Source organism: Onychomys torridus, unplaced genomic scaffold (assembly GCF_903995425.1).
Source record: "Onychomys torridus unplaced genomic scaffold, mOncTor1.1, whole genome shotgun sequence".
Taxonomy (NCBI): domain Eukaryota; kingdom Metazoa; phylum Chordata; class Mammalia; order Rodentia; family Cricetidae; genus Onychomys; species Onychomys torridus.
Window position 1 is genome coordinate 40,038 of NW_023412803.1, and position 72,089 is coordinate 112,126.

At 39.4% G+C, this 72,089-nt stretch overlaps 1 protein-coding gene and 1 pseudogene across 1 annotated transcript; both read right to left on the reverse strand.

The window, feature by feature from the left end:
- Nucleotides 1-11,074: 11,074 nt before the first annotated feature.
- On the reverse strand, nucleotides 11,075-51,181 carry LOC118575880 (UDP-glucuronosyltransferase 2B31-like). Its single transcript, XM_036176251.1, has 6 exons — nucleotides 50,458-51,181; nucleotides 36,868-37,016; nucleotides 26,670-26,801; nucleotides 24,423-24,510; nucleotides 15,236-15,455; nucleotides 11,075-11,354 (listed from the first exon to the last, which is right to left on the reverse strand). Exons 1-6 carry the CDS (start codon nucleotides 51,179-51,181, stop codon nucleotides 11,075-11,077), a joined length of 1,593 nt encoding a protein of 530 aa, XP_036032144.1.
- Nucleotides 51,182-59,374: 8,193 nt separating this feature from the next.
- LOC118575879 overlaps nucleotides 59,375-72,089 on the reverse strand; it is a 43,834-nt pseudogene continuing 31,119 nt past the window's right edge.

The window sequence follows — 72,089 nt, forward strand, 5'->3', positions numbered from 1 at the left end:
AAAACCACGAGGTCAGAGCCAAAGCAGAAAACCTTACCCTTCACTGCTTCTGCGGTTCCTCCTCTCCGCAAGAGACCTACTTCTGTGCGTCCTGTCTATTTAAAGACTTTCTGTTCTCCTCCCTCATTGGTTGTAACCCAGCCACATGACCTCCTCGTCACTGCCTGTTTGTACAGACCTCCAGGTCTTCTATGGTTGGTATTGAAATTAAAGGCGTGTGTCTGCTATGCTGGCTGTGTCCTTGAACACACAGAGATCCGCCTAGCTCTGCCTCCCAAGTGCTGGGATTAAGGGCGTGCCCCACTACTGCTCGGCTTCTGCTCTGGCTTGCTCTGACCTCAAGGCAACTTTATTGACATACAAATAAAATCACATTTCAATACAAATAAAATATCACTATAGTTTTCTCTTATTCTTTAGGCTGTTTTCCCTTGATTGTACCCTTTGCTGTGCACAAGCTTTTTAAATCTCATGCAATCCCACAGGTCAGTTCCTGATTTCATTTCTTTATTTATGAGAATTATTTTCTGAAAACTTCTGCCTAACACCATGTCTTGAAATACTTGCCCTGCTTTCTTTAACAGTTCCTAAGTTCAGTTTAACATCAAGGTCTTTATACATTTTGAATTGCGTTTTGTACAGGGTGAGGAATATTAATCAAGATTCAGCATTACACATATTGATGTCAATTTTTCTTTCTTTCTTTCTTTTTAGCTTTGACCATGTCCTATGTGAGGATCCAGATGTCAATTTTTCTAGTATCTTTATTGTAGAATTTTCTTCCTTCAATGTATGATTTTTGCTTCTTTTTTTCCAAAAAATAATGGTGGTTGTAGCTGTGCAGGATCAATTATGAGCCTAATATCCTGTCCCATTGAACTACATGTCTCCTTTGTGCCCGTATCATGTTGCTTTTGCTACTATGGGTTGGCAGTGCAATTTCAAATTGGTCATGGTGATACTCACTGCATTATACTTTTTTTTAGATATTAAGAGTTCATTTTTATTAAGAGATTTTAATATTCATTTTACATATCAACCACAGATTCCCCTATCCTCCCTCTTCCCACCTCCAGTTTTTCCCCAACCCACTCCTCATTCTCATCTCCTCCAAGGCAAGTTCTCCCATGAGGAGTCAGCAGAGCCTGGTGTATTCAGTTGAGGCAGGTCCAAGCCTCCTTCCTGAACCCAGGCTGTGCAAAGTTTCTCATCATAGGCACTAGGTTCCAAAAAGCCAGGTCATGTACTAGGGACTGGTCCTGGTCCACTGCCTGGGGGCCCCCTAAACAGTTCAAGGTAAACAACTTATCCAGAGGGCCTAGTCCAGTACCATGGGGGTTCCTCAGATATTGGTCCACTGTTCATGTGTTTCCAATAGTTTGGCTAGTAGTCTCTATACTTTTTCCAATCATGATCTTGATATCTCTTGCTCATAGAATCCCTCCTCTCTCTCATCGATTGAACTCCTAGAGCTCCCCCTGGGACCCAGCCAGGGATCTCTGCATCTACTTCCATCAGTTACTGGATGAGGGTTATATGACATCAGTTAGGGTATTCAGCCATCTGATCAACAGAGTAGGTCAGTTCATGCACTCTCTTGACCATTGCCAGTAGTCTATAGAGGAGGCATCTTTGTGGGGTTCTGGGGACATCTCTAGCACATTGCTTCTTCCTAGTCCCACAGTGTCTTCATTTATCATGGTATCTCTTCCCTTGTTCTCCCACTCTGTTCCCGATCCAGCTAGGACCCTCATTCCCCTAAGCTCTCTTTCCCCTGAACCTTGCCCTCCATTACCCTCCTCACTCCCAGTTTGCTCATGTAGATATCATCCATTTCTCTGTCACTGGACAATCCCTGTGTATTTCCTAGGATACTCCTTACTAGCTAGACTCCCTGGAGCTGTGAGATGCAGTCTGGTTATCATTTGCTTTACATCTAGTATCCACTTATGTGTGAGTACATGCCATTTTTGTCTTTCTGAGTCTCGGTTTCCTCACTTGGGATGATATTTTCTAGTTCCATCCATTTGCCTGCAAACCTCATGATGACATTGTTTTTTCTCTGCTGAGTAGTACTCCATTGTGTATATGTGCACATTTTATTTATCCATTCTTCAGTTGAAGGGCATCTAGGTTGTTTCCAGGTGCTGGCTATTACAAATAATGCTGCTATGAACATAGTTGAGCATGTGTCCTTGTGGTATGATTGGGCATTCCTTGGGTTTATGCCTAAGAGTGGTATATCTGGGTCCTGAGGGTTGTTGATTCCCAGTTTTTTAAGGAAGTACCCTGTTGATTTCCAAAGTAGCTGTATAAGTTTGCATTCCCACCAACAGTGGAGTGTTCCCCTTGCTCCACATCCTCTCCAGCATAAACTGTCTTCAGTGTTTTCGATCTTAGCCATTCTGAAAGGTGTAAGAAGGTATCTCAGAATTATTTTGATTTGCATTTCCCTGATGACTAAGGATATTGAGTAATTCCTTAAATGTCTTTCAGCCATTTGAGCTTCCTCTGTTGAGAATTCTCTGTTTAGCTCTATAGCCCATTTTTAATTGGACTGTTAGGTTTTGATATCTAGTTTCTTAGTTCTTTATATATTCTGGATATCAGCCCTCTGTCAAATGTAGGGTTGGTGAAGATCTTTCCCCATTCTGTAGGCTGTCGTTTTGTCTTGTTGACTGTGTCCTTTGCTCTACAAAAGCTTCTCAGTTTCAAGAGGTCCCATTTATTAATTTTCTCTCAGTGTCTGTGCTACTGGTATTATATATAGAAAGTGATCTCCTATGCCAATGCATTCAAGACTACTTCCTACTTTTTCTTCTATCAGGTTCAGAGTAACTGGATTTACATTGAGGTCTTTGATCCACTTGGACTCAAGTTTTGTGCATGGTGACAGATATGGATCTATTTGCAGCCTTCTACACATTGACCTACAGTTATGCCAACACCATTTGTTGAAGATGCTTTCTTTTTTTTTTCCATTGTACAGTTTTGGCTTCTTTGTCAAAAATTGCTGTTTGATTACTGTAGCTCTATAATAGAGCTTGAAGTCAGGGATTGTGATACCTCCAGAGGTTGCTTTATTGTAAAAGATTATTTTAGCTATCCTGGGTTTTTTGTTTTTCCATATGAAGTTGAGTATTGTTCTTTCCAGGTCTGTGAAGACTTGTGTTGGTATTTTGATGGGGATTGCATTGAATCTGTAGATTGCTTTTGATAAGATTGCCATTTTTACTATGTTAATCCTGCCTATCCATGAGCATGGGAGTTTTTTCCATTTTCTGATACCTTCTTCAATTTCTTTCTTCAGATAATTTTTATTTATTTATTTATTTATTTTTATTATTATTATATTTGTGTTTTAATTTTACACATCAGCCATGGGTTCCCCTGTCCTCCCCGCTCCGAAGCCCACCCCCACCTCCCCCCATCCCCTCCCCTTCATTCCCATCTCCTCCAGGGCCAAGACACCCCTGGGGATTCATTTAAACCTGGTGGATTCAGTACAGGCAGGTCCAGTCCCCTCCTTCCAGGCTGAGTAAAGTGTTCCTGTGTAAGCCCAAGGTTCAAAACAGCCAGCTCATGCACTAAGGACAGGTACGAGTCCCACAGCCTGGGTGCCTCCCAAACAGAGGGGTCCTGTGGGAAGGCTCCCCTTTTCTTCAGATACTTAAAGTTCTTGTCATACAGGTCCTTCACTTTCTTAGTTGGAGTTATTTGTGGCCATTATAAAGGGTGATATTTGTCTGATTTATTTCTCAACACTTTTGTCATTTGTATGTAGGAGGGATACTGATTCTTTTAGTTAATATTGTATCCTGCAACATTACTGAAGGTGTTTATCAGCTGTAAGAGTTCCTTGTTCGAATTTCTGGGGTCGCTTATGTATACTATCATATCATCTGGAAATAGTGAAAGTTTGACTTCTTCCTTTCCAATTTGTAGCCCCTTGATCTCCTTTTGTTGTATTATTGCTTCATCTAGAACTTCAAGTATTATATTGAATAAATATGGGGAGAGCAGACACCCTTGTCTTGTTCCTGATTTTAGTGGGACTGCTTTGAGTTTCTCTCCATTAATTTGATTGTGGCTGTTGGCTTGGTATAAATTGTCTTTACTATGTTTAGGTATGTTCTCTGTATTCCTGATCTCTCCAAGACCTTTATCAAGAAGGGCATTGGATTTTGCCAAAGGCCTTTTATCATCTAATGAAATAATCGTGTTTTTTTCTTTCACTTTGTTTATATGGTATATTACATTGACAGACTTTTGTATGTTGAACCACCCTTGCATCTCTGGGATGAAGCCTACTTGATCATGGTGTATGTTTTTTTTTATGTGTCCTTGGAGTCTGTTTGCCAATATTTTATTGAGTATTTTTGCATCAATGTTCATGAGGGAGATTGGTCTGTAATTTTCTTTCTTTATTGCATCTTTGCTTGGCTTGGGAAGCAGAGTAACTGTAGCCTCATAAAAGGAGTTTGCCAATATTGCTTCTGTTGCTATTATGTTTAAAGAATATTGGTATCAACTCTTCTCTGAAGATATGGTAGAATTCTGCATTGAAACTGTCTGGTCCTTGGCTTTTTTTCACTTGGGAGAATTTGATGACTGATTCTATTTCCTTAGGGGTTATTGGTCTATTTAAATAGTTTATCTGGGGTCCTGTTTTCTAGGTAGCCTCCCTGGAGTTGTGTAGCAGTCTAGTCATCTTTGTTTTACATCTAGTATCCTACTATGAGTGAGTACATACCATGTTTGTCTTTCTGAGTCTGGGTTACCTCCCATCAGGATGATTTTTTCTAGATCCATCCATTTGCCTGCAAACCTCATGATGTCATTGTTTTTCTCTGCTGAGTAGTACTCCATTGTGTATGTATGCCATATTTTCTTTATCCATTCTTCAGTTGAAGGGCATTTAGGTTGTTTCCAGGTTCTGGCTATTACAAACAATGTTGATATGAACATAGCTGAGCAAATGCCCTTGTGATATGATTGAGCATTCCTTGGGTATATGCCCAAGAGTGCTACAGCTGGGTCTTGGGGGAGATGGATTCCCAATTTTCTAAGGAAGCTCCATAGTGATTTCCAAAGTGGCTGTACAAGCTTGCATTCCCACTAGCAGTGGAGGAGAGTTCCCCTTGCTCTACATCCTCTCCAGCATAAGCTGTCTTCTGTGTTTTTGGTCTTAGCCATTCTTACAGGTGTAAGGTGGTATCTCAGAGTCATTTTGATTTGCATTTCCCAGATAATTAGGGATGTTGAGCAATTCCTTAAATGTCTTTTAGCCAACTGAGCTTCCTCTGTTGAGAATTCTCTGTTTAGTTCTATAGCCCATTTCTTAATTGGACTGTTAGGCATTTTGATGTCTAATTCCTTGAGTTCTTTATATATTCTGGATATCAGCCCTCTGTCAGATGTGGGGTTGGTGAAGACCTTTTCCCATTCTGTAGGCTGTCGCTTTGTCTTGTTGACCTTGTCCATTGCTCTACAAAAGCTTCTCAGTTTCAACAGGTCCCATTGATTGACTGCTTCTCTCAGTGTCTGTGCTACTGGTGTTATATTTAGAAAGTGATCTCTGGTGCCAATGTGTTCAAGAGTACTTCCTACTTTCTCTTCTATCAGGTTCAGAGTAACAGGATTTATGTTGAGGTCTTTGATCCACTTGGACTTAAGTTTTGTGCACAATGACAGATATGGATCTATTTGCAGCCTTCTACACATTGACCTTCAGTTATGCCAGCACCATTTGTTGAAGATGCTTTTTTTTCCATTGTACATTTTTGGCTTCTTTGTCAAAAATTATATGTTCATAGGTGTGCGGGTTAATGTCAGGGTCTTCAATTTGATTCCATTGGACGACATGTCAGTTTTTATGCCAGTACCAAGCTGTTTTTATTATGGTAGCTCTATAGGAACACAAGGATCACCTAATGACAGAGAAATGGGTAAGATCTACATGAACAACCTGGCTGACAGTGGGAGTAATGAAGGGCAAGGTTTGAGGGAAAGAAAGTTTAGGGGAGCAGGAGATCTCAGCTGGATCAAGAACAGAAAGGGAGAACAAGGAATAAGAGACCATGATAAATGATGATCACATGAGAACAGGAAGAGGCAGAGTGCTGGAGAGGTCCCCAGAAATACACAATGATGTACCCTCTGTAGACTGCTGGCACTGGTCGAGAAAGCCTGATCTGACTTAGTCTGCTGATCAGATGGCCAAACACCCTAACTGTCGTGCTGGAACTCTCATCCAATAACTGATGGAAGTGGATGCAGAGATCCTCGGCCAGGCCCCAGGTTGAGCTCCAGGAGTCCAATTGTCGAGAAAGAGGAGGGACTGTAAGAGTGTGAATTGTTGAGACCAAGATTGGAAAAGCAAAGGGACAAATAGCCAAGTGAATGGAAGCACATGAATTATGAACCAAAGGCTGTGGAGCCCCCAGCTGGATCAGGGCCTCAGTTAACTCTGCTGTCTTCTTTATAAAGTAAAAACTATTGTTTTCACCCCTTGCTATAAAACTTCAAAAACTAATTATAGGAACTCTTTTACAACATAATGATAATCTATATCTTATGATCCGGGTCATGAGATAAAATACCCTGGTTTTCCATAATAAATCCATGTCATCAGCATATAGAAATCACACTATGCATTGAAACATTTTTCCTACTTCTTGAAAAGCAATATCAAGTTATATCTCAATCAGCTATGATATCAGATTAGGATAGTCTTGTTTATACATTTAGAATAATTTCTGCCCGTGAAAAATTTATAGTATATACCACAATTATAGAACTAGATTTTTAGATTCATTCAAAAACCATTCACAGAGAGTCACATTGTGCTATCAAGTGGGGATATATGAAGAAGGAGTCATGGTCTCTATCCTGGATGAACCTAACATAGGGTAGGTGTAAGCTGTCACTGAAAGTCAAATGAGTAATAGATATTTTCACAATGCCATGACCTGGGTGCCATTTGCTGTTTTATTCTTGATGTTTAGGATTCCTGGATTTTTATGAACTGGAATAGAAATGAAATCTGATGGTGGTATGATGACACATGGCTATATCAGAGCAATAACTGATATGGCCTCAAAATAAAGTTGGATTTGTGTGTCTCCCAGATTCATCCTTATTGAGCTTCCTATTCAATCCAGGATGGTCATGATGTAGAAGGGATCTACATGCTGTGGAGAGGACCACAGAGATGGCCCCTGCTATATCACATTAGTTCAATTTGCAGTGGACAGGACAAGTACGGTCCTGTAAATTAAGAATCAAAATCCACCTCCACAGACTTGCCAATAGGCCAGATGTTCCTCACAGATGACTCTAGGCTTTGGGAAGGTAGCAACTGAAGCTATCCAGATGGATAACTAAATATTTTCTAATTGGATTTGAGCCACCATGTACTAGGAGGAACCTGACACTATAAACCTGATTTAAGGTAAAGAAAATTCTAGTTTGGAACCTAATATTGCTATTTTACTGAATGGTCATTGCAGGTGGGAGTTTCTAGGGTCATGTTGGGCCTTGTAGTCAGGATGAATCTCTCTCACCTCCAGTCCCACAGCCACTTATACAATAATCACTCAGAAGATTCTATTAATTACAAACTGTATGGCCTGTGGCTTTAGGTTATATGTGGCATTATCAATCTGCTGGCATCTTGTTGTTCCTTCAGTGGTGGCTGGCATCTCTCTGCACTCCATTCTTCTTCATCTACTCACTAGTGTGAATGTACTGCCTAACCTTATCCTGTTCTGCCATAGGACAATGTAGCTTAACCAACCAGTCAGAGCAACACATAATCACAGCATACAGAAAGACATCCCCCAGCAGGTCATGTTGGCAAAGTGCCTTCTACATCATTATGGTAACAGCCATAGCCATAGACCTGGCTTGTTCTCAGCCTTTGTCAGAGAAGCTTTTGTTATAGTGGACACCAATCAACTCAAAGTCCCACAACTGTCCAAAGGGCTGAGAATGATGAAGTCCATGCCAAGGCTCAGGGGATACTGCAGAAGAATGGGGAAAGAATGTAAGAACCCGATGATGAGAAGTGATATGGAACACTTTCTTCTGGACATGCCATGGCCTTTGCATTCATAAACTCAGCTGCACAGTACTTGCCTAAGATCAGGGAGCCAAAATTCCATAATAAATGCTTTTAGCAGTCCTAGATTTCAGGAGATATGAATCATTACTATAGGGGTTGAATGGACACTGCTGCATTGGCCATGATCCAGCAATGTCTCCCCATGAATTCATAAATGCATACAGGCATCTATATATATCACTAATTGGACATACTGGGCTATTAAATATTAGAGGACAGGAAGTTGTGATTTGGACATATTGGGAGAGGTCCAGTGTGAAGTAGGAATGTGATGATGGGGAATCAATTTAATATTTTCCTGAATCAAAGTAAAAAATTCTAAATTGCATTTAATTGAGTTGTTGCCCAAGAGGTCCTGTGGAAATCCCCAAACAGCCCAGCTTATTACTAAGACAATGGATTGCTCTCTTCGAACTGACAGTGAGGTCCCAGTGCCTAGGGCAATACCCACACAGCTCACTGAACACGGAGATATCAAGCTGGTGCCTACATGGAGCCTTTACTCCTACATTCTAATGTCTTCAATGTGTAGGCTACCAAAAGAGAGATGTAAACACCAACTCAGCAACAAAAGATTTGATCTACAATCTGTCCTGCCTACAAAATATGTTTGGGAAACTGGCACAAAACTTGTGGGAGTAGCCAATCAAAATCTTCTATGACTTAAGGTTTGAAAACCCCATGGGAACAGGAATAAGCAAAGTGCTAGAGAAGTCCCCAGAAATCCCCAAAGGTACCTCCACAATTGGCAATGGTCGAGAGAAAGCTCAAACTGATCTACTCTGGTGATCCAGATGGCCAAAAACCCTAAATGTTGTGGTAGAACTCTCATCCAATGGCAGATGGAAGCAGATGTAGAGATGCATGGCCAGGCCCCAGGTGAAGCTCCGGAGTCCAATCGGCAAAAAAAAAAAAAAAAAAAAAAAAAAAAAAAAAAAGGAGGGATTGTATGAGTGAGAGTTGTTGAGACCTTGATTAGAAAAACCTGGTGGATTGATAGGAAAACTCAAAAAAAAAAAAAAAAAAAAAAAAAGAAAGAAAAAAGAAAACCACAGGGACAAATAGCCAAACTAGTGAAAACACATGAACTATGAACCAATAGCTAAGGAGCCCCCAACTGGATCAGGCCCTCTGGATAAGTGAGACAGTTGATTAGCTTGAACTGTTTGGGAGGCACCCAGGCAGTGGGACCTGGACCTGTCCTTAGTGCATGAGCTGGCTGTTTGAAACGTTGGACTTATACAGGGACACTTTGCTCAGCCTGGAAGGAGGAGACTGGACCTGGCACCACTGAATCTACCAGGCTTAGCTGAATCCCCAGGGGAGCCCTTGCCCTGGAGGAGAAGGGAATGGGGGATGGGTTGGGAGGAGGGCAGGGGGGGGAAGGGAGGACAGGGTAATCCATGGCTGATATGTAAAATTAAAATAAATTATAAAATTAAAAAAATTAAATTAAAAAAAAGAAATTCTAAATGAAGAAATTAAACAAAATAAACAAAACAAATTGGGAGTCTGTGGGAGACATTTCAGATTGGGAATATAATAAGACATAAGTGATGTTGGGACTTAAAATTTGTGGTCTTCTCTTGCCGCAGACTGGATCTCAGCTAGACCACCAGACCGAGGGAGAACGGGGTGAAGGTACTCAGGATAAGTGGGATTTGGCGAATGACAGACAGCCACAGACACGAGAGTATGTTGTGAAGCTGCTGCAATTTTACTCAGACCAAGCAGTGAATTTTATACAGTTACTTGAGGAAACACGGCAATCGGCCAGTAGGGTGATAGACATAGAATCAACAATGTAGTTACACACTTTTCTCAGAATGATTAACAGATCTCATGAGTATAGCTTTTACTTTTTCTTTTGTGGTTCCTCATCCGGACAGAGAACATTACAGCCCTAGCTGTAGTTTTCCTTCTACACCTTTGTTCTGTATCAAAATTAAACCCTTTCCATCATTGTTCTAAACATGGTTTCATTTGTGTGAAAATATTTTAACCTTTACCTGTGGGTGATAAGGCACCAGGGGGGGCGGTACCTAGCTAATCTTTCCATGAACTGTAACTTATGCCATTCTGTTTTCATACCATTATGATTCACACATCGGTTCCCATGTACGTCATAAGCTCCCGTAAAAGGTAGTGGCTCTAGATAATTATTATATCTAAGATTAAAGTTAGGGGGTTGCCACCATCGACCCTTGATGAGAAACTCTATTTGTCCCTGAATAATTCTTGTAGGAATGGCTAATTCCTGTAACTGCTTCCTTGCAGCTGCTGTCGGCTGCGCGTGTGGATTGCCTATGAGTGCCTGTACCTTTACTTTCATTCTCTCTTCGCTAGAGTCTTCGTCCTTCTGAATCATAAGTTCTTTCTGCTCTAAATCATTCATGAATTCCTCCAAACTTTAGGGACCCTCTTGAACTGTTGGCCTAAGAGCTTGAATCATAGGTGGGGGTATTGAAGCCACTTTTGAGGAATCATTACTCTCTTTATGGGGCACATCAGGAACATTAAGAGTTAACTTCTTGGAATTAATACACAAGGAAACAACAATAATTACAGCTGCAAAGAGAAGAAGGCAGAGTGCCAGCCAGCCTCTGCAAGCAGATCTGCGTGGTTCCGTGTAGCCTGGCACCTCGATTCGGGCAGATTGATGAGGGGTCGCCGGGGGCATAGACCCGAGGGCCGCGAGCCCCCCTTTCCCACGTAACTACCTTATCCAAGGCATTTGTCGCGCAGGCGACACCGTCGTGGGCGTGGTCTTCTCTGGCATGTGTACTTTATAAGTGAGAGGAAAAGGAACTTTTGACAGCTCACGGCTACTTCAAAAGACTGGAGTAAGAGTGACAGTGTCCAGGTCAGCTGTGACTAAGGGATAAGATGGAAAGCCTGCCTAGCTGGGATGCACTGGGGAGGTCCGTGTGTCCGTCCTCCCCACTTCAGCTACTCCCTTTTCTTCTTCTCTCCAGCTTTAGCAAACTTCAGGCAACAAAAGAAGCAACACTTCATGATGATGAGCATCACAGTCAGCACACAGGCGAGCAGGAATGCAAGCACATCCAGAGAGTGGTACTGGAACCAGGTGAGCTCATGTGCTGCCACACGAAGGTGCTTGGCTCCTTTGTGGCGCATGACAAACTCAATCCAGAAGACAGCTCTGTCCAGGGGCTTCACTGGCTGATCGTGGTGGATTCTTGATAGCTGAATGGCATTCTCCTTATAGCTAAAGAGACCAAAATGAAAAACCAATTAATTTATTCAAGTGCTTCATGCCTAAGAAAGCTTCAATGAAGGCATCATGAGACTTAATAAATGCCATAGATTAGCACTATGTACAGTGTGGTTTTGCTTGGGACATTTTTGAAAGATTTCATATAAGCTTGTATTTTCTGTGAAATTCTTTCAAAAACTCAAATGGCAAATCATTTGGGGAAGTAAATCTTCCCAGCAGAGCAAATGTTTATAAGCCTTTTCTGTCACTGTAAGTGAGGTGATTCATAGAGATAGAGCATGACCACATTGATGCTCTTGAGAAGAAAAGGTGTCAAAATTCTTTATAACCTCAATTAAAACACTATTGATCATTAAAAATTAGGAATTGGTGAGAATGGGACATACTTGCACAAGATGACTTGAGGGCAGGGATGCAGCTCACTGATAACTTACTTAGAAACTATTTCCATTATCAAATTATTCTAAACTGACCTCTCATACAGGAAGTCTGTAGAGACAGTTTGCAATCTTGATTGACAATAAAAGCTCATTCCACAGTGGGTTTTACATTGTTGTTGATCTTTTCAAACTTAGACTATTGGGCTAGGAGATGTTTTCCTGTATGCTTTGAATATATGTTGTTTTTATTGGTTGATTAAATAAATCTCTATTGGCCTATGGCAAGGTAACTTAGAGGCAGGCAGAAAATACAAGCAGATAGACAGGAAAAAGAAAGGAGAGGAGAGAGAGATACCAGCCTGCTGCCCAAAGAACAACATGCCAGCAGACCGGTAAGCCCCAGAACACATAGCACAACATAGGTTAATAGACATGGGTTAATTTAAGGTATAAGAGCTAACTCTCAAGACGCCTGCCATATGCTATGCAGTTTGTAAGTAATAGAGTCTGTGTTTACTTGTCTGAAAGGCTCTGGGATGAGCAGGAGAGAGGAAAACTTCTGACTTCATTTAGTGCTCACCCTTGGGCATTGATTCATATAGACCTAAGCAAGCTTAAAGATTCGGAATGGGCAGAAACAGAGCCACACTAAGCTTCCTAGTCTCACAGTCTCATGCCAGTAGCACAGTGGAGTCTTTTCTCCCAACAACTGCCTGTGAGATGGAGCTCACTGCAAGCCACTATAAGCTAAGCAGCATGGTGGATCCCCACTGAAGTACACAGTGGTGTCTCCACGCTGAGCAGTGTATTGTGTGGTGGATTTAGCTTTTGCTAGTTCCCAGAGGAGGAGGAGGAGGAGGAGGAAGAGGAAGAGGAGGATTAGGAGGAGAGGATTCTAGGTTACATCCTGCTGCTGGATGAAGGCATGGACCCAGTGACTCCCAGGGACAGGAGATGGTATGGCTCTCAGAGCAGATGGTGAATTATCTCCACCATGTTGGGAAGCTGAGGTAGGTAGAGCCAGCAGCCAAGGCGGTTGAATAGTTTAAAATCTCTCCTGATCAGAGAAGGATTATAAATTCACAATAAGATGGATTCAGATGGAACAAAACTCTAAAGTGTTTACAATGTTTGTAAAAATGTATGTAGGCTTGGAAGAGAGAGAAAAAGTAATATATTCAGTTATATAAACATATAGATGATTTAAAAAAATAAAACCTTTAAAGAGACAATAGAAATGATTAAAAATAAGCCACATAAAGATAGAAATCACACAGAGTATGGATTACATTTTCTTTGGGATTTTTAACTGCAGTAACACATTTGATTGAAAAGGCTGGTGTGTTAAGCCTATATATTTATATTTTTAAAGGTGTCTTGACTTTAAAGCTGGTGTCTAAGGATATGTTGCTTTGGAAAAGAGGTTCTGCTTTTGTTTCCACAGAAGATGAGAACCTGTGGGTTGTTACCAGGCTTATATGGTTTGACCAGCCAAGACCCTCTGAAAGGTCTCTAATAACACTGTGTCCCACATGATCTAATATCCAAAATCAACTTCAAGGCAACTAGGTCAGAGAATATATCCTCACAGACTACTCCTGTCAGGACTTGACCATAATCCTAAAATTTTCTTTATGTTCCATAAGACTACCAATACATATAATCAGCAGGAACTAGCCAGAAATCTATGTTCACATCCCCCAAAACTGTATTATGGATATTTGTCTTTATTTAGAGATTGGTCAGATATTGTTTTTGGTCCTAGTCAATATCTTTCTAAAAGAAAAAAGGGGTATAGGATATAGGCATGATAGGATGAAAGGGTAGATTACTGAATTTACTTTTAAAGAGCAACAACTTGCTTAAAATATTTCACATTGATATGGATTTTAGTTTATTGATACAAATTTAATTTTGTTATATTGTATGTATATTTTTCCTCTTGTTAAAATATTATGTTTATATAACTCATTTGAAATTGTAATTATCATTAAGAAATACAGATTAATAGTTAATCATCTATGATCATCTAACTTGTCATATTAGTTAAGTTTTCTATGTATACATAGATATATTTCAATTAGGTAGATAATCTTCAGACACTTCAAACAACTACAGAATATGGCATTTAAATTTTTGGTTCTGAGCCTAGCCTTTAACAGTTGAGGCATCTCTCCAGCCCGAATATGGCATTTAAAATATTTTAAAAGCTTAGACTTTCTGGACATTGAGACATATGTGCTCCTGGTACCACCAGTCTACTTCAGAGAAGATAATGGACATTGAAGAAATTCATTATGGAGTTTACTTTCTGTTCTGTGTTGTTTTGTTTTGTTTTTGTTTGTTTGTTTTTTCAAGACAGGGTTTCTCTGTGTAGTTTTGGTGCCTGTCCTGGGTCTCACTCTGTGAACTAGGCTGGCCTCGAACTCACAGAGACCCTCCTGCCTCCGCCTCCTGAGTGCTGAGATTAAAGGTTTGTGCCACCACCACTCGGTGGAGTTTGCTTTCTTTGTGACAAAAGTTAGCCACTGGGCAAAAATGTGCCCTTGTGTCCAGTGATTGAAAGTATGTTGTATAAAATGTACATGCAGGATCCATAGGAAAGTGACCACTGAACTTTGCAAGATGAGATGGTTTTTGGGTTCCCGCTTCACAGAAGAGATTGCCAGATATTCTATATGGCACAAGAAGAAATGACTGAGAAACACTAGACCTATAGGCTGGAGATAGATGCCCCAACATTACAGAGGAACTCTGGGTGATTTCCAGGCAGCCAGCTATCTCTGTCTTTCTAGATTTTTGTAAGTTGCTTACAATACTCTTGTTTACCTAGGTAATATTATATCCTTTTGTCATCTTTGATGTAGTTGAAGACTAGATAGAATATTTTCCTTAATTTTAAATAGACTAGATATTGTAACTGTAATTCCTACTTGATTACTGATCTAGTATATTTAACTTTACTATATTAGAGTTAAAACCTTGCTTTTTGATTAGATAGAAAATGGGAAATGCTGGGGGATTTGTGAATGCTGTAAATATATGTTGTTCCCATTGGTTGATAAAAAAAGCTATATTAATCTATGGCAAGGCAGCTTAGAGGCAGGCAGGAAATATAAGCAGATAGATAGGGAGAAGAAAGGAGATGAGAGAGAGAGAGAGAGAGAGAGAGAGAGAGAGAGAGACAGACAGACTAGCCTGCCACCCAATGAACAACATGCTAGCAGACCAGTAAGCCATGGAACTCATGGCAAAACATAGATTAATAGAAATTGGTTAATTTAAGATATAAGAGCTAGCTAGCAAGAGGCCTGCCGTATGCTATACAGTTTGTAAGTAATATAATCTGTGTGTTTACTTGTCCAAGAAGCCACGGGACAGGTTGGACACAGGAAAACTTCTGACTACACAAAAGATCAGATGAATTCTACTGTTACCCTGGAGAGAACCTATCTGGACCAGGACCATCTTAAACAAAATCACTGTACTTACAAAGGGTCGTTAGTGACTTTTTTCAGTGCATTGGCCAAATCTGTACTAGACATTGTGAGAAAGTCCAGTCTAACACCTGCTCCTTTGGTCTCCATGCGAACAACATTATCAAACTGGTCTCCAAACAAAGGAATGCCAACCATAGGGATCCCGTGGTAGATCGCCTCATAGATGCCATTGGTGCCACCATGAGTTATAAAAGCTCTGGTTTTAGGATGACCTAGGAAGGGGAGAAATTAAGGGCAAGTATTACTCATAAGGCTGAGATAGAGATTGAGAGGCAGGGGAAAAGGGCACAGAAAGGGAAAATATTCTCTAGTTAGCATTATCATAACCAGAGGACTGCACTGAATTCCTCCCATGTCTTAGAGCAAGGAGCACAAGTCCAGAGATTAAGAGAAGGCCACATAGATGAGGCGCAGTGTGGAAGCTGAATGATTTTGTGCAATGGACAAAAAGGGCAGAGCTCCCCCCAAGTGCAGCAAACAGCTTGTGCAAGCACAGGCTGTGGTTCAGGAGAGTGTGTTCTCTTAAAGAACAGTGAACCCACTGCTCATGGTAGGTTGTCTCTGTGTGGTAGGATTGATTGCGGGGCATTTACCCACCAACCCCACAGCTCCCCAGAGTTTTCTTGAGTACAAGCAGTAGGAAATATTAGTTAGAAGGATTTAGATTATGGAGATAAACAGGTAGAAAATACAGGATAGCCTTGAGAGGGCCTGGAACCTATTCCAATGGGCCCTGACTGTCTCTGCCTCAGGGTATTTATAGAGACGCCAAGGGGTGGAGCAAAAAGACCTCCTTCCCCAGCACAGCCAAGTGCAGACCATTTCAGACACCTGCACTCATGCCCATGATCCTAATCATTGTCTTTATAAGGAGCTGCTGGGTAAGCCACAAGGAAGCTGAAAACGGGCTCTCACAGGTCCCCTTTTCTTAATATATAAAAAATAACTCATTATTAAGAGTTCACAGAAATCTCCATAATTGTTATACCTCCCAGTATGGGAGTAGAGGATGATAAAGATGGGATTTCTCTTTTGGATTAGGTCCAAGGTGACTACAGAATTCTTTAGCTGCATCAAGCCCTTTCTAAACCAAAAATTTAATGCAATTGCAATCTTAAAGAATCCCTTAACTTCATCATTACCATTAACAGATTAACATAAATATTGCTATACATAGTCACAATTCTCCCACTCCTACAACTCAAAGCAAACTCTTAACAAAACCATTTGAATTAACAGATATGGTGCTATATGTAGTTAACATATTTCTAAGTCTTATATCTTTAACTCTTAATCATTTGAATTTTCTTGCTAACAGAATATAGGAAAAACTTCTGATGTATTCACATTAAACTTAAATATTTCCTTAATTCCACAAAACAAGGATGCATTAATCAATAAGTTAAACATAATTTCTGCAAACATACATTCAACCTTAATTCGCTCATAAATCCTCTTTTTCTTTATAGTTTTTTAAAACAATCTCAAACCTAGGTAGAAGAAAACCTAAACTCATACAATTCCTACAAACCCATATTGAAAAGCAGTATTCTCAATCTAACCATTAACACTGAAAACTTTTAGCAAAACATTCAAAAGCAGTTTCTTAATCAAACTCTTTACACTTTAAAAGTAGCCTCTTAGTATACCATATTTGCATTTCTTACTAAGAAAACATGACATTAATCCACTCAAACAACAATTTTTTAAATTAAATAGACTAAGGAATATTAACTCTCCCTTTTCTTTATAATTTTTTAAGCAAAGTCCCAAGCCTAGTTAGAAAACCCGAAATTTTCTGTTTAAACAGTTCCATTTGTAACACAAAACCAATTCCGTAAGTAATTCCATCTTTACATAAACAGTTCCAGAAAACAATTCATGAATCACCAGTTAATAAAGCATATTTGCATACACAAAATTGCATCTTGAGTCAAGGTAGAAACAATAAATTTCTTCATTTAAAAGTTCCATTTTTAACACAAATAATTCCAGAAAACAGTTCCCAGGTCATTACTATAAGTAAACTCAAAATTGTCCCATTGCAATGAAATCTATTGTTCATTTCATTAAGTCCCAAAATTCAAATGATAAATTCTGGTACTAGCCTTCCAAATAAGAAGAAATCCATTACAAAAATCTTTTCATACTTTTATCTCATTATTTTAAGTTCAAAAAGTTCAAAAAAAGTAAATTCTGGTATCAACCTTTTACTTCCAAATATGAAGAGACATTTTACAACCAAAACATTTTGCAGTTAACAATTTAGTTCAAACAAGCATCTCTGCAACTTTTATTCTCAAGCCAGAGACCTTTTTAGGTATAGTAGTATTCTAAACTGCACCGTTTCTTATGTTAGCTCAGGTTTTTCTGTGTGGCATTGATTTTCCATGGATTTCAGATGTGGATGGCTAGATGTGCTGGTTCTGGCATCTGACATTCTTAGCTTCTTAGCGGCTTCTGGAGCTTTTGAAATCATTCAGACTGCCTACTTTGCAGTCTACTAGGACACTACCTTCAGTGTCTCAGGTTCTTTCACCATATACATTAAGAATAGACTCACACTTAACATTTATACTTTTTCACAAACTCACATATAACATGTGCTTAAGCATAAACTCACACTCAACATTTACACATTTTTACAAACTCACATATAATGCATTAACATTTACTTATTTATACTCCTTAAGGAAACTACTTTAGCAAGTATATATCTTATTACTTCTTATATATTTTTAATATTCCTTCCACCTTCTTATTTTTTATTTAAACTTACATTTACAACTAGCATCTTTACTTCTTACAAGCTTATCACTACCTGTCATAAGACGACCTAGATACATCTTGCAAGCTTATATTCTTAAAGTAACTCTATAGATCTATTTTACAAACTTATATAGGGCGACCATTAGCATATATTTAACTTATCAAACAACTAAAGATTTCATATTGAAGATATTTAACATTTTCTAACAAGACAGAATAATTTTTTACTTCTTACTCTTAATTACCATCACTATCTCTAATAGAAAAATTGTCTTAACTAGACAGAAAGTACACAAATAATTTCTCAAGTTCAGAGCATATAGATAGCTTTGATATTCTCAAAGTTCTTGATAGATTGAAACAAGAGTAATTCTTTAATGGCTCTCTCAACTCTGGGACTTAGTGACTTCTGTTTGCTAAACAGTACTTTATGCACTTCAGATCTTTTACAACAACTCTATTAAGAGCTATGCCAGTTTACAGCAAACCCAAAAAGAAAGAAAGAAAAGAGAAAAAAAAACCTTGTATGGAATATTCTATTTCTGAATTGTTTAGCTAGTCATTCCATAACAGTCAATTTGCCAATAGAAGATAGTTGTCTAAGTTGAAATTAGGTTCCAGACCTACAGCTTTCTGCAGGTCTGAAAACATTGCTGAAACATTCACAGTTGTCTCAAACTCCTCAGCAGTCTGGGAGCCTCTTTATCATCCTACTATGCCCAGACTGCAGGATGGGCCTCAATAGCGAGGAAACTGACTCAGCTGACTTCCATACTCAAGCTTTGATACCACTTTTCCTCTTAATTTTTTAAAGCTGTGTTTGCCTTGAGTTCTTTAACCATGCTGATTTTTCTGATAGATTTTTATTAGCCCAATATTCTCACCAAAACTGCTACTATTCAAAGGAGTCAAGAACATAAGTGTTCTTTTGCGAAAAATATAATTTATTAGCTTACTCTGAGAAAAAAGCAATTTCAGGATTTAGTGTTTCATTTCATTAGCTTTAACTTCACATATTATTAACAGCTGTGATATTTAACAATGATTTCTTATAAGGAACTTTCAGGTGAAGTAACTATTTTTTAAGAAGTTTCCAGTCTAGAAAGCAGTCATTTCTTTTTTGAATGAATGCCTGTTTCTTATCCCCTTAATTAGATTTAAAAAGGAATCACTCATTGCAGGCTGTTTGTGCAAGAGGTAAAGAAATTTTAATTTTACATACGTTTCTTCATATCTAAGACAATGTTCAGTGTATAGACTGCATTCTCTTGCTTTCTTAAGGATTTTAAAGTGGCTTGTTTGCTCTTATAGGTAGCTTTTTGTTTACTCTGAGTTCTCAAGAGGTAAGATTAAGCTTTCTAGCATTGCTTTGAGAAGAAACTTCATTCTGAGCTGAAAAGTTTTTGGACAGCATCACCATCTTTAGCTGAAAAACTCCATTTCCCAGAACTCATTTCTCTTCTTCAGCTCACTTTTAAGAGCTGGCTAATGGACTACATTTTCTATAGTTTTTTTTTTTTTTTTTGGGGGGGGGTCTAAGAGGCAACTGGTTCTCTCTTTTTCTTTAAATTGGACTTGCTTACAGATTCTTTCCCGGGAGGTTTGAGTTTTCAATTGTGGGACATTAAGAGATTTCTATTCTCTCCTCAGCTGGCTTTATCAGGTGTCTCTCCTTTATTTGACACTGGTCCCTGAATCAGAACTGCACCTGCCTCATTAGCAGGAATTGAGGCTGGCATTCCTGATAGCAACTTTCCTGGGGCTTGTGTTTGCCTTAGCCAGTCAGTGAAAAACAAACATTTACAACAGCTTTTCCAGAGCTCCTTCAGAGAGATTTTTCTCCTACTCGTTTTATTCTCATTTTGCAGAGCTTCAGATATCTCAGGCTGCAGCTCTGTTCCTCTGCTAGCTGCCTTTGGAAATAGGGACTTCCCCCCACCCCCACCTCTCAAATCTACCTCAAACTCTAGCAGCTTGTTCAGGTCTTGCATGTTAGTAGTTATGCGGTGCTAGGAACACGTCCCGAACATGACAGAACCACGGGAGAGTTTTATTAAAGACGATAGAGGTGACAGGCCTGTGTGAAACACACGTGGGGAGAGAGAGACAGAGAGAGACTGAGAGCCTCGCGCAAGATGGCGCACGCATGCGTGTAGATTACATGGCTGCGCGTGCGCTTTACGCAACCACGTAAGGCCACAGAGTCCCGGTCCCGCGAGATGTCTGACCCGGAGATGGCTATTCTACACCAGAAATAGTTAGGCGGTCCGCCAGGCAAGCCCAACCGTGTAATTGTCTATCATTCCCGACTCTCATGTTTTTTAAAAAAGAAAAAATGTGGATAGATGGGTATGGGACGCCGTTTCTCTCAAAGACTGCTTCAGGCTGAATGGTGGACGTTGATTGGTTTTGGGGGGAGATGGGGAAGCCGTCTCCTGAAGTTCTGGGATGAAATCCTGTAGCTGTGTCCATCCTCCAAGGTGTGGCTGATCCTAGGATGAGATCCTGCAGCTGTCCGTCCTCTATGGTGTGTCTGGGAACCTTCTATCTGACAAAACACTGGTGACATAAAAGCTTAGACAAAAGATTCATTATTATTTTGTTTTTGGAGTTGACATTTATCTGAGGTAGATCTGGCCTGTCCGGATGGAGACATGTTAAAGGTTGCTGTGATGTTTAAGTACTCTGCTTAATTTTTTTACCTGAGACAAGCCTCATTTGAGGTGGTTTATTTAAGGCACCTGTTTGTTTTGCTAGTTTAGCGTTTGGGAAACACAGGTGATCAGTTACTGAGTATTGAACAGTGACAAACTGTTATAACCTTACCGCCTGGATATTTTGACAGTCCCTTTTGCCTCCGGCTCTATGTGGCCCTAGTTGGGAAAGGGGGATACCTTATTCCTCTGGAATTGGTGACAAGGCAGTGGATCCTGGTGTCCTCTGGAGCTTGAGAGTGGAAGAGAACTTATTTTTTTTAATTAGGTACAAGGCAAAGATCATGGCCCTGTCTGTATGCACATGAGAAACACAGGCGGTAACTTTAAAGTGAGACAGTGAGCTCTTATCTTAGTTGGAAATCTTTCTCATTAAGTAACTCTGAAAGTACAATTAAATCTGGTGAGGTAAGGCTGTCCTCTGTTCCCGACAATAGAAAGGAGTGACATCCTAAAGCTCCCAGGACTGAGTCAATGGCTCTGGTGTCCAGAAGGAAAGAAACTGATCCATTCCCTGTTGAGTTCTGGGTTCCCTGCTGTGTCTGTAGCCAAGCCTAGGTTGCTGGAGGTCTTAGCTTGCTGTACCCATTCGTCTTGGCGCCTGGGGGCAGTCAGCTGACTGGTTGTCTTTCTAGGCAGCACAAGGACAAGGCTGTTGATGGGCAGAGCATTCGCTAGCCCATGGCCTTTTTCATTTAAAACAGGGACTCAACAGCTTTCAGGAGTCAGCGAGTGCCAGCATTTGGCAATTTCGTTTTCGGGCTTTTCTCCCTGACACACCTTAAATGCCACAGATGACTCTTTTGTCTTTGGGGTCAGGAGCCTTGTTCTCCAGATACTTAACTTTCAGCCGGGAACAAGAGATGGATTTTACTCTATGTCCTGAATTTTTCCTGACGATTGGCGGCTTAAGGACAGCTTTTGGAAGGATCTGCCAGTAGGCAGACTGTAAACCAATCCTTTGGAAGACTTGCTTGAGGCTATAAGCTGATTCCTTTTGGCTTAGGAGACATCCCGATTATTGTAAACTTAATTGTTGAGGATAGAGGTGACAGGCCTGGGTGAAACACATGTGGGTGGGGAGAGAAGGGGGGGAAGGGGGAGGAGGAGAGGGACTGAGAGCCTGAGCGCCTGAGAGAGTCATGCAAGATGGCACCGGCTTTTTAAAGGTTGGGCCGCACATGCGTACAGGGACTCCTGTGGGTACTCCACGCATGCATGTAGATTACATGGCTGCGCGCGCGCTTTACACAACCACATAAGGCCACAGAGTCCTGGTCCCGAGAGATGTCTGACCCGGAGATGGCTATTCTACACCGGAAATAGTTAGGCGGTCCGCCGGGCAAGCCCAACCATGTAATTGTCTATCAATGCATTTTCTGTGGAGGATTATGTGCCTTCTATGTTTCTTCAGAGTCTTTCTCCCAGACAGTTCCCACTTTGGTCTCAATTTATCCCCTCGGCCCCAGAAACATTTCCCAATGCCACAGTGACAGCGTTTTTGCTTCTGAAGGTAGAGGCTTTAGTCTGTTTCCGTTTGGGGGGGGGGTCTGTGAGGTTTATGTCCATAAATCAAGCTTAGCAAGGGAGGTTTTTGCCATCTCTGAGCTCACATTAGGACAGGGTTTTTTTTCCTCAGGTCTTTCATCTGACCTGGTCCCCCAGTGGGTTGCATTTTTTGTCTGGGTGCTCAAGGATAGGGTTTATGCCAGAGACAACCACCCCTTAGGGCTACACTCCCTCATCTCACCTGGAGTCAGTTGAAACAAAGCTTTTCTCAAAGAGGTGCTTTCTCTGAGAGAAAAGAAAGCTTTACTCCTGGATAGTTCTGTTTTGCCCTGGCTGGGCTCTTTCCCCAGACAGCTTCTGACTCAGCAGCATGACTGCCTCAGACACAGTTCAGCTTTACTGCTTTCCCAGAAAGGTCCTTTCTCTGGTAGGAAAGCTTTTCTCAGATTTCTTTTTGCAGCTGTGGACCTATCAACCCAGGACTTGTAGGAAAGGGGACAACTGTGCCTTTCCCACTTACCTTAGCTTTGTTCATTAACATCTTTCCTTCTGTCCTGCACCTTCCTCCCTCAGCTCTGTGCTCCAGGAAGTTTACAACTGCAGGAACCCTAGTATCCCAGAAGTGCACTCCAACTCAGAGGCATACAGTGCTAACAGAGTTTGCATTGCTTTAGGGGATCTTTGCCTTAGGAGGATTAGGAGCACCTTTTCATTCTGAAACCTCACTCAAACAAAACCCTGGATGCCTCAGCTGGGCTGTAACTGAAAAGCTTGGATTTTTTGCTTTTCTCAGGTAGTTCCTGCCCTTTTGGGCTCTCTGTAGCTCTATACCCACACTCTCCCAAGTATTTCTGTCAGGGGTCTTGGCCCATTGTCTTTTACTAGCTTGAAGAGACAGAGTTTAGAAGAGGTTCTTAGGAACTCCATCCCTGCCTCCTGCATTGCAGGGAGGATTTTTAAAGCTTGAAAGAGAACTTGGAGAAGTTTTGCTTCTTAAGAAATTTGTTGTTTTCCCTTAGAGCTAATTACAGATGGTCCCCATTCTAATATCTTCAGGTGATTCTAGTTTTTGTCTTTCTGAGAGAAAGTTAAAGGCTTTCGTTTTTAAGTTTAAGAGAGCTTTTCATTTGAGAGAGAAAGATTAAGGCTTTTTAGAGAGACCCCCCCCAAATTTTCCAAGAAAAGCTTTTAGTTTAAAAGAAAGATTTTTTCCCCAAGAGAAAAATACCAACTTTCCCCAAAATTTCTGAACTTTAACTTTTTGACTTCTTACACCCACGTTTTTGCCTCAGGGAGAAATCACTTTCTCCTGCTGCTTGGACTTAGCATTTTAGCTGTCCCCAGATCAAAAGCTTCCATAGGAAACTTTTTCTTCCCCATAAGCTCAAAGAAGAGCTTTTTTACTACCAATAAAGCTCAGAGAAATATTATTTTCCCCAGTTTGCTTTCATAGCCCCCAGAGTGAGAAAATTGAAGAGTTTTCTATCTAGTTGCCTTACTTATTTTTTCTACATGATCTTACACCTCTAAGTTTTTCTTACACTATATTACTACACTAGAACATACTTATTTTTCAGATAGAAATTCAGAAAGGGATAGAAGATAAAAAATTTTGACAGAAGAGAATTTTGTGCTGCAGCATCGGACATCCCTCCAGTCCAGTCTGGTTTTTCTCTTGAGAATAAAACCCATGCCCCTCATTTATATATATATGTGTGTGTGTGTGTGTGTGTGTGTGTGTGTGTGTGTGTGTGTGTGTGTATGTATGTGTGTGTGTGTACATATATATATTTGTTCCATAACACTGGTGTGCCAATTTCCACTGGCAAGGCTGACTCATACTTTCACCAAAACTCTGTAATAAAACTATTATTTTCCTTTTTCTTTAGTCCCTATTACTTTGTCTTTAGTCTCTGTTCATTTGTCTTTATTCCCCCCTTTTTTTCATTTCGTCTCTGTTCCTGGTGAACTGGGAGGTGAACATGAACATGAAGTGTATCTGAAAGATAATTACAGTGGAGATAGAAATGGATTCTCCCATTTCCAAGGTTACTGTACAGAATATTCACATCATTTGTTTACCCATTTTCTCCAGAAGTAGATCACAGTTGTCCTAAATACCATAGTGTTGACATTCACCTTCCTGAGCAGTCATTCCTCATGTCTCAGGGATCTTCTCATGCTTACCAAGAAGGTTATTCTGGGGGATCCATTTGTACAGCCGAGTGTTGGAGCCCAGGGTGTCTGGCTTCTTGCCTTCAAATCGCCAAATTACCTGTAAAGAGGAAGCTAGCCTCTTATTACTTTGGTTAAATGTCAAGTTACTCCTTCTAGAATTCTGGATAAATTAAGAATCAGTGGAGACAAATGCCCAGTCTGGAGGAGCCAGGAGGTGAGGATGGATGATGGGAACCATGAAGAACTACTACAGCAAGGATGCAACACTCTTCACTCTCCTGCATTTATTCTCATGCTTATCCAAGTGTCAGCACGCCACCTTAACATTTAACCAACAGCAACTTAGGCAAAGTTAGGTCCAGTAATGTCAAGCAGGAGGTAAGAAATGTGTCAAGGCTGGAGAGGTGGCTTAGTGTTTATGAGCACTGGCTGCTCTTCCAGAGGACTTAGTATCAATTTCCTGCACCTACATAGCAGCTCACTACTGTCTGTCTGTATCCCCAGGTCCAAGAGAGCAGAAACCCTCACACAAACATACATGCAGGCCAAATACCAATGCACATTCAAAAAAAATATGTGATTGTAATTCCAGTTCAATGATCCACCAATGTTACTAACATACACCCTTTTCCCCAATATATATTTATAGCAATTTTTACTTTCCAAATTCAATATAAATATTTTTCAATGGTATTTGAGTTAATCCCTTATCATCACTTTTATCATAGGTATTTTGTAAGATTAGGTCTCTGTGACATGTTGTTGTCTATGCACATGGTCACTTGAAGAGCAAGTCCCCAAGTTACCCTCTACTTCAGCTTTAAAAGCCACAGTCTCCCAGGTGGACTCTGGGTTGGTAAATCCTAGCCTACCTATCATTTTGAATAGCAGGGAAAACATTTCCATGCATAATCCTGTTTTAATATGTAGGTCGTCACATTTTGCCAAGCCCAAAAGGAATTTTATGCTGTTGTACAAACTCTATTTTAAAAACTTTACATCTTCTTCTTTTTCTATATTCTTTTTATTGGAAAGAAATATTTTTCATACAATATGGTCTGATTATATTTTTCCTTCCCTAGCTCCTCCCCTTCTATCCAAATCCACACCCATCTTTTTCTCTTCTTAGAAAACAGGCATCTAAATAATAATAAAAATAAAACAAGATAAAAGATAAACAAATACACAAGAATAGCACAGTTCCATTTTTAAAATAATGATTTATTATTATTTATGTGTAAGCCAGTATGTCTGTATGTGTGAGTATATATGTGTGGTAGTTTAAATAGGTATGGCCCCCATTGACTCGTGTGTTTCAATGTTTGGACTGTAGGGAGTGACACTATTTGGAGATGTGGTCTTGTTGGAGGAAGTGTGACCTTGTTGGAAGAAATGTGCTACTGTGGTGGCAGGCTTGAGGTTTCACATGCTAAACCTATGCCTAGTGTGGCACACAGTCTCCTTCTGCTCCCTGGGAATAAAGATGTACAACTCTGCCCCTTTTCAGCACCATGTTGACCTGAATGCCACTGGCCATTATGATATAGACTAAACATCTGAAATGGTAAGCCAGGCCTAATTAAATGTTTTCCTTTATAATAATTGCCATGGTCATGAGGTGTCTTCACAGTAATAGAAACCCCAACTCAGACAGTACGTGTATACACATGTATGGAAATTGTGTATGGTGTCATGACAGGCTGGATGAGGGCATTGGATCTCATAGAGATGCAGTTATAGACACTTATGAGATGATAAACATGAGGTCTTAGAAGTAAGTTCAGGTCCTCTGAGTGAGTCATACATGCTCTTCAAAGATGAGGCATTTCTACAGTCCCACAACTGCAAATTTTGATGCTTCCTTATTGTTACTGGTCCAGTGTGCTTACTGGTTATAATTTAAATGCTGTATAGTTACACTGTAGTATGTGGTGAGTCCTTAAATATCCTCCAAGATAATGGAGGAAGTAAGAAGGCACACTATTCTGCCTATAATACCTTCCTAATACCAGGTTCATAAACACTTGTTAAGTGTTTTTCTTTCTGAACACAATGTTAATACAAAGTTATCAATCAAAAACATCACCTACTGTTTGGCATCTGTCCCTTGTCTTTTAATGTCATAGCTGACATCAGAGTGAGCTAGAGCTATCATATCAGAACAGCTTCAGTTTCTCACAGGAGGTTTCTGTCATCACACCTGAACTGTATATGACAGTCTTAGTGAGGATGCAACACTGAGACACTGTATCTCACCTTCTGTGGAATCTGGGCAAGGCCGGCTGCAATCATATTGGCACTTTCTTCTGTTAGGGTACCCACCATGGATCCTAGGGAAAACACCACAACACCATGTTCTCCAGATGACTGGACAAAGTCTTCTATTTCCTGTTAATGGAATATCAGCTCATCACAAACAGCAGCAACATCAAATAACCTGCATAAAACCTGACACTAACAATCACAGGAAGAAACTGAGAGGCATTAGAAATTATTAGAATACTGGATGCTTTGAAACTATTCACATCCACATATAAGATGTACAGTTGTAGTCAAATGTAAGGTTACAGTTCTCTCTGTTACACATCTTCACATTCATACAAATAGTTCTGGAACATTTTCATCTTGAAAATCAAGATTTGTTAATATTAAATTCAAAGTTCTGTTTCTTCCTCCACAGTCGCTTGGCCACCAAACATCTGCTTTCTGTTTCTATTATTTTGACAGTCTAAAGAGTTTACATAAGGAATTCTTATTTTATTTCTGCCTTGTTCATTGGCTAGTTTACTTAGTGTACTGTCATTAAAGATAATGCCATGTATCTCTAGACCATAGGTTTTAAAATTTTAGTGATTTTTTTGTATTTGTATACTATCTAAGTTTTATCAACAATTCTAGTGATTTCTAGGTTGCTTCTACCTTTCTTAGTTTTTGTTCTAATGTTATGAGGAGACTCCATGATTAAGGCAATTTATTAAAAAAAGCAATTAGTTGGGCACTTGCTTACAATTTCAGAGGGTTAGTCTATGAACATCTTGGTGGGGAGCACCATTGTAAAGAGGACTGGCACTGGAATAGTATCCCAGAATTCTACCTGAACCATAAGTTGCAAACACATAGATAGAAACCAGACATGGTTTGGGTTATTGACACCTTAAAGCCTACCTCCTGTGACACATTTTTCCCAATTAAGTCACCCCTTCTAATCCTTCCTAAACACTTCACCAAATAGGAACCAAACATTGAAGTCTATGAGCCTATTGGGGCCATTCTTATTCAATCCCTTCCCTTCAGGAATGGTGCTACCACAATAATCCTTGCATTATTATCTCATAGAGGTCCTTCATTTAGTTCTTTTACGTACATACTCAGGAGTGCAATCATGGACCATCAATCTATTTCTAATCTTGTTAAGAATTTCCATTGCCTTTTCATTCATGTTCTTTTTAACAGATATTAGTTTCATTGCAAAGAAATGTACTATATGCTGTCAATTGATGGCCTGTGGGATAGTCCTTCTGTATTTAAATATGTATTCCTTTTATTGGTGAATAAAGAATGGGTATAGACTTTCACAGAAACAAATACATAGTTAAATAAACAGTAAAAGTAATATAAAAAGGCCACATAAAGATGGGAAATACATAGGAAGTCTGGATTCTGTATATTGTTGTGTGAATTTTGAATTTTTTTATTGCTGACAAAGGATAGCTGCTAAGAGACCTATAATTGAAAGAGGGAATATTGAAACAAACCCACCAAGATACTTTAGGAATGCCTTAACTTTAAACTGAAGTAAAAAAATATATTTGTCAAATGGAAATCAAAAATGCTTTCAAGGAGAGGTTATGATTTTGTTTCCATAGGAAGGAGAGGCTATGCATTTCTTCCAGTTAATATGGTCTGATTGAGGAAGATCCCCTGAAAAAGAAAAATCAATGATGGGAGTGGATTGCCCAGATGATCCAATGTTTCAGAGCAACTCTGTTGCAGTTTCCTCTGAGTTCTACATCCAGAACAGCTTGAAAGCTGCTGTCACAAAAGACTCCAGTCAGGACTTGAGCATAACTCTAATTTTTCTCAAGTTCCCTCAAAGATTAGCAGCACTGTCCAATCAGTGGGAAGTAGTCTAGAAAACTACACCCAAAGTCCCAAAATTATATTTATGAATGTTTGTTTTCATTTAATAGTTGTTGCCCACTAGGTTTCCTAGTGGCTGTACCCAGCAGGACTGCATAAGAGGTTGATTGGACCATGGGCCTGGGTACCAGGTGTTTGGAAGGGTCTACACTTGACTGTAACTAGCAAGCGGGAGGTCTTTTGCTCCACCCTTTGCCATTGTTATACATAGAACTTTGGAAAAAGCTGAAGGCCCATTTTCATCTGGATCCAGTCCCACTCATGTCTATGCTGTGTTTTCTCTCTGTTTCTCTCCCATCTATTTCTAAGTAAGTCATTCCTCAAGAGTTCCTGGGATAAATCATGGTGGGGTCTGGTCCACCATAGATGGCACCTGAACAGAGACAAAGAAAAAGATAAAAAAAGAAAAAAAATAACCCTAGGACTTGGTGAAAGGATTGAGGAGTATTGGGAGTGTATGCATGCCAATAAGGAATTTAAAATTTAAAAATGAAGGCAACAGTATTTTATTCTTGGGTATATAGGTTAGGCACTGTGCTGTGGATGATTGATTGATAAATAAACACTGATTGACCAGTAGCCAGGCAGGAAGTATAGGCAGGACAAGGAGAGTAGAGTAGGGAATTCTGGGAAGTAGAAGGCTAAGGAAGGGAGACACTGCCAGCCACCGTCATGACAAGCAAGATGTAAGGTACTGGTAAGCCACAAGCCAAGTGGCAAAGTATAGATTAATAGAAACGAGTTAAGATGTAAGCACTAGATAACAAGAAGCCTGTCACAATTACATACATTGTAAGCAATGTAAGTCTCTGTGTGTTTACTTGGTTGGGTCTGAGCAGCTGTGGGACTGGTGGGTGAGAGAGATTTGTCCTGACCCTGGGCCAGGCAGGAAAACCCTAGCTACAAATACAGTGCCCCCCTCCCCCAGCAGGAAGTAGAAGTAAGAGAAGCTATGCCCTAATTCCAAAATATACCAAGCTGGCTTTGGAGATGGCATAGGCTCACTCCTTTTCTAAACCAAGGCATATTGCTAAAGGAAAAAGTTAAGAGATTTTTGTGTCCCAAATCAGTAGTGCCCTCTGGTGTAGGGCAGAGAAAAACCAATATTTTTATTTAAAGAAGGTTGATTATAAATGCAATCTCTTCCTGAAGAAGGGGATAGAATACATAATCATAGGATGAAAGGGTAGTTTATTAAAACTACTTTTAAAGAGCAACTTGTTGGGCTGGAGAGAAGATGGCTCAGTGGTTAAGAGCACTGACTGCTCTTCCAGAGGACCCGTGTTTAAGTCCTAGCACCCACACGGCAGCTCACAACTATCTGTAACTCAAGATCTGACATCCTCACATAGTCATACATGCAGCCAAACACCAGTGCAAACAAAATAAAAATAAATAAAGAGCAACTTGTTTAAAATGTTTTACATTTCTATGGATTTTAATTTATTGATACAAATTTAAACTTAATTTTTTATACTGTATATATTTCTATTCTTTTTTGAGGTATTATGTTTATGTAACTCATTTAAAATTGTAATGGATAATTAAATAGATTAATAATTAGGCTTATAGGATAGTCAAACTCATAGCATGTTAAGTTTTCTAGGTATACATAGATATATTTCAGATAGATAGGTAATCCTCAAACACTTCAAAGACATACAGAATATGGCATTTAAAAATGTTTAAAAAACTTAGACTTTCAGGACAGTGAGACATGTCTGCTCCTGGCAGCACAGATTTACTTCAGAGAGGAGGATGGGCATCGAAGACACTCCACATGGAGTTTATCTTTACCTTGCCAAAAATAGCAATTTGGGCATGAAACTGTTCTAGCCTGGACTGATTGATCTACTGGACATGAAGGACCCATAGGAAGGTGACCACTGAACTTTGCTTGGCAAAATCATCCTTCAGGTACCTGCTTTGCAGAGGAAACTGCCAGACATGCTACAGGACACCAAGAGAAATGACTGAGAGACCCTAGTTCTGTGGGCTAAAGACAGATGCCCCAACTTTAAAAAGAACTTTGGATAACTGTCCAGGCTGCCACCTGTCTCTGTCTACTTTTGTAAGACTCTCAACAGTTGCTTGGATCCTTCTCCCATTTCTCAGTTAATATTATATCCTTCTGATGTCTTTGATGTAGGTGAATACTAGATAGTTATAATTCTCCTTAGTTATGATAAAAGATAAGTTAGATATGAAACCTTAGACTCACAAATATAAAATAGATAGGATATCTTCTTTAATATTGTAACTGTAATTCTTGCTTGATAATTGTTTTGTTATATGTAATTTTACTATGTTAAAGTTAAACCTTCTTTTTTGAAAAAAAAAGAAAAAGGGGACATGCTGTGGATGATTGATTGATAAATAAAACTCTGATTGGCCAGTAGCCAGGCAAGAAGTATAGGCAGGACAAGGAGAGAGGAGAATTCTGGGAAGTAGAAGCCTAAGGTAGAGAGACACTGCCAGTTGCTGCCATGACAAGTGAGATGTAAGGTTTGGTAAGCTACGAGCCACTTGGTAAAGTATAGATTTATAGAAATGGGTGAATTTAAGATAGAAAAGGTAGATAAGAGGAAGCCTGACAAGGCCATACAGTTTGTAAGCAAAATAAGTCTCTGTGTGTTTACATGGTTGGGACTAAGCAGCTGTGGGACTGGTGGGTGAGAGATTTGTCCTGACCCTGGGCCAGGCAAGAAAACTCTAGCTACAGCAGTGAGATACCACAAGGTTGCAGCATTAGAATTCTCTTTATATAGGCATACACACACTCCCTCTCTTCTATCTGTAAAAGTAAGGGATGTAGAAAATAGAAATATTGGGTTAGAAATACAAAAAAGAAAAAGCTTAGGGTAAAGTAGGATAAGACAAACATAACTACGGGGCTATGGATGCAAAATCCCGAGGAAGAGTGAGAGGAAACATCTATCAAAGAAGAGTTTAATCAGGAGCTATCCAGGAGAGGAGCTCCTTTTTCTATTAGAGAACAGAAATTTCTGAAACAAATGCTTTGGGTTTGCCTCATTGAACATGAGTGAAGCCCCAAGGGTGTTGCCTCTGGCAATAAGCTGCAAAGTGAGTGTCAGGACAAACAGATGCATGGCTCAGAAACTGGGACAGGTGAAAGATCTAATTAGAGAGATATACCTGTTAAAAAGTGGCACAGGCATTCTAAGGCAAGCTTAAGAAAGAAAAAAAAAATCTCCTTTTGTAAAAGTGAAACCACGTAAAGGGAACTAGAAAGTTTCTTAGCATACCTGAAAGGCTTTTTGGGAAATGCAGTATTAATGCAGGTTTGAAACAGTGCCTTATATCATCTAATAGCTGCTCAAAAGTTTTTTTAAGAGCATTACAGCAGTTAAATATGGTAATTTCACTCTCAGATTGAAGGGAAGCTTTTCAGTAGAGCAAACCAAAAGTACTGCTGTTACTATAACAGAAATGTTAGTCTGAATTGAAGCACTTAAGGGAGCTGTTATGAATCTGGGTAAAGGGACAGCCTCTAATTAGGAACAGTTTACTGCTGAGAGCTCATCTCTGCTGGTTCTGGAATGGCTGAGAGAGCTTGGCAGAAAAGGCAACTTTGGGTTGTGGCCTTGTACCTGAAAATGTTACAGCTTCCTAGCAACAAATGTTACAAATCCATAGCAAACAGAACTCACTAAATCCCAGCATTGAAAGAGCCATTGACAAATCTTACTTCAAACTCTCAAGAACTTTAGAATAATATCAAAACTTTACTATAAATTCTGTACTTTAGAAATGATTTGTGTACTTCTGGTCTTGTTAATAATTAGGTTAAAAATATTTTCTAAATGTTAAGAAAGAAATATCTTTGCTAAGGTAGTCTTATAGAGTTTCTTTAAGAACATCTGAGGCAGTCCTATATTAAGCCTGTAAGAAGTAAAGATGCTAGTTGTAGACTTAGATAAGGTTTCTTCTAGATGTTAAGGTTTATACAGTAGACCTATAGAATGTAAGTAAGACTTATGTAAGGTTTATAAAGTAAATGTAAAGGCTTGAGTAGGACTTGGGATTTAGAGAGTAGTCCTATAGAATGTAAGTTATTATATAGGCTTGAATGAGACTTGGGTATGGTTTATAAAGTAGTCCTATTATATGTAGGTTTAAATAGGTTATAGATTTAGTCAGAAAAATATAGGTATAGAATTATATAGGCTTTATGTCTAAGGATATGAAGAGTAAGTTTTCCCACCCTGGGAAATCAATAACCTTACCAGACTTGGCAGTTCCAGAAACCACCAATAAGAACAAGAAGCAGTTCCAGAGACTGCCAGCTTCAGAAAATAGCAGCCATGTGTTCACAGCTGAGACCTATGAAGCATCATAGCTTCTCAAGCAGCAGACGCCAAGAGCCAGTGCAAGTACCAGCAGCCAGAGGGTCTCAGAAGCTGGGACCCTCAAGGCATCAATGCTGTAAACAAGGGTCTACAGGTTTTTTACCAAAAGGAAGCCACAGTGAGAAGGGGACACAATTAGCTATGAGACAAGCTAATGGCAAGGAGCAGTTTGGAAGCCCAGCGGAGATGCTGCACTGCGGGAAAGATGAACAGCAAAGTTCTGCAGCCTTTGTGATGCTAAACTTGGAGAAAGTTGAATGGCCAAGAGAGTCCAGTAGTTTGCTGTGGCCACACGAAAGATAAAGAGCAAGCAATGGAGACTCTGGAGACCAGACTGCTTCTGGAGGCCTAGAAGAAGTGGTGTCAGTGCTGGATGAGCAGCTGTGACACGTGGGAACTGCTGAGTGTTCCCAGCTAAGCAGCCAGACCAGGGATCTGTGACTGGGACCCAGTTTGCTGAGCACTCGGACCCTGAGCGATACAGGTAATGGATTTTCCTCCCAAATGCAGGGTGGGTGTGGAAAGGCCGTGGTTCAGCTCATGACAGCTGAAGGAGCATTGAACCCGTGTGGCTGTGAGGTGAAGCTCTCTAGCCTGGTCTGTGAGTGGCCCAGTTGCAGAGGGCTGCAGACTACAGAGCACAGTGGTGGATGGGAGCAGAGGTTTCAGAGAGACTTGCATGACCTGAAAAGCTTTGGTTGTGGGACTTCTTGTCTTTGGAGCTGTTTGCTTCAGAGTCATTACAACTCTGACAGCTATACACAGACTTAAGGGCATCTGACTAGCCATGTCCTGACTGTGAGTGTTCAGAGGAACTTTTTTGTTTTGTTTTGTTTTGTTTGTTTTTTTGTTTTTCGAGACAAGGTTTCTCTGTGTAGCTTTGCGCCTTTTCCTGGATCTCGCTTTAGAGACCAGGCTGGCCTCAAACTCACAGAGATCTGCCCGACTCTGCCTCCCAAGTGTTGGGAGGCAGAGGCAGGAGGATCTTTGTGAGTTCGAAGCCAGAGGAACTTTTAGGAATGGTGCCAGATTCTTTTTGAACTTTCAGACTTAAGAAATGAAATGGATAGTAATGATTTCATTACAATGGAAGAGTTTGAATTTACTTATGCATATCGACTCTATTAACGGTGATGACTTATGAACTGCATATGGAACTGTTTATGTTAAAAATGGAACTGCTTATAGAAAAATACAGGTTTTCTAACTAGGATCAAGATTTAGTTTAAAATATAAAGAAAAAGGAGAGTTAATATTCCTCAGTATAGTTAATTTAAAAATATTTTCATGTTACTTGAGTGAATTAATGTTATGTTTTTATTAAGTTCTATTAAGAATTGTTCTTGGGGTTGGGGATTTAGCTCAGTGGTAGAGCACTTGCCTAGCAAGCACAAGGCCCTGGGTTCAATCCTCTGTTCCCCCCCCAAAAAAAATTGTTCTTGAATATAGGTTTTTAGGTTGAGAGATGGTTTGTAGGAAGGTTGAGAGTAGGAATTATAATTGTTAATGAAAATGTTTATGTTAGAATTATTATGTTATTTTGATGCAGTTGCATCAAGAGTTTTTTCTTTTATAATATAAAGAGGGACCTGTTGTAGCCCACTAGTTTTCCTAGTGGCTGTACCCAGTGGGACTGCATAAGAGGTTGATTGGACTATAGGTCTGAGTATCAGCTGTTTATAAGGGTCTACACTTGACTGTTACTAGCAAAGGGGGGTGTTTTTTGCTCCACCCCTTGGCATTGTTATTAAATAGACCTTTGGAATAAAGTTCAGGGTCTGTTTGGATAAAGATTCAGGCCCACTCAAGTCTAACCTGTGTTATTTACTTTCTGTATCTCTCCCCTCTGTTTCTAATGAAGTCTCTTATCCCTCAGTCATCAAGAATCTCTAGGGTAGATAATTATGGGGGCTGGTCCACCATATTTAAAGGGTGTTGGTTACTAATTGTTATTTTTATAGTCAATCTATTTCTAAAAGAAGAAAGGGAGATATATAAAAATGATGGCAATAAAGGATAGAATCTTCTTTAATTAAAAAAACAACTGTTATTCTCAAAATATTTTACATTGATATAGATTTTAGTTTGTTGGTTTAAATTTAAAGTTAATTTTGTTATACTTCATAAAGATTTCTACTCTTGTTTTAAGTATTGTGTTTATTCAGTGGAATTAAAAATGTAAGGTATAATTAAAAAATACAAAATTGCAAAAATATAGGTTGTAACCTACAATAGTCAAAATTATATTTAGGTCAGATAGGTAATCTTCAGTCTCCTATAGAATATGGCATTTAAAATGTTTTAATGACAGTCTTTTCATGACAGTGAGACACATCTGCTCCTGGCAGCACCAATGTACTCTACAAAAGTTGATGGGCATTGAAGAAACTCTGTATGCAGTTTGTTTTCTTTATGACAAAAGCTAGGCATGTGGACAAGGAACTGCCCTTCCTTCAATAGCAGACTGTTCTTGTCTAAACTATACCAGCAGCACACAAGAAAGGTGACTGCCGAGCTTTGACAAGACAAGGTAGGACAGTCCTTCCAATTTCCCTGCTTCACAGGGAAGTCTGTCACATATGCTAGGACTGTGTCCCAAAGATGGATATCCCAATATGACAGAGGAAACCTGGGTGACTTTTTGGGCAGCTAGCTGATTCTGTCATTTGTCACATTCTTTAGAAGTCACTTGCCTGAACTTTTTTCTTACTCATGTAATATTAATTCCTTCTCAATTCTTTGATGGAATTGAAGACTAGATAATTATAGTTTTTCTTAGTTATGATAAAAAGGTAAGTTAGATATAAGACTTTAAACTCACCAAGATGAGATAGGTAATAAAATATTTTCTCTAATTTTGTCAAATACAAGTGGACTGGATATTGTAACTGTAATTCTTGTTTGATAACTGTTTTCTTCTATATAATTTTACTATGTTAAAGTTGAAACCTTCCTTTTTGACTAGACAGAAAGGGGCAAATGCTGTGAGATAATCCTTCTGTATGCTGTGAATATGTATTCCTCTCTTTTATTGGTTAATAAAGAAGCTGCTATGGCCAAATAAAGCCAAGTGGGACAGCCAAACTGAAAATACAGAGAGAAGAAAGGCAGGGTCAGAGAGAGACAAGCCAGCCCCAGGAGGAACAAGATGATAGAGAACAGGTAAAGCCATGAAGCCACATGGAAAAATGTAGGTTAATAGAAATTGGTTAATTTTAGTTGTACTAGCTAGATAGTAATAAGCCTTAACTACAGACGAAACATTCTGTCATTAATATAAGCTTTGTGTGATTATTTGGGACAGAGCAGCTGGGATAAAAGAAAAGCTCCACCTCCATTTCTATTTATGTTACTAGGTCAGTTTGGGCAAAGGTATGCATTATGTACATTTTCACTTGTGTGTTTGATCAAGAAAGTAAACAGATCTGCTGTGACTCTTGAAAATGTTTTTCTTTGTTCTTACTCCATCTATCTACTCTCAAATCACTTTGTGTAGGACTTGGCTTTTGAACCACTCTCTTCACTTAGTATTTGTGTGTTTGTTACACTAAAATATAGGAAAATGATTTTTATTACAGAATCTTGCTGAATTAATTTAATTGACATTTAATTCACACTTTCTTTTTTATTTTCTGAGACAGTGTATCTCTGTATAACAATCCTAGCCATCTTGGAACTCAGTCTGTAGACCAGATTGATCTTGAACTCACATAGATCCTCTTGCCTCTGCCGCCCAAATGCTGGGATTAAAGGCCTGTGCCACCACTGCTGGTTTGAAATTCACACCTGGTGATGGAATAGATACAGGTGTTCCTACAGGCAGCTTTCTTTATCTAAATTCTTGTGACTCTCTGAGTTTGACAACCATTCTGAAGTGATAGAATATAATCACTCTTCCTAAAAATGCAAGGCAAACAGAAGTCAAAAAACATCACTGTATTTACCTTAGGCAGAGGCTTGGCAGGTCTGCAGTGGAGCCCTCCAACAAAATCAAAATTTGGTAAGACAGGGTGAGGAAATTCCAAATCCCAGTAGGTTCGAATGAGCCATATATCTGCTCTCCCCATCATCTTGGAGAGTGTTGTGGGTCTTCCTAAGAGGAATCAGAACAGGGAAGGTATAACCCATGACATAAGTGTCGGGTGAAGATCAATATGCCAAGGATTCTCCTGAAAGCACTTTTGATAACATAGCCAAGCATGTGGCTGGAATATAAAACTTTTTGCATCTATCTATCTATCTATCTATCTATCTATCTATCTATCTCTGAGTATGTAGGTAGAGTTTTCTTGCCTGGCCCACAGTCAAGATAAATCTCTCTTACCCATCAGTCCCACAGTCACTCAGACCCAACCAAGTAAACACACAGAGACTTATATTGTTTACAAACTATATGGCCATGGCAGGCTTCTTGCTATCTAGTTCTTATATCTTAAATTAACCCATTTCTATTAGTCTATAAGTTGCCACGTGGCTCGTGGCTTACCAGTACCTTACATTTTTCTTGTCATGGCAGCAGCTCGCAGTATCTCTCTGCCCCAGCCTTCACTTCCCATAATTCTCTCCTCCTTGTCCCTCCTACCCAATCCTTCCTGCCTGGCTACTGGCCAATAAGCACTTTATTTATTTTAACCAATCATAGCGACACATTTGACATACAGAACATCCCACAGCATGAGTATATAATGTTTAATCCAAGTTTATAGTATCTATGTTACTCAACCTTATGCTTAGAGATATATGAAGTCACTGTGCAAGTGGCAAATGACATAGAAGATACCACATCTATAAAATACCTTGGACATTCATGATTACCAAATATCTAGATATACTATTTAAATATATTCAATTTCATTATCTGTGAATTTTGTTTGTCATAGTCAGGGAAACACTTTTCCTTGCTCTTCTCCATCAAGAGTTCGCTGGTGATCTGCTGGAATCTTGATGTGTGCTCTTCAAAGGGAACTGAGAAATGTGCTGTTTTGTTTTGTTTTGAGATTTTGGATGGAGCCCATGTGTGATTCCTATATCCTAGGTAGCCATAGTTGACCTTGAACTCCAGATTCTCTTTGTCCATGTTTCCTCTGCTAGGAATACAGGTGTGCTACTACACCCGGTGCAAATGTTTATGGGAATTCTTTCTTCAGCACTTCAGTTTGAGACATGGTCTCACTATATAGCCCTGGCTGACTTCAAAGTGAATTTTCAATTATGCCTCAGTTTCTTCTCCTCATACTTCTCTTAATTCACAATTGACTGTGTAATAATTTGTTCTGTGTATGTTTGTTTGGAGATTATAAGGATAACAAGTCTTAAAATATGGAAAGAGATGTTTAGTCATTATGTATATTTTCAAACACTTTAACTAATAATCAATGTCTACACTTCAATGTCATATATTTTTAAACAAAGTTACAACCCCACTAATAAATAAATATAGATTGTCCAAAATCATAAATATCCATGATTTCTGTGCTGATTACATAGACACTGTATTCACAGCTGTGCAGAAATTTAGCAGGTGAAATGAGAATATATTTCAAATTATAAATGAGAAAACTAATATTTATACAGTGAAAAGTTATCAATGCTATGTAGATACCTATCTAGAAATATGTATTAGCCCTTACTCTATATGTGCAAATCATGATGACATAGAGTTTGTTTAAAGCTACTGTTTTAGGGGCTAGTGATGTGGGAGGCCTGCTCTCACATTTTCTTCAGGATACTCTTGAGGAGAGAGGGTTGAGAAATATTTAGATAGAAAAATAGAGGGGAAAGAAGACAGATAGAAACACAGGATTGTTTGGGAGGGCCTGCCTCAATATCCAGTGACCTCTTCTGTCTCTTCCTAAAGGCTTTTTATATGCATGCTAAGAGGTGGGGCAAAAGACTTCCCCCTAGTTCATCCAAGTGCAGACCCTTCTAATCACCTGGAAACCACACATGTGGTCAAGCCATTGCTTGCTGCATCTCTGCTAGATAAAGCAAGCTCAGAATTTATCAGGAAACTTCTGTGGGCCTCCAGAACTCCCCCTCTTGATATAATAAATGGCCCACCATGCCCCTCAGGTAGACTATGCCTGTCCTTAGTCATCCTTCTTGACTAATTTTCCTTACCTATAATGGAGATACACTCTCCATGAAGCATACTCTTTCTTAGGTTGGAAGCTATCAAGAAGAAAGTTGCCCATCTTTGACTACCAGCCCCTGGCAGGAGTAGAGGATTATAAAGATGGAATATGCTTTTGGAAATGGGTCTAGGATGACTACAGCAGCCTTAGCTACAGAAAGCTCTTTCCTAAATCAAAACTCTCCATGCAAATGCATCAAATAAACTGTATCAAAGCTAAAGATTGCCTTGGCTTTTACCAAACCATGGTTCACTAATAAACACAATTCAATTATGAACATTACTATAGATATTTACAACTAACATGAATATCACTAAACTTATACATTTTACAACTTATATTCAAAAGGAAACTCTATAGAACTATTTTACAAACTTTAGCACACATCTAGAAAAGATTTCTTAACATAACTATTTATGTTTTCTTCCAACAAGACAAAGAATAATTTCTTTGTACTTCATTTGAAAAGTAGGAATAAGAATATTCCTCTTATGGTACTATTTATGAAATTCAAAGGTCTAAATCAACTATATAGCATAATACGTAAAACATTGGATACAAAACATTTCTCAGTAGATCATTGATCTCAATCACCTATTGATAGATAATTACATGGTCACATGGTTGGGCTTGCCTGGCGGACCGCCTAACTATTTCCGGTGTAGAATAGCCATCTCCAGGTCAGACATCTCGCGAGACCGGGACTCTGTGGCCTTACGTGGTTGCGTAAAGCGCGCGCAGCCATGTAATGTACGCGCATGCGTGGAGTACCCACAGGAGTCCCTGTACGCATGCGCGGCCCAATCTTTAAAAAGCCGGTGCCATCTTGCATGAGCCCCCCCCCCACTCCTTATCTCCAAACCCACGTGTGTGTTTCACGCAGGCCTGTCACCTCTGTCCTCTTTAATAAAACTCTCCCGTGGTCTTGTCGTGTTTGGGACGTGTTCCTAGCGCCGCTTAACTACTAACACCTATAATTCCTATTCTTTAGACTTTTCTGACAAAGCAAGCAAAATGTTAGTTTTTGAAGAATAATGCTGCTGCTAAATAGCAGTGTATGCATTCCAGATATTTTAAAATCTCTATTGAGCCTGTGGGGGTGGTGGTGGCGGTGGCACATGCATTTAATCACAGCTCTCTGGAGCCAGAGGCAGGCGGATCTCTGAAAGTTTGAGGACAACCTGGGCTACAGCATGAGTTTCAGGAAAGGCGCAAAGCTACACAGAAAAAGCCTGTCTCAGAAAACAAAACAAAACAACAACAACAACAACAACAACAACAACCCCTCTATTGAGAGCTATCTCATTTCTAGACATGTATACATAGCAAGCCCAAAATGGAAGAAAGGAGGGCAAGAAGGAGAAGCGCTTAAAGCACATGCTGTTTCTGAATGGCACAGCTGGTAGCTCAACAACAGTCAATCTCCCACCAGGGGAAAATAATTGTCTAAGTTAGAGTGGCTTCCAGACCTGCAGCACTCAGCAGGCTCCGCTGCTAGGCTATATCCTGAAAGCTCCATGTGTGGCTGAGTAACTTCACCACTCTCACAAGCAATGTCATTGCTAAGGGGCTGTAACACTTGTTGTTAGAGAGCTGTAATACTCAGGATGACACCACTTCCCCACTCACCTTTCCTGCCAGGCCCTTTTACCCATTCCAGAACTGGGAGAAGTACACCCAGTAGTGGGCTGTCACCAGCAACTGGGCTGCCCCTTTGCCCAATACAATTCCCCTGAGTGCCACAATTCAAACACACATTGCTGAAACTTCAATCAGTTACAGCAGAACTTTAGGTTCACTCTCCTGAGAAGCCTCACCTCAGGGCAAGGGTGGAATTACCATAATGAGGTGCTGTAAAGCTCTTAGAAAAACTTCCTGCACAGTAATTAGGAACCATTTTTCTTAAAGGAGCCTGCACTGAAACAGAAGTGGTGTGGCTCCAGGTTTTGTTTCATTCCAGCTTTTCTGAAGAAATGTCAGCAGCAACAGTATTATTGGAGCTCACTTTTCTTTGTTCCACATACCTCACCAGACTCAGGCAGCCATCAAGCTTCCTTGGGTAACTGTGGGTAGAGTTTTCCCCTTTCTCAATTATTTGAAGCTGCTTTTTAAGTTTACCATGAGCTCTTTTAATAATGCCTTGCTATGTCTTTCAATGTTCCCCTCTTACATCTCAAGCACAACCCCAATTTCTTATTTGCCATAAGTTTTTTCTATACCCAAAGCAATTTCCCAGTGTACAAACTACTTTCCCTTCTTTTAGAAATGGTCTCAAAGTGACTTGATAGGGGCTGGGGATTTAGCTCAGTGGTAGAGTGCTTGCCTAGCAAGCACAAGGCCTTAGGTTGGATCCTCAGCTCCACATTTTTAAAAAAAGTGACTTATAAACATTAGCATACTAATTGCCTCTTGACAGGCAAGTTTTGTTCATCTTCTTCTAATTCTCAGGAGGAAAGGCTAACAAAGCTTGAAAAAAATGCATTTTGAGCTGAACAGACACCATGCTGTTTTTTCTGCACTTTCTTCTGGGCCTGCCTACCTCTTCTGCCATGCTGTTATGAACTACATTGCCCAAGCAGCCTTTCTGGGTCCCAGCTGTGGCCAATGGTGGCTGTTGCATTCCCAGTTCACCTGGCACTGTCCCTGGAGCAGGTCATGCACCTCCAACTGTGTTCACTTAGACAGGGGTTTGGTGGCTTTCTCTCCTTCCTCACTGGTTCAGTTAATAGAGTGCTTGAAAAAAGTTTTTTCAGCTATAGGACTTTGGCCCTTGGATACAACTAGTCCCTGTGAACTCCCACCCATCTCTGCCCCATTTGTTGGCCAGACTCTCCCACCAACCCCACCCCCCCCCCCCCCCCCCGCATCAGACCCTGCAATTCATAAGACTCACACCCTAACCCAGTACTCATCCCCCTGTGACCTAGTGGCTTAGTAAGACACATAATCTGCCAGCTATGACTGGACCAAGAGCCCTGATAAGACCAAGAGTGGCTCCATAAGTCACAGAATCAGGTGGCTTTGATTGGGCAAAGAGCAGCTTCCTTAGATACAGAATCTGCCAGCTCAAATTAGACCAAGAGCTAAGACTGGACCCAAAGGTGCCCCCTGAGATGCAGACACAGCAAGCACAGATTTGACCAATAGCAGCATGCTCAGACACAGGAACCTCTTGCACCTATTGGAGGAAGAGATGGGAAGATGCCAGTGCAAAAAATACCTACAACAACAAAATGAGTGATATGGCATCACCAGAATCTAGCCCTTCTACAACAGCAAGACCTGAACATCAGAATGTAGATGAAGCACTTGAAAATGACCTTAAAATAACTTCATGAAAATAATAGAGGCCTTTAAAGAGGAAATGAAAATTTCCCTTAAAGAAATTGAGGAAAAGACAACCAAAAGATGGAAAAAAATCAATAAATCCCTTAAAGAAATCCAAGAAAACCATGAAAGAGCAATTAAACATGTGAAGGAAAAAGTTCTATACCTGAAAAGTGAAGTAGAAACAATGAAGAAGACATAAACAGAGGGGATGCTGGGAATAGAAAACCTGAGTAAATAAACAGGAACTACAGATGCAAGCATATCCAACAGAATATAAGAGATGGAAAAGAGGACCTCTGGTGTAGAGGCTACAATAGAGGAAATAGGTTCATCAGTCAACCAAAACACAAAAGCCAAAAAAGTCATAACACAAAATGTCCAAGAAATCTAGGACACCGTGAAAAGGTCAAACCTAAGAATAATAAGGATAGAATAAGGAAAAGAATACCAGCTCAATGGCACAGAAAAGATATTCAAGAAAATCATGGAAGAAAACTTTCCCAACATAAAGAAAAAGATACCATTAAAGTAACAAGAAGCTTATAGAACACCATATAGACTAGTCCCCCCCAAAAGTCCCCCTACCACATAATAATTAAACCACTAAACATACAGAATAAGGAAATAATATTAATAGCAGCAAAGGAAAAAGGCCAAGAGACTTACAAAGGTAGACCCATCAGAATAACACCTGACTTCTCAATGGAGATTTTGAAAGCCAAAAGGTCCTGGACAGATGGAATGCAGACAATAAGAGACCATGAATGCTAGCCTAGACTAATATACCCAGCAAAACTTTCAATCACCATAGATGGAGTGAACAAGATATTCCATAACAACAACAGATTTAAACAATACCTATCCACAAATCCAGCTCTATAGAAAGCACTAGAAGGAAAATTCCAACTTAAGGAAGTCAGATACACCCATGAAAACACAGGCAATAGATAACCGCACAGCATTAAATCCCAAAAGAAGGGAAATACACACACACTACCACAAAAAGATAATAGGAATTAACAATCACTGGTCATTAATACTCCTTAATATCAATGGACTTAATTCATCTATAAAAAGTCATAGGCTAACAGAATAGATACAATGTAAGGATCATTTCTTCTGCTGCATACAAAAAATAAACCTCATCTTCAAAGACAGATACTACCTCAGAGTAAAAGAAGACCTTCCAATCAAATGGTCTTAAGAAGAATGCTGGTGTAGCTATCCTAATATCTAACAAATAGACTTCAAAATAAAATCAATCAAAAAAGATCAGGAAGGACATTACATACTCATCATGGGAAAGATCCACCAAGATGAAGTTTCAATTCACAACATTTATGCCCCAAATACAAGGGTACCCACATATGTAAAAGAAACACTACTAAAGTTTAAATCAAATCCCACACATTAAAAGTGGGAGACTTCAACACCCTACTCTCACCACTGGACAGATCTGCTAGACTAAAACTTAACAGAGAAATAAGGGACCTAACAGATGTTATGACTCAAATTTACCTAGTAGATATGTACAGAACATTCCACCATAACAAAAAAGAATATACCTTCTTCTCAACACCCCATGGAACCTTTTCTAAAATCAAAATACTCAGTCACAAAGCAAATCTCAACAGATACAAAAAAATTGGAATAGCCTCCTGTATTCTATTGGACTACCATGGCTTAAAGTTAGATTTCAACAACAACAAAAATTACAGAAAACCCACAATCTCATGGAAACTAAATAATGCTAAACTGAATCACCAATGAGTCAAAGAAGAAAAAAAAAAAGAAATTAAAGACTTCCAAGAATTCAATGAAAATGAATGTACTAATGCCCAAACTTATGGGATACCTTGAGAGCAGTGCTAAGAGGAAAATTCAAAGCACTAAATGCCCACATAAAGAGATTGGAGAAGTCTCACATTAATGTCTTACCAGCACATCTGAAAACTCCAGAACAAAAAGAAGCAAAGTCACCCAGGAGGAATAGAATCTAGAAAATAATCAAATTGAGAGTTGAAATAAATAAAATAGAAACAAAGAGAATAATACAAAGAATCAATGAAACAAAAAGTTGGTTCTTTAAGAAAATCAACAAGATAGACAAGCCCTTATCCAAACTAACCAAAAGGCAGAGAAAGAGAGCATCCAAATTAACAAAATCAGAAATTAAAAGTGAGACATAACAACAAACAACCAGGAAATCCAGAGAATCATCAGGTCATACTTCACTAACTTGTACTCTACAAGATAGGAAAATCTAAAAGAAATAGACAATTTTCTTGATAGGTACCACATACAAAAAGTGAAATCAAGACCAGATAAATAATTCAAAAGACCAATAACCTGTAATAGAAACAGTCATTAAAAATCTCCCAACCAAAATAAAAAACCATGATCAGATGCTTTCAGCACAGAACTCTACCAGATTTTCAAAGAATAGCTAATACAAATACTCTTCAATTAGTTCCACTCAATAGAAACCAAAGGAACATTACCAAACTCCTTTTATGAGCTATAGTTACTCTGATTCCCAAACCACAAAAAGATGAAACAAAGGAAGAGAATTAGAGACCAATCTCCTCATAAACATTGATGCAAAAATACTAAATAAAATATTGCCAAATGGAATTCAAGAACACACTAAAAAAATTATCCACCATGATCAAGTAGGCATCATCCCAGAGATGCAAGGATGGTTCAACATACAAAAATCTGTCAATGTAATATACTATATAAACAAACTAAAAGAAAAAAAAAAACACATGATCATTTCATTAGATGTTGAAAAGGCCTTTGACAAAATCCAACACACTGTCATAATAAATGCCTTGGAGAGATCAGGAATACAAAAAACATAAATAAACATAATACAGGCAATTTACAGCAAGCCAACATCCAATATCAAACTAAATGGACAGAAACTCAAGGGGTCCCACTAAAATGAGGAACAAGACAAGGCTGACTGCTCTCCCATATTTATTCAATATAGTACTTGAAGTTCTAGCTAGAGCAGTAAGACAACAAAAGGAGATCAAGGGAATACAAATTGGAAAGGAAGAAGTCAAACTATCACTATTTGCAGATGATATGATAGTATACATAACAGACCCCAAAAATTCTATCAGGGACTCCTACAGGTGATAAACTCCTTCAGTAATATGGCAAGATACAAGATTAACTTAAAATTTAGTAACTCTCCTATATACAGATGATAAATAGGCTGAGAAAGAAATAAGAGAAAAACCACCTTTTACAATAGCCACAAATAATATAAAATACCTTGTGGTAACTATAACTAAGCAAGTGAAAGACCTGTATGATAAGAACTTTAAATCTCTGAAGAAAGAAATTAAAGAAGATATCAGAAAATGGAATGATCTCCAATGCTCATGGATAGGTAGGATTAACATAGTTAAAAATGGCAATCTTACCCAAAGCAATCTACAGATTCAATGAAATCCCTACCAAAATCCCAACCCAATTCTTCACAGACATGGAAAGACCAATACTAAACTTCATTTGAAAAAACAGAAAACCCAGGATAGGTAAAAGAATCCTGTACAATAAAGCTAATTCTGGAGCCATCATAATCCCTACTCTACTCTACTATAGAGTTATAGTAATGAAAACAGCTTGGTATTGGCATAAAAGAGGACATGTGGACCAATGAGAAGGAATTGAAGACTGTGCCATTAACTCACACACCTATAAACACCTGATTTTGACAAAAAAGCCAAAACTGCACAATCGAAAAAACAAGGCATCTTTAACAAATAGTGCTGGCATAACTGGACATCAACATGTAGAAGATTGCAAATAGATCCATATCTATGAACATGTGCAAAACTCAAGTCCAAGTGGATCAAAGATCAATATGAAACCAGTTACACTGAACTTGATAGAAGAGAAAGTAGGAAGTAGTCTTTAATGCATTGGCATAAGAGACAACTTTCTAAATATAACTCCATAACTCAGACACTAAGAGCAATTATGAATAAATGGGGCCTTCTGAAACTGAGAAGCTTTTGTAAGGCAAAGGACACAGTAAATATGGCAAAACAACAGCCTACAGAATAGGAAAACATCCTTAACAACCACACATCTGACAGAGGTCTGTTCTTCAAAATATATAAAGAATTCAAGAAACTAGAGATCAGAATAACAAACAATCAAATTAAAATTGGGCCACAGAGCTAAGTAGAGAATTCTCAAAGGGAGAATCTCAAATGGCCAAAAGACATTAAGGAGTAGCTCAGTATCCTTAGTCATCAGGGAAATGCAAATCAAAATGACTCTGAGATGCCATCTTATACCTGTCAGAATGGCTAAGATCAAAAGCACTGCAGACAGATTATGTTGGAGAGGATGTGGAATAAGGGGAACACTCCTACACTGTTGGTGGGAGTGCAAACTTATACAGCCACATTGGAAATCAGTATGGCACTTTCTCACAAAAAATGGGACTAATCTTCCTCAAGACCCAGCTATACCACTCTTGGGCATACACCCTAGGAGTGCTCAATCATAGCACAAGAACACATGCTCAACTATGTTCACAGCAGCATTATTAATAATAGCCAGAACCTGGAAACAACTTAGATGTCCCTCAACTGAAAAATGGAGTAAGTAAATGTGGTACATATACACAAGTAAGTACTACTCAGCAGAGTAAAACAATGACATCATGAAATTTGCCGGCAAATAGATGGAACTATAAAATATTATCTTGAATAAGGTAACCCAGACTCAGAAGGACAAACATAGTGGATGTTTGTCCACTCATGACTGGATACTAGATATAAAGCAAAGGATAACCAGACTACAACTCACAACTCCAAAGAAGCTAGCTAACAAGGAAAACACAAAGAGGGGCACATGGATCGCCCTGAGAAAGAGAAATAGATGAGATCTCCATGAGTAAACTGGGGATGCAGGGCGGCCAATGGAAGGAAGGATGTTGGTGTTGAGAACATAAAGGAACAGGATGGTCGGGCTGGAACAGAGAGTGGGAAAGCAATAAGAGTGATACCATGATAAATGAAGACATCATGGGAATAGGGAGAAATAGAGTTCTAGGGAAGTTCCCAGGCATCCACAAGGATGACCATACCTTAGACTACTGGCAATAGTCCAGAGGGTGCCTGAACTGGCCTACTCGGGTGATCAGATGGCAGAATACCCTAACTGTATTACAGAGCTTTTCTCCAGTGACTAATGGAAGCAGATGCAGAGATCTACAGCCAATCACCAGGCAGAGCTCCAGGAGTCCAGTCCAAGAGAGAGAAGAGGCATTCTGTGATCAAGTGCATCAATATCATGATGGAGAAACCTGAAAAGAGACCAAACCAAACTAGTGGGAACGCATGAAAGCTGGATTAATGGCTGTAGAGCCTGCATGGGACTGAGCTAGGCCATCTGCATAGTTGTACAGATGAAATTCTATAGTTTGATCTCCTTGGGGGCCATCATGGCAGTAGGATCAGAATCCATTCCCAGTGCATGAGGAGGATTTTTGGAGCCCACTACCTATGATGGGATACCTCATGCAACCCTGAGGCAGGGTGGTGCTTGGCCTTGCCTCTACTATATGTGCCTTCCCATGGGAGACCTTGACTTCTTGTGGGTGGGAATGGGGGTTGGATTGTTTGGGAGGCTGCGGTGGAGGAGGGGATAGGGGGATCTTTGAGTGCTGTATAAAATGGTAAATTTTTCTTAATAAAAAAAGAATAAAAATAAAAGAAAAAAGCTTTTTCAGAGGGATTCTTTTGCTCCTCTCCTCAGCCACGAGTGCTGTGTAGCCCCATATACTGACTTGCGTTTGGTGGTCAGGCAGGCAACTCCCGACACCCTTAACAGCCTCATAACTAACGCCAAATTTTGCCTCTATTTTTCCCATGGTGTCATTGCAGCTTTGCAGCTACTGGTAGAAACTTGACCCTGATTTTTTCTGCAGGGAGGATTTCCAAGTTCCCACTGCTTTCTCTATGCCAGCAGCTTTCTCTGGGTCATGCACTGCCTCTGCTGCAGCTCCACACTGGAGGGAAGTTGCCACACTTGGCTCTCTGCCTGTGTGCTCTCTCAGGCTTCTCTACCAAGGCTCTGGCTATTGGGACCTGTGGCTATGGTCCCAAGTTTCTGCTGGTTTTATAATAGTGTCGTAAAGGGAAGACTGGACTAGCAGAGAGGGTTTGCCATGTTCCAAAAGGTTTGTTTTTCCCCCCTAGGGCAATTACAGGTGAATTTCATGTTTTGATAGATATTCTTTGCAGGTGAGTCTAATATTGCCATTACAGAAAGAAAAGAGATCTGAGAGAAAAAGATCTGAAAAGCTTTCAGTTTTTGAACGAGAGATTACTAAGTTTTTTTCCAAGATTTCTGTTACTTATTCTTGCCTTCATGGCCAGGAGGATACTAATTCTGATGGTATCATGTTTTCATACAGTGACAATATCTACAGAGCAGAGGGTTTTGTCTGGCCTGCATCTGTCTCAGGGAAATTATTTTCCCTGCTGCTTAGGACTCAGATCTAAGCTGTCCACAGGCCAAAAACTTCTGCAGGAATCTTTTTCTGCCCATTTTCCTCATAGTGTATTTTCCTGACTCTGATTCTTCCCCAGAGGTCTGCATTAATAGTCCCATAATTTGGAGAATCAAGGACATAGCTTCTCTGCCTTGTTGCTTTTCTTATTCTAAGGGGTTTTTTTTTGTTTTGTTTTTTGTTTTTGTTTTTTTTTTTAACACTATATTCCTGTATTTTACCTTACCTTAAGTTTTTCAAACTTTCTTCAAGAGAATCACTGAAGATCTGTTTACATTTCCTGCCCCATTTTGGCACTAGGGAAATTCTACTCTTGTCCTAAGTTTCCTGTTACCGAATATTCCTATATTTAACCCTATATTTTAACTTAAATTTTGTAGATAAAATAAGAGAGCAAGTGAAATGAGAGCAAGCGAGATGAGAGAGAGCAAGAGCGAGATTGGCTTATTGCACTCACTTTTCCCTTCGGCATTTCTTTCATCCACTCTACTTTCACTTCCAAAATTGGAATATACCTGCCTTAAATTATACTACAAAACTGGACATGTCTACTGCTTCCTATGGGCCCCACTAACCCTGTTTTTGCCCAGTCCCTGTCCCCGTTCATAGTGTTATCTCTGGGAGGCCAGCTCCCACTTTTCCCCCAGGGTACTCTCCAGGAGTCAAGGATATTTAGATGGAAACATGGAGGGGAGAGAAGACAGAACAGAAACACAAGATAGCTTCAGGAAGGCCTGAAAACACCAGTCCCATGTGTCTCTTCAAAAGGGGTATTTGTAAGAATGCCGAGGGGTGGGCAAGACAGCTCCTCCTATATCAAGCAAGTGCAGACCCTTCCAACCACCTGGTAACCACACATGTGGTCAAGCCATCTCTTCATGCAGCACTGCTGGGTAAGGCAAGCTCAGATCTCACTAGGAAACCTCTGTGGGCCTCTACATAGTGAAATGGATTAGATGGTAAAAGTGTTTATCATGAAACCTTAATGTCTTGAGTGCAGTCCCCAGACATGCTTGAACCCCTGAAATGATCCTGAGAAACCACATAAAGGTGGAGGTAAAACGTCAGCAAATTTGAATCTGACCCTCACATATGTTACACAGAGCACAAGTCACATGTCACAACTGTGCATGTGCATAGTCATGATAATGATAAAAAGTCATGGCAGAAGAATTCTAATCATGGCAACGATGATGATGTCACCACACAGGTAAAGCTACTGTTTTAAACCATGAGTTAAAATGGCTTGTGGATTTGTGACTTATTAGAGGCATTATCAAAGATTTGTTTTGTGAGTGTTTGACTTTCTGATGAGTTCTGTTCAAGTCATACCCAAAGCTTTGCAAATGATATTGGGACATAAGTTTTTCTACAATGCTTTGATTTTGGCAGATAATTATACAGACTTTTAACAGTTTTATTTAGGAGCAATAAATCCTTCTGCTGTCAATACTGTTGTTTCAAAATCACCTTCAATAACACAGCAAATTTAGAATGCAACAATCCCAATTGAAAAGGGCACTTACCTAATACTTCACTGTAAAGCTGATTCCACTTGTTCTCATTAAATATTTGGAACCAAAAGTCAAAACAAAGCATATAGATTACATTTTGCACCCTCTCCATGAATGTCATTCGATCACTCAATTTTGACATAGCAACAGGCACATAGGAAGGTGGCAATGGGAGTCCTCCACTGTACTTCTCATGTGTGTATCCAGGAAAGAAGCGGAGACTGTACACAAGTGGTATCTTGAGAATCTCAGCCAGCAGGTCACCACAGGGTATGAAGGGATCTGCTACCATGACATCAAAGCTTGAATTGTGTAGTTTTGTCATGAGTTCCTTGTTAAAAACTGCATCTTTGCAGAGACTTTCAAAATAATCTGAATACTTCCAAACCACTTCTTGCAACATTATAAAGTATCTCCAAAGGGATTGCTTTGGCAGCTCATAGATACTTTTCATGATTGTCTCCATATAAAGTTGCTCCAAATCAGCCATGGGAAAGGATAAAGGGTATGTCTCAAACTCAATAGCAGATGTGTCCTCAACCTCATAAGAAAGGGAAGCCAAGGGTATCAGAACAGTGACTTCATGTCCCTTCTTCACAAGTTCTTCTAGGATTACCTTTAAGTTGAGCCAATGGCTGTATTCCATTGGCCACACCAGCACCTTCCCTCCACTCCCAGATCCAAAGAAGCCACTCATCTGGAGCAGGAGCAGGGCTGCTGCCATTTTCACAGACATCTTGGTTAAATCCAGAAGTGCCTTTCAAATGGTGATCACTCAGCTCTTGCAGGTATAGAAGAGTAATAATTAGTTAATGTGTAACTTGTACCCACATAAGGAAATACACATGGGATAGTCACAGCCTCTGGATGCCAAATGCAAAACCAGGAGGCAGATGTGAACATGTGAAGTGACTCCTGATTCTCAGTGACCTTGAATGTATAATGTACTTGGAGAACAGTGGACAGTAAGCTCTCCCTCTCTTTCCTTATCTCTCTCTTCTAATGTAGCTTCCTTGATAATGAACTTAGAGAACAGACATAACTGTTGAGTCACACTTTTTATATATCACAGTTCAGTGTGTCTTCATATGAATGTTGACAACAGCATTCTTTTAACATAATATGTAACTGAAGTTTTTCTATGTCCCACCTGGCCCATGGTCAGGACAAATCTCTCCCAAGTGCCAGTCTTGCAGCCGCTTGGACCCAAGTAAACACACAGAGGATAATAATAATAATAAAAACTGCTCAGCCATTAGCTCAGGCCTACCATTGACTAGCTGTTATATTTAAACTAAACCATAATTCTTGTTTATGTTTAGCCTTGTGGCTTGGTACCTTTTTTCAGTTCTGTCTTTACAACTTACTTCCTCTGTGTCTGGCTGGCAACTCCTAACTCACCTTTCCTCTTCCCAGAATTCTCTTCTCTGCTTTTTTTCACCTATTTTTCTTGTCTGGCTACTGGCCAATGAGCACTTCATTTATTAAGCAATCAGAGCAATACATTTACAACATACAGAGTGATATTCACAACAGTGCTATTTACTGATTTTAAATTAATGGTTCAGAGGTCCATAGTGTAAACTCAGCATTATAAACACGCCAACGAAATTTGAAGCTCATTTATCCTAGATGGAAGTCCCATTCTTTCAGCCTTTCCATTGGTTCCAGCATTATCCAACCACGAATCTGCTTTCTTGTAAGTAGTCACCCTGGCAGGAATGAATATATTCTGATGAGACATGTTTGTCTCCCTCCTCAACTATGGGAATATTGAAAGAATGGATGCTAAGGAATTAGATTTTTCCTGGTGATCTGTCTAGAGAAGAATTGTCTAATGTCTTGGGTGTACCCAAGGACCTCTGTCCTCAAGGGCCATTTACAAGCTGGGGTGAGCAGAGGGGACTATCATTTCTGAAGAGCCTGGGAGCTAAGAAAATGTTGGGGAAGGGACCACGTCATGGCTGAACTGCTTAGCTATGAATATGTCTTGTCAGAATCCCAAAGATGGAGTTGGGTAAAAGTGACTTGTTCTCTCTGCCTCTCTTACTGAAGTGATTACAATGAGTAAATCTGTTTTTTCTGCATTTTATAATTTATTTGGCCCCTTTAATTGGCTTATTTAGGGGTGTGTTTGTGTGTGTGTGTGTGTGTGTGTGTGTGTGTGTGTGTGTGTAAGTGTAACTGGCTTGTTGGGACACTCAGGCTGAAATCCCTTAGTCACGAAACACCCCTTTTTCATTATTCTGAGCTTTTTGAGTAGCTGGTATAAAATGGGTGGTGCTTTGTGACTGGCTTTGATTATTATAAGGATTTAAAGTACTGTTGTGCTATAGGAGGTAGCCAATTTTATTTAATGTAATGTCCAATCCATTTTGTAACAGAAAGTCCACACTTACTCATTTCTAATTTGATGGACATTAGCTTTGTTCCCAATTTTCAGTACTATTTTTAATTAATATTCATGTACCACACATTTGTCCTGTTCTATATTTTGATCTCAACCCTTTCCTGAGTCCATGTATCTTTTGCAGACATCACCAAGAATATAACCCCTTATTTTCATTATTCCCTCATTGAGACAAAATATCATTAGAAAAAGACCGGGGTGCCTCTCTACATAAGCTCCAGTGGTGTCCTACACACAGCACCAAGCAAACCTTGAGCTCCTATGTGGGCTCCACCTCAGAGAGGAAAGGCAAGAGGACTGAGCAAGCTGGGACAGGAAAAGGAGAAAGGGTGAAAGCACCATCATGTTCTTGGGCAGAACCCAGTTTACCTTGACCTGTGCTGTCTGGGAGCTCCTCAATGGGATCTGCCTAGCAAGATGGCAGAGTTTCTCCTGAGTGGGCACTGAAGAAAGGGACACCAGGCAGGAACTCGTGGCTGTCCTGGGGTGAGCATGGGAGTGTAGTGTAGCAGGGAGTCTGGCAGCTGGGCAGGCAGGAAGTGTTGACAGAGATTTCTTGCAGTTCTTATCTGGAGTTTAACAGGCTCTGGGTGGGGGCCAGGGAAAATAGGGATCCACCCTGCCTGCTGTTGAAACTCCATCCCAGTTCCCTGGAAGAGGTTTGTGTGGATCTGTTCTTCTCTTTGGTATGTAACTACAGAAGCCAAATGCTGAGATCTTTGGAGTCTGGGGAAGTGGCAGTCTGTTCCTAGGAACTGCTCAGGTTGCCATCCACAGCACAGTACAGCATCTCCTGTTGTTTCTCTCTTGATTATAAGCAGTCAAGAGGATGAAGCCCTATCTCGTTGTTTTCAAATGTTTGGGGCTGAGCTTGGTTGAAGTTAGACATGATGATGCTGAACATACTTCCACCTGCATATTGGCTCCATGTAGCCCTTTCATGGAAAAATGTCTAGTCAGATCCTGTGTCCATATTCTTCTATTTTGAGTTATGTCAGGAGTTTTCCCTTCCACATTATGAAGTCATGACCTTTCTTTATATAGTGCCTAATTCTTTTCGGGGGGAGGTATAGGAATTTCAAATACATTGTGCAGGTTTTTGATTTGTGTTTTTAGGACTTACAATGACGTTTTTTGATGCAGAGAAGTTTTCATTTTTATGAGTCCAATTAATGAAGTTTAGCTTAGCTGCCTCTGCTTTTGAGGTCAAACAGAAAAACAAATTTCAAATTCAATAACAAATATTTATTCAACCATTTATTAACATCTAATATTTATAATTCTTACCTTTACTTCTTAAAGCTTTTTAAATGATAATTTTACATGACTGTTTAAGAGTTAGAGGTCCATTTTTAATTTTTCATGCCAGTAGTTTTTTTTTTTTTAGAAGCCCTTGATAAAAAAATAATAAAAAAAAAAAAATCAAAGCAAACAAACAAAACCAAATCCTGCAACTTTCCCATGGATAGTTTTGTTATCCTTGTCAAATATCAATCAAATTGTATATTTTTTATATTCTCTACAAATTTATCACTCTAACACAAACTTCATAATTATTAAATAAAAGTAATAAAACTACCATTAAGCATTAAGGATCTTTTATTGTCAATACATGATTTAATATGATTATGTGTACATAAAAACTGTAGATATTACCTGTATCAAAGAGCATAATTTATTGATATAACAGTTTTCTTTTTAATAAAGATAAAAAGCAAACCCAGATCAAAAATCAAATATGAAATGATTATTTCCCAACACTGTAACAATGAAAATGAATAGGAATTCTAAACATACATATATATGTGTGTGTATCACAAATCTTAGTTAATTATCTTTTTTTGGAAAGAGAGTTGGTCATGTAGCCCTAGCTGACCTAGAACTTTCTGTGTAAACCAAGCTGGCTTGGAACTCAGAGATCTACCTGCTCTACCCCTGGAGTGCTGGGTTTAAAGACTTTTGTTACCACTCTTGGCTACTGTTCGTTTTTTTATTTATATTATTTACATAAAGTATCTTTTTCCTTTTTTGTTTAGGATACAAGGCTATAGACCAAGTTGATCTTGAACTCCCAAAGATCCCCTTGTATCTGCCTCTAGAGTGCTGAGATTAAAGGAGTGTGCCACTACTGCCTGGGTACATAAAATAATTAAAAAGAAGGAAAGAAAGAAGAAATTTAAGTTAGCCAGGCAAGATGGCACACACCTTTAATCCCAGCCCTGAGGTGGCAACTGCAAGCAGCTCTCTGTGAGTTCAAGGCTATTCTGGCATACATAGAGGGTTTGAGGACACCCAGAGCTACATAGTTAGAGTCTGTCTCAAGTATACAAGTCAACAACCAGAGAGAAGAACAAATAACAAAATAGAAAGAAATAAAAAGAAAGTGATAAACAAACATATGTTTCACTCCAAACCCTGGTCTGAAGTGTTGGCTCAGCAGTTAAGAGCACTGGTTGCTGTTCCAGAGGACCCAGTTAGGTTCCCAGCACCCACACAACTTATACATATCTGTAACTCCAGTCCCAGGGTTTCCTAATCCATCTTCTAGCTTCTGAATGCACTAAGTACGCATGTGGTTGGTGCGCACACACACACACACACACACACACACACACACACAGAGAGAGAAAAGATTCATGTAGTATATTTAAATAAATAAAATTTTAAAATAGGGAACTAAAATGTAATTTTAAGCAAGTAGGCCTGGAGAGAGATTAGGATCCCATTATAAAGCAACTTCTATAAAATAAAATCAGAAGAATAGAAATTAATGGGACAAGATGCATTTTAATTCTAGATATGCAGTCACTGGAATTAAGTGCTAACCAGGGCAGAAAGAGGGTGTTTAAAGTGAACATTGGAATGGGCACAACACCCTGAACCCACCTGATCTCACCTAAGGTGAACTTTGGTTTCTGCTCAGGATTGTTTTAAATCCAAGTATTGGCAAGAGCTGGAAACTACTTCTGCTATCCTAAAATGTTTTCCCTTTGAATTGTCAGTGTTTTTTTAACCCTTGTAAGCAAAGGTTTCTTACGGCCAGTGTTGCCTTTATAGCTAGATCCTGTAACCTGGGCACATTGGCATAATATTTCCACATCCATGGAAATCTCTTGGCCTGCTTCAGCTCTCTTCCTTATTTCATGTATTTCTAGCACCAGCTTGGTTGTGTTTCTCTGAGGTTAAGACATAAAGGTCACATTCTCTTCTGGATTCAGAAGAAGCAAGGGCTCATGATTGACCACTCTCTCACTCTCCTTTGGTTGGACACTCTGAACTATTGCAGTTACTCTTTTTTTCTGACTTTGTCCATGACTGATGCTTCCCAGGGTAACCTGATCATAACTGATTTCCCAACCCTTTTTTGTGGTGGTATTTTGTATATGCTCTAACAAATAAAGCTTGCCAGGAGATCAGAGCGCAGGCTAGCCACCAGTTAACCAGAGTGGTCAGGCAGTGGTGGCACACACCTCTAATCCCAGCACTTGGGAGGAGAAAGCAGGAAGATCAGGAGTTCAAAGCCACCCTGGGCTACATGAGATTTATCTAATCTAAAAGAGAAACAGAGCCAGGTGGTGGATGCTCATACCTTTAATCCCAGCACTAGGGAGATGGAGACATTAATACAAGGCATTAGGAGACAGAAGCTCAGACAGTTGATTTGAGGATTTGGAAGAGTTAAGAAGTCTCTCTAGTGGCTGGCTCCTTTACTTCTCTGACATTTCAGCATTTACCTCGATATCTGACTCCAGGATTTTATTATTAAGACCAATTAGAATTCATGCTCCACTTTACAGGTGTGACAGGTGCCCCAGGGTTCACTTCCTCTTCTTGATGCTTCTGAACTCTGAGCTTTGAACTGTTTATGGTTGAAGGGCTCAGCTCTGTATTGGTAGTAAGATGGTTTCTAATTTCAGTGCATGTGCTTCTCATTCAGGATTTCTTTCTTGTTGATGATAAAATTGTGTTTGTTTCACCTGGTGCTCATCATTACAGGAGTCCATTTCAGAATGTGTGGATATTTTATTGGAGGGATCAGATGGGGTAGAACTTTTTGTGATTCTGCACTGCACAGAGCAGTTTTCACCTAAACGTATGTAGCCACATTATGTGCTAGATACAGTTTTCTTTTGTCTTGCTCATATCTGGAGACTTGGCTCTTGTAGTTAACTCTGCTGTCTTCTTTATAAAGTGAAAACTATTGTTTTCACCCCTTGCTATAAAACTTCAAAAACTAATTATAGGAACTCTTTTACATCATAAGGGTAATCTATATCTTATGATCCGGGTCATGAGATAAAATACCCTGGTTTTTCACAATAAATCCATGTCATCTGCATACAGAAATCACACTATGCGTTGAAACATTTTTCCTACTTCTTGAAAAGCAATATCAAGTTATATCTCAATCAGCTATGATATCAGATTAGGATAGTCTTGTTTTTACATTTAGAATAATTTCTACCTGTGAAAAATTTATAGTATATTCCCCGATTATAGAACTAGATTTTTAGATTCATTCAAAAACCATTCACAGAGAGTCACATTGTGCTATCAAGTGGGGATATATGAAGAAGAAGGAGTCATGGTCTCTATCCTGGATGAACCTAACAGGGTAGGTGTAAGCTGTCACTGAAAGTCAAATGAGTAATAGATATTTTCACAATGCCATGACCTGGGTGCCATTTGCTGTTTTATTCCTGATGTTTAGGATTCCTGGATTTTTATGAACTGGAATAGAAATGAAATCTGATGGTGGTATGATGACACATGGCTGTATCAGAGCAATAACTGATATGGCCTCAAAATAAAGTTGGATTTGTGTGTCTCCCAGATTCATCCTTATTGAGCTTCCTATTCAATCCAGGATGGTCATGATGTAGAAAGGATCTACATGCTGTGGAGAGGACCACAGAGATGGCCCCTCCTATATCAAGTTGGCTCAATTTGCGGTGGACAGGACCACAAGTGTGGTCCTGTAAATTAAGAATCAAAATCCACCTCCACAGACTTGCCAATAGGCCAGATGTTCCTCACAGATGACTCTGGGCTTTGGGAAGATAGCAACTGAAGCTATCCAGATGGATAATTAAATATTTTCTAATTGGATTTGAGCCACCATGTCCTGGGAGGAACCTGACACTATAAAACTGATTGAAGGTCAAGAAAATCCTAGTTTGGAACCTAATATTGCTATTTTGCTGACTGGTCATTGCAGGTGTGAGTTTCTAGGGTCATGTTGGGCCTTGTAGTCAGGACGAATCTCTCTCACCTCCGGTCCCACAGCCACTTATACAATAATCATTCAGAGGCTTATATTAATTGCAAACTGTATGGCCTGTGGCTTTAGGTTATATTAGCACGTTCTTTCAATTTAAGTCAATCCATTCCTATTAATCAATATGTTGCCATTTGGCTGTGGCATTATCGATCTGCTGGCATCTTGCTCCTTCAGTAGTGGCTGGCGTCTCTCTGCACTCCATCCTTCTTTATCTGGTCCCTAGTGTGAATGTACTGTCTAACCTTATCCTGTCCTGCCATAGGACAATGTAGCTTAACCAACCAGTCAGAGCAACACATAATCACAGCATACAGAAAGACATCCCCCAGCAGGTCATGTTGGCAAAGTTCCTTCCAAATCATTATGGTAACAGCCATAGCCATAGACCTGGCTTGTTCTCAGCCTTTGTCAGAGAAGCTTTTGTTATAGTGGACATCAATCAACTCAAAGTCCCACAACTGTCCAAAGGGCTGAGAATGATGAAGTCCATGCCAAGGCTCAGGGGATACTGCAGAAGAATGGGGAAAGAATGTAAGAACCCAATGATGAGAAGTGATATGGAACACTTTCTTCTGGACATGCCATGGCCTTTGCATTCATAAACTCAAGGAATCTGTCAGCTGCACAGGACTTGCCTAAGATCAGGGAGCCAAAATTCCATAATAAATAATTTTTGCTGTCCTAGATTTCAGGAGATATGAATCATTACTATAGGGGTTGAGTGGACACTGCTGCGTTGGCCATGATCCAGCAATGTCTCCCCATGAATTCATACATGCATACAGGCATCTATATATAGCACTAATTGGACATACAGTGTTATTAAAATGAGAGGACAGGAAGTTGTGATTTGGACATATTGGGAGAGGTCCAGTGTGAAGTAGGAATGTGATGATGGGGAATCAATTTAATATTTTCCTGAATCAAAGTAAGAAATTCTAAATGAAGAAATTAAACAAAATAAACAAAACAAATTGGGAGGAAATTTTCTGTGGGGCAAATTTCAGATTGGGAATGTACTATGAGGTTAAGTGATGTTGGGACTAATATTTGTGGCATTCTCTGGCATGTGTACTTTATAAGTGAGAGGAAAAGGAACTTTTGACAGCTCACGGCTACTTCAAAAGACTGGAATAAGAGTGACAGTGTCCAGGTCAGCTGTGACTAAGGGATAGATGGAAAGCCTGCCTAGCTGGGATGCACTGGGGAGGTCCGTCTGTCAGTCCTCCCCACTTCAGCTACTCCCTTTTCTTCTTCTCTCCAGCTTTAGCAAACTTCCGGCAACAAAAGAAGCAACACTTCATGATGATGAGCATCACAGTCAGCACACAGGCGAGCAGGAATGCAAGCACATCCAGAGAGTGGTACTGGAACCAGGTGAGCTCATGTGCTGCCACACGAAGGTGCTTGGCTCCTTTGTGGCGCATGACAAACTCAATCCAGAAGACAGCTCTGTCCAGGGGCTTCACTGGCTGATCGTGGTGGATTCTTGATAGCCACATGGCATTCTCCTTATAGCTAAAGACACCAACATCAAAAACCAATTAATTTACTCAAGTGGTTCAAGCCTAAGAAAGCTTCAATGAAGGCATCATGAGACTCAATAAATACTATAGATTAGCTCTAGGTACAGTGTTATTTTGATTGGGACGTTTTTGAAAGATTTCCTATAAGTTTATATTTTCTGTGAAACTCTTTCAAAAACTCAAATGGCAAATCATTTGGGGAAGTAAATCTTCTCAGCAGAACAAATGTTTATAAGCCTTTTCTATTACTGTAAGTGAGGTGATTCATAGAGACAGAGCATGACCACATTGATGCTCTTGAGAAGAAATGGTGTCAAAATTCTTTATAATCTCCATAAAAAAACTACTGAGATTACAAGTTAGGAAAGGGTGAAAATGGGACATACTTGCACAAGATAACTTAATGGCAGGGATGCAGCTCACTGGTAGCTTACTTAGAAACTATTTCCATCATACAATGATTATAAACTGACCTCTCCTACAGAAAGTCTGTAGAGATAGTTTGCAATCTTGATTGACAGTAAAAGATCATTCCACAGTGAGTTTTACATTGTTGTTGATGTTTTCAAACATACAGTAATGTGCTCAATGTCTTCCTGTATGCTTTGAATATGTGTTGTTTTTATTGGTTGATTAAATAAAGCTCTATTGGCCTATGGCAAGGCAACTTAGAGGCAGGCAGAAAATACAAGCAGATAGACAGGAAAAAGAAAGGAGAGGAGAGAGAGATACCAGCCTGCTGCCCAAAGAACAACATGCCAGCAGACTGGTAAGCCCCAGAATGCAAGGCACTACATAGACTAATAGACATGGGTTAATTTAAGGTGTAAGAGCTAACTCTCAAGACGCCTGCCATATGCTATGCAGTTTGTAAGTAATAGAGTCTGTGTTTACTTGTCTGAGAGGCTCTGGGATGAGCAGGAGAGAGGAAAACTTCTGACTTCATTTAGTGCTCACCCTTGGGCATTGATTCATATAGACCTAAGCAAGCTTAAAGATTTGGAACTGGCAGAAACAGAGCCACATTAAGCCTCCTAGTCTCACAGTCTCATGCCAGTAGCACAGTGGAGTCTTTTCTCCCAACAACTGCCTGTGAGATGGAGCTCACTGCAAGCCACTATAAGCTAAGCAGCATGGTGGATCCCCACTGAAGTACACAGTGGTGTCTCCACGCTGAGCAGTGTATTGTGTGGTGGATTTAGCTTTTGCTAGTTCCCAGAGGAGGAGGAGGAAGGGGGGTAAGGAGGAGGGGTTTCTAGGCTGCATCCTGCTGCTGGATGAAGGCATGGACCCAATGACTCCCAGGGACAGGAGATGGTATGGCTCTCAGAGCAGATGGTGAATTATCTCCACCATGTTGGGAAGCTGAGGTAGGTAGAGCCAGCAGCCAAGGCGGTTGAATAGTTTAAAATCTCTCCTGGTCAGAGAAGGATTATAAATTCACAATAAGATGAATTCAGATGGAATAAAACTCTAAAGCGTTTACAATGTTTGTAAAAATGTATGTAGGCTTGGAAAAGAGAGAAAAAGTAATATATTCAGTTATATAATCATATAGATGATTTTAAAAAATAAAACCTTTAAAGAGACAATAGAAATGATTAAAAATAAGCCACATAAAGATGGAAATCACAAAGTGTGTGGATTACATTCTCTTTGGGATTTTTAACTGCAGTAACACATTTGATTGTAAAGGCTGTTGTGTTAAGCCTATATATTCATATTTTTAAAGGTATATTGACTTTAAAGCTTGTGTCTAAGGATATGTTGCTTTGGAAAAGAGGTTCTGCTTTTGTTTCCACAGAAGATGAGAACCTGTGGGTTGTTCCCAGGCTAATATGGTTTGACCAGCCAAGACCCCCTGAAAGGTTTCCAATAACACCATGGCCAGATGATCATCAACATCCAAAATCAACTTCAAGGCAACTAGGTCAGAGAATATATCCTCACAGACTACTCCCATCAGGACTTGACCATAATCCTAAAATTTTCTTTATGTCCTATAAGACTACCAACACCCACAATCAGCAGGAACTAGCCAGAAATCTATCTCCACATCCCCCAAAACTGGATTATGGATATTTGCCTTTAGAGATTGGTCATATATTGTTATTGGTCCTAGTCAATATCTTTCTAAAAGAAAAAAAGGGGTATAGGATATAGGCATGATAGGATGAAAGGGTAGATTATTGAATCTACTTTTAAAGAACAACAACTTGCTTAAAATATTTTACATTGATATGGATTTTAGTTTATTGATACAAATTTAATTTTGTTATATTGTATGTATATTTTTCCTCTTATTAAAATATCATGTCTATATAACACATTTGAAATTGTAATGTATCATTAATAGTTAATCATCTATGATCATCTAACTTGTCATATTAGTTAAGTTTTCTGTATATACATAGATATATTTCAATTAGGTAGATAATCTTCAGACACTTCAAACAACTACAGAATATGGTATTTTAAATGTTTTAAAAATTTAGACTTCTGGACATTGAGACATGTCTGCTCCTGGCAACACCAATCTACTTCAGAGAAGATAATAGACAGTAAAGAAATTCATTATGGAGTTTGCTTTCTGTTGTGTTTTGTTTTGTTTTCGATTTTGATTTTTGTTTTGGTTTGTTTTGGTTTTTCAAGACAGGGTTTCTCTGTGTAGTTTTGGTGACTGTCCTGGGTCTCACTCTGTAGACTAGGCTGGCCTCGAACTCACAGAGACCCTCCTGCCTCTGCCTCCTGAGTGCTGAGATTAAAGGCTTGTGCCACCACCACCCAGTGGAGTTTGCTTTCTTTGTGTCAAAAGTTAGCCACTGGGCAAAAACGTGCCCTTGTGTCCAGTGATTGAAAGTATGTTGTATAAAAATGTACATGCAGGATCCATAGGAAAGTGACCACTGAACTTGGCAAGAAGAGATGGTTTTTGGGTTCCTGCTTCACAGAGGAGATTGCCAGATATTCTATATGGCACAAGAAGAAATGACTGAGAAACACTAGGCCTATAGGCTGGAGATGGACACCCCAACATTAAAGAGGAACTTTGGGTGATTTCTAGGCAGCCAGCTATCTCTGTCTTTCTAGATTTTTGTAAGTTACTTACAATACTCTTCTTGTTTACCTAGGTAATATTATATCCTTTTGTCATCTTTGATGTAGTTGAAGACTAGATAGAATATTTTCCTTAATTTTAAATAGACTAGATATTGTTACTGTAATTTCTGCTTGATAACTGATATAGTATATTTAACTTTACTATGTTAGAATTAAAACCTTTCTTTTTGATTAGATAGAAAAGGGGAAATGCTGGAGGATATCTTTCTGTATGCTGTGAATATATGTTGTTCCCATTGGTTGATAAAAAAAGCTATATTAATGGCAAGGCAGCTTAGAGGTAGGCAGGAAATACAAGCAAATAGACAGGGAGAAGAAAGGAGAGTAGAGAGAGAGAGAGACAAGCCTGCCACCCAAGGAACAACATGCCAGCAGACCAGTAAGCCATGGAACTCATGGCAAAACACAGATTAATAGAAATTGGTTAATTTAAAATATAAGAGGTAGCTAGCAAGAGGCCTGCCATATGCTATACAGTTTGTAAGTAATATAATCTGTGTGTTTACTTGTCCAAGAAGCCACGGGACAGGTTGGACACAGGAAAACTTCTGACTACACAAAAGATCAGATGAATTCTACTGTTATCCTGGAGAGAACCTATCTGGACCAGGACCATCTTAAACAAAATCACTGTACTTACAAAGGGTCGTTAGTGACTTTTTTCAGTGCATTGGCCAAATCTGTACTAGACATTGTGAGAAAGTCCAGTCTAACACCTGCTCCTTTGGTCTCCATGCGAACAACATTATCAAACTGGTCTCCAAACAAAGGAATGCCAACCACAAGGATCCCATGGTAGATCGCCTCATAGATGCCATTGGTGCCACCATGAGTTATAAAAGCTCTGGTTTTAGGATGACCTAGGAAGGGGAGAAATTAAGGGCAAGTATTACTCATAAGTCTGAGATAGAGAATGAGAGGCAGGGGAAAGGGGCACAGAAAGGGAAAATATTCTCTAGTTAGCATTATCATAACCAGAGGACTGCACTGAATTCCTCCCATGTCTTAGAGCAAGGAGCACCACAAGTCCAGAGATTAAGAGAAGGCCACATAGAGGAGGCGCAGGGTGGAAGCCGAATGATTTTATGCAATGGACAAAAAGGGCAGAGCTCCCCCCAAGTGCAGCAAACAGCTTGTGCAAGCACAGGCTGTGGTTCAGGAGAGTGTGTTCTCTTAAAGAACAGTGAACCCACTGCTCATGGTAGGTTGTCTCTGTGTGGTAGGATTGATTGCGGGGCATTTACCCACCAACCCCACAGCTCCCCAGAGTTTTCTTGAGTACAAGCAGCAGGACATATTAGATAGAAGGATTTAGATTATGGAGATAAACAGATAGAAAATACAGGATTGCCTTGAGAGGGCCTGGAACCTATTCCAATGGGCCCTGACTGTCTCTGCCTCAGGGTATTTTTAGAGATGCCAAGGGGGTGGAGCAAAAGACCTCCTTCCCCAGCAAAGCCAAGTGCAGACCATTTGAGACACCTGCACTCATGCCCATGATCATAATCATCCTTTGTATGAGAACCTGCTGGGTAAAGCCACAAGGAACCTGAAAGTGGGCTCTCACAGGTCCCCCTTTCTTAATATATAAAAAAATTAACTCATTATTAAGAGTTCACAGAAATCTCCATAGCTGTTACACCTCCCCATATGGGAGTATAGGATTATAAAGATGGCATTTCTCTTTTGGATTAGGTCCAAGGTGACTACATTGCAGTCTTTAGCTGCATCAAGCCCTTTCTAAACCAAAAACTTAATGCAATCACAAACTTAAAGAATCCCTTAACTTCATCATTACCATTAACAGATTAACATAAATATTGCTATACATAGTCACAATTCTCCCAATCTTACAACTCAAAGCAAACTCTTAACAGAACCATTTGAATTAACAGATATGGTGCTATATGTAGTTAATTTTCTCAGTCTTACATCTTTAACTCTTAATCATTTGAATTTTCTTGCTGACAGAACATAGGAAAAACTTCTGATGTATTCACATTAAACTTAAATATTTCCTTAACTCCACAAAACCAGGATGCATTAATCAATAAGTTAAACATAATTTCTGCAAACATACATTCAACCTTAAATTACTCATAACTCCTCTTTTTCTTTATAATTTTTAAAAACAATCTCAAACCTAGGTAGAAGAAAACCTAAACTCATACAATTCCTACAAACCCATACTGAAAAGCAATATTCTCAATCTAACCATTAACACTGAAAACTTTTAGCAAAACATTCAAAAGCAGTTTCTTAATCAAATTCTTTACACTTTAAAAGTAGCCTCTTAGTATATGCCATTTGCGTTTCTTACTAAGAAAACATGAAATTAATCCACTCAAACAACAATTTTTTAAATTAAATAGACTAAGGAATATTAACTCTCCCTTTTCTTTATAATTTTTTAAGCAAAGTCCCAAGCCTAGTTAGAAAACCCGAAATTTTCTGTTTAAACAGTTCCATTTGTAACACAAAACCAATTGAGTGAGTAATTCCATCTTTACATAAACAGTTCCACAAAACAATTCATGAATCACCAGTTAATAAAGCATATTTGCATACACAAAATTGCATCTTGAGTCAAGGTAGAAACAATAAATTTCTTCATTTAAAAGTTCCATTTTTAACACAAATAATTCCAGAAAACAGTTCCCAGGTCATTACTATAAGTAAACTCAAAATTGTCCCATTGCAATGAAATCTATTGTTCATTTCATTAAGTCTCAAAATTCAAATGATAAATTCTGGTACTAGCCTTCCCAATATGAAGAAACCCATTATAAAAATCTTTTTATAGTTTTCTCATTATTTTAAGTTCAAAAGTTCAAAAAAAGTAAATTCTGGTGTCAACCTTTTACTTTCAAATATGAAGAGACATTTTACAATCAAAACTTTTTGCAGTTAACAATTTAGTTCAAACAAGCATCTCTGCAACTTTTATTCTCAAGCCAGAGACCTTTTTAGGTATAGTAGTATTCTAAACTGCACCGTTTCTTATGTTAGCTCAGGTTTTTCTGTGTGGTATTGATTTTCCATGGATTTCAGATGTGGATGGCTAGATGTGCTGGTTCTGGCATATGACATTCTTAGCTTCTTAGCGGCTTCTGGGGCTTTTGAAATCATTCAGACTGCCTACTTTGCAGTCTACTAGGACACTACCTTTTGTATCTCAGGTTCTTTTGCCATATACGTTAAGAATAGACTCACACTTAACATTTACACTTTTTCACAAACTCAAATATAACATGTGCTTAAGCATAAACTCACACTCAATATTTATACATTTTTACAAACTCACATATAATGTATTAACATTTACTTATTTATACTCCTCAAGGAAACTATAGAACTACTTTAGCAAATATATCTCTGATTATGTCTTATATACTTCTTATATTCATTCCATCTTCTAATATCTTATTTAAACTTACATTTACAACTAGCATCTTTACTTCTTACAAGCTTATCACTACCTTTCTTAAGACTACCTAGATATTTCTTGCAAGCTTATATTCTTAAAGAAACTCTATAGATCTATTTTACAAACTTATATAGGGTGACCATTAGCATATATTTAACTTATCAAGCACCTAAATATTTATTAACACTTAAAAGAGATTTAACATTTTCTAACAAGACAGAATAATTTTCTACTTCTTACTCTTAATTATCATCATTATCTCTGATAGAAAGATTGTCTTACGTAGACAGAAAGTACACAATTTCTCAAGTTCAGAGCGTATACATAGATTGATAGATTGAAACAAGAGTAATTCTTTAATGGCTTTCTCAACTCTGGGACTTAGTGACTTCTGTTTGCTAAACAGTACTTTATGCACTTCAGATCTTTTACAACAACTCTATTAAGAGCTATGCCAGTTTACAGCAAGCCCAAAAAGAAAGAAAGAAAAGAGAAAAAAAACCTTGTATGGAATATTCTATTTCTGAATTGTTTAGCTAGTCATTCCATAACAGTCAATTTGCCAACAGGAGAAGATAGTTGTCTAAGTTGAAATTAGGTTCCAGACCTACAGCTTTCTGCAGGTCTGAAAACATTGCTGAAACATTCACAGTTGTCTCAAACTCCTCAGCAGTCTGGGAGCCTCTTTATCATCCTACTATGCCCAGACTGCAGGATGGGCCTCAATAGCGAGGAAACTGACTCAGCTGACTTCCATACTCAAGCTTTGATACCACTTTTCCTCTTAATTTTTTAAAGCTGTGTTTGCCATGAGTTCTTTAACCATGCTGATTTTTCTGATAGATTTTTATTAGCCCAATATTCTCACCAAAACTGCTACTATTCAAAGGAGTCAAGAACATAAGTGTTCTTTTGCGAAAAATATAATTTATTAGCTTACTCTGAGAAAAAAGCAATTTCAGGATTTAGTGTTTCATTTCATTAGCTTTAACTTCACATATTATTAACAGCTGTGATATTTAACAATGATTTCTTATAAGGAACTTTCAGGTGAAGTAACTATTTTTTAAGAAGTTTCCAGTCTAGAAAGCAGTCATTTCTTTTTTGAATGAATGCCTGTTTCTTATCCCCTTAATTAGATTTAAAAAGGAATCACTCATTGCAGGCTGTTTGTGCAAGCGGTAAAGAAATTTTAATTTTACATACGTTTCTTCATATCTAAGATAATGTTCAGTGTATAGACTGCATTCTCTTGCTTTCTTAAGGATTTTAAAGTGGCTTGTTTGCTCTTATAGGTAGCTTTTTGTTTAATCTGAGTTCTCAAGAGGTAAGATTAAGCTTTCTAGCATTGCTTTGAGAAGAAACTTCATTCTGAGCTGAAAAGTTTTTGGACAGCATCACCATCTTTAGCTGAAAAACTCTATTTCCCAGAACTCATTTCTCTTCTTCAGCTCACTTTTAAGAGCTGGCTAATGGACTACATTTTCTATAGTTTTTTTTTTTTTTTTTTTTTGGGGGGGGGGTCTAAGAGGCAACTGGTTCTCTCTTTTTCTTTAAATTGGACTTGCTTACAGATTCTTTCCCGGGAGGTTTGAGTTTTCAATTGTGGGACATTAAGAGATTTCTATTCTCTCCTCAGCTGACTTTAACAGGTGTCTCTCCTTCATTTGACACTGGCCCCCGAATTAGAACTGCACCTGCCTCATTAGCGAGCATTGAGGCTGGCATTCCTGATAACAACTTTCCTCAGGGCTTGTGTTTACCTTAGCCAGTCAGTGAAAAACAAACATTTACAACAGAGCTTTTCCATAGCTCCTTCAGAGAGATTTTTCTCCTACTCATTTTATTCTCATTTTGCAGAGCTTCAGATATCTCAGGCTGCAGCTCTGTTCCTCTGCTAGCTGCCTTTGGAAATAGGGACTTCCCCCCACCCCCACCTCTCAAATCTTCCTCAAACTCTAGCAGCTTGTTCAGGTCATGCATTTTCTGTGGAGGATTATGTGCCTTCTATGTTTCTTCAGAGTCTTTCTCCCAGACAGTTCCCACTTTGGTCTCAATTTATCCCCTCGGCCCCAGAAACATTTCCCAATGCCACAGTGACAGCGTTTTTGCTTCTGAAGGTAGAGGCTTTAGTCTGTTTCCGTTTGGGGGGGTCTGTGAGGTTTGTGTTCATAAATCAAGCTTAGCAAGGGAGGTTTTTGCCATCTCTGAGCTCACATTAGGACAGGGTTTTTTTTCCTCAGGTCTTTCATCTGACCTGGTCCCCCAGTGGGTTGCATTTTTTGTCTGGGTGCTCAAGGATAGGGTTTATGCCAGAGACAACCACCCCTTAGGGCTACACTCCCTCATCTCACCTGGAGTCAGTTGAAACAAAGCTTTTCTCAAAGAGGTGCTTTCTCTGAGAGAAAAGAAAGCTTTACTCCTGGATAGTTCTGTTTTGCCCTGGCTGGGCTCTTTCCCCAGACAGCTTCTGACTCAGCAGCATGACTGCCTCAGACACAGTTCAGCTTTACTGCTTTCCCAGAAAAGTCCTTACTCTGGTAGGAAAGCCTTTCTCAGATTTCTTTTTGCAGCTGTGGACCTATCAACCCAGGACTTGTAGGAAAGGGGACAACTGTGCCTTTCCCACTTACTTTAGCTTTGTTCATTAACATCTTTCCTTCTGTCCTGCACCTTCCTCCCTCAGCTCTGTGCTCCAGGAAGTTTACAACTGCAGGAACCCTAGTATCCCAGAAGTGCACTCCAACTCAGAGGCATACAGTGCTAACAGAGTTTGCATTGCTTTAGGGGATCTTTGCCTTAGGAGGATTAGGAGCACCTTTTCATTCTGAAACCTCACTCAAACAAAACCCTGGATGCCTCAGCTGGGCTGTAACTGAAAAGCTTGGATTTTTTGCTTTTCTCAGGTAGTTCCTGCCCTTTTGGGCTCTCTGTAGCTCTATACCCACACTCTCCCAAGTATTTCTGTCAGGGGTCTTTGGCCCATTGTCTTTTACTAGCTTGAAGAGACAGAGTTTAGAAGAGGTTCTTAGGAACTCCATCCCTGCCTCCTGCATTGCAGGGAGGATTTTTAAAGCTTGAAAGAGAACTTGGAGAGGTTTTGCTTCTTAAGAAATTTGTTGTTTTCCCTTAGAGCTAATCATAGGTGGTCCCCATTCTAATATCTTCAGGTGATTCTAGTTTTTGTCTTTCTGAGAGAAAGTTAAAGGCTTTCGTTTTTAAGTTTAAGAGAGCTTTTCATTTGAGAGAGAAAGATTAAGGCTTTTTAGAGAGATTTCCCCCCCCCCCCCCAAATTTTCCAAGAAAAGCTTTTAGTTTTAGAGAAAGATGTTTTCCCCAAGAGAAAAATACCTACTTTCCCCAAAATTTCTGAACTTTAAACTTTTTGACTTCTTACACCCACATTTTGCCTCAGGGAGAAATCACTTTCTCCTGCTGCTTGGATTTAGCATTTCAGCTGTCCCCAGATCAAAAGCTTCCATAGGAAACTTTTTCTTCCCCATAAGCTCAAAGAAGACCTTTTTTACTACCCATAAAGCTCAGAAATATTATTTTCCCCAGTTTGCTTTCATAGCCCCCAAAGTTTGAAATTTGAAGAGTTTTTCTGTTTAGTTGCCTTACTTATTTTTTTCTACACGATCTTACACTTCTAATTTTTTCTTACACTATATCACTACACTATAACATACTTATTTTTCAGATAGAAATTAAGAAACGGGTAGAAGATAGAAAATTTTGACAGAAGAGAATTTTGTGCTCAGTATTGGACATCCCTCCAGTCCAGTGTGTTTTTCCTTTTCTCTTGAGGATAAAATCCCTGCCCCTCATTTATTTATATATATATTTCCTTAACACTGGCATGCCACTTTCCACTGGCAGGGCTGACTCATACTTTCGCCAAAAACTCTGAAATAAAACCTTATTTTCCTTTTTCTTATTCCCTATTACTTTGTTTTTAGTCCCTGTTAATTTGTCTTTAGTCCCTCCCCCCCTTTTTTTTCTTTAGTCCCTGTTCATGGCCCCATTCTCTGGGGTGTTTACCCACCAACCCCACAGCTCCCCAGAGTTTTCTTGAGTGTGAGCAGCAGGAAATATTAGAAGGATTTATAGGGCAGAGATAAACAGATAGAAAATAAAGGATAACCTCCAGAGGGCCTGGAACCTAGTCCAACCATCCCTGAATGTCTCTGCCCCAGGGTATTTATAGAGACACCAAGGGGTGGAGCAAAAGACCTCCTCCCCCAGCACAGCCAAGTGCAGACAGACCATCTCAGACACCTGCACTCAGGCCCATGGCCCTAATCATCCTCTATCCTACCTGCTGGGTAAAGCCACAAGGAACCCTAAGAGGGGCTCCCACAGTTGATCGTACTGATGGAATGAGAATTAGGACAAACATTGTGCTTCCCCAAATACAGGACTGCCTCATGATGTGGGGTTTGGGGGAACTAGTAACTGCAGAGTCATTGATGAAAGATACCATTCCCCCTGGCATTTGAAATAGTCCTACAGTAGGGTAAAGGGTGTATGTAGAGGTATAGGAATAGGAGGTGAACACAAATATGAAGTGGCTTAAGTGTATCTGGAAAGATAAATACAGTGGAGATAAAAATGGATTTTCCCATCTCCAAAGTTACTGTACAGAATATTCACATCAATTGTTTACCCATTTTCTCCAGAAGTAGATCACAGTTGTCCCAAATACCTTAGTGTTGACATTCACCTTCCTGAGCAGTCATTCCTCATGTCTCAGGGATCTTCTCATGATTACCAAGAAGGTCATTCTGGGGAATCAATTTGTACAGCCAGTGTTGGAGCCCAAGGTGTCTTGCCTTCAAATTGCCAAATTACCTGTTAAGAGGAAGCTGGCCTCTTATTACTTTGGTCAAATGTCAAGTTACTCCTGCTAGAATTCTGCATTGATTAAGAATCAGTGGAGACAAATGCCCAGTCTGGAGGAGCCAGGAGGTGAGGATGGATGACAGGAACCGAGAAGAACTACTACAGCAAAGATGCAACACTCTTCATTCTCCTGCTTTTATTCTCATGCTTATCCAAGTGTCAACATGCCATCTTAACATTTAACCAACAGCAGCTTAGGTACAGTAATGTCAAGCAGGAGGTAAGAAATGTGTCAAGGCTGGAGAGGTGGCTTAGTGTTTATGAGCACTGGCTGCTCTTCCAGAGGACTTAGTATCAATTCCCTGCACACACATGGCAGCTCACTATTGTCTGTCTGTAGCTCCAGGTCCAAGAGAGCAGACACCCTCACACAAACATACATGCAGGCCAAAAACCAATGCACATTGAAAAAAAAATGTGTGATTGTAATTCCAGTTCAATGATCCACCAATGTTACTAACATACACCTTTTTTTCCCAATATATATTTACAGAAATTTTTACTTTCCAAAGTCAATATAAATATTTTTCAGTGGTATTTGAGTTAATCCCTTATCATCACTTTTATCATAGGTATTTTGTGAGATTAGGTCTCTGTGACATGTCGTTGTCTATTATGCACATGGTCACTTGAAGAGCAAGTCCCCAAGTTACCTTCTACTTCAGCTTTAAAAGCCACAGTCTCCCAGGTGGACTCTGGGTTGGTAAATCCTAGCCTACCTATCATTTTGAAGGTCGTCACATTTTGCCAAGCCCAAAAGGAATTTTATGCTGTTGTACAAACTCTATTTTAAAAACTTTACATCTTCTTCTTTTTCTATATTCTTTTTATTGGAAAGAAATATTTTTCATACAATATGATCTGATTATATTTTTCCTTCCCTAGCTCCTCCCCTTCTATCCAAATCCACACCCATCTTTCTCTCTTCTTAGAAAACAGGCATCTAAATAATAATAAAATAAGATAAAAGATAAACAA

What these genes read in the sequence shown, in the direction of transcription:
- LOC118575880 (XM_036176251.1), bottom strand. Translation starts at nt 51,181, where the DNA reads ATGTCTGTGAAAATGGCAGCAGCCCTGCTCCTGCTCCAGATGAGTGGC. An exon ending in TTGCCCAGATTCCACAGAAG is followed by an intron (nt 24,511 to 26,669) that starts GTGAGATACAGT and finishes TCCTCTTTACAG; the next exon opens with GTAATTTGGCGATTTGAAGG. An exon ending in AAAGTCACTAACGACCCTTT is followed by an intron (nt 11,355 to 15,235) that starts GTAAGTACAGTG and finishes TGGTCTCTTTAG; the next exon opens with CTATAAGGAGAATGCCATTC.